This window comes from Rhododendron vialii, chromosome 7a (genome assembly GCF_030253575.1).
Source record: "Rhododendron vialii isolate Sample 1 chromosome 7a, ASM3025357v1".
Taxonomy (NCBI): Eukaryota; Viridiplantae; Streptophyta; class Magnoliopsida; order Ericales; family Ericaceae; genus Rhododendron; species Rhododendron vialii.
Window position 1 is genome coordinate 4,699,106 of NC_080563.1, and position 72,089 is coordinate 4,771,194.

Genomic DNA, 72,089 nt, shown 5'->3' on the forward strand with positions numbered 1-72,089 from the left:
GTTTGCTTCTTTTTTTTTGATAAGCAACAAATTTTTATTAGAACTTGACAAAGAGCACTTCGAGGTAACCAAACTCTAGATACAATAGAACCTTGAATCCTATAAAAGAAAAAGAAGAAGAAAAACGTTTTACAAGGGATTGAAATAAGCCAAATAGTATAAGCTCTGCCTCTGCCAAAATCATCTTACACTAGACTTCATCCAAATCAACTATCAAAATTATGACCCCTATTTTTTCCCCGGCCGAATCCCATGATTTATGAGGTCATTTACCTATTTTTTTAAGATTGTGATCGAGAAGCCTCGAAGCTCAAAAGAATCAATATGCTTGAAGATTTTTAGTTTTGAAATGTTTTATGTTCTCTTTTTAGATATCTCTTCGAGGCACGCATTTTCATTAATGTATATCATTTTTTATTTTCATCGGTGTTTTGGATGGTGTTTTTTGATTTGATCAAGATTTATGCGTTTGAATTTGTTCTATGCGTTTTAGTTGGTTAAATTTGTTGTTTAGTTTTAATTTGCGTGTGTTGAATGTTCAAGCCGTGCTTTCAGGCACGGACATTCGCTAGTACAACTATATTACTGCACTCAAGCACTTAATACATGTTCAAAATGATTCATTTTGACATAATCCCTAAATAGACTCTCTCAAATGATAAGTAAAATAAAATACAATTCAATAAACAGTATACAGGGAATGTATGTTTTGTCAATGAAATTGTCAGTACAAAGGAGCTCGACTTTTTTACCTTACAATCTCCTCCTTTGGTGAATTCATGACGAAACCCACTCAAACAAAAATCTATATCCCTAACAAGAGAGCTGTCTGCAGAAAGCTACATCAAAAGCTCAACATCCAAACGGGTTACAACCACAATAAACCTACTCTTCTTGTTGTCATGGAATAAAATAGATATAACCTCATCACTTGAGGGCTGAAACGAGAAAGACAATATACTCCAATTATGAAAAATTAATAAATTACTCCTGTGAACACACGCATAATGAGAAATACATTGACACATTGTACGAGATCCTATAGCAAGGATATATTGAGATAAAGACGTACCACGCATCAGGTTGAGTTCATGTCCAGTTTTATTATGGTCCAGTCCAGTCTAATTTTAGACTGTTGTGGGCCTCTCTCGGGCTCACAATAATGATCGAAATTGTTCATTTTGTAAAACTCGTCGAATATGTCATCCATGCCAAAAATTAGTTTTATCAAACATTAATAGGTACATGAATGAAAAGATTTGTATAGGAAAAAAATGGGCAATTATTAATTTTAACTTAATTTTTGTAATTGCTTTTTTCTTGTACAAATTTGTTTCGTTCATGTATCTATTGATGTTCGATCAAACTTTGGTGTGGATGACATATTAAACGAGTTCTACAAAATGAACGATTCCGATCATTGTTGTGAGTCTAGGAGGGGCCCACAACATCTCAAAACATGACCGGACTGAACCATAATAAAACTGGACATGAACTGAACTCCGGTCATGCCACAGATGATATATATGAGTGTGTGATTCACGTCAAATTCTACGAACAGGGCAAGATTTTCATTGCTACATGTGGGTCAAGAAAACCTGTAAATGAGAAGAAAAAGGAGGAGGGTGGGGAAATTCTGGAAAGTATCATAACTCAATCCATGTGATCAAAGGCCCTACTGGCATCATTTCTTTTTGTAAAGTAAGGTAGCCTTTTCCCTCATTCGAACTCCTCCTTGCCAATTATATGAAGTGTGGTGGAGTACTTGTTCTCTCTCTCTCTCTCTCTCTCTCTCTCTGTGTGGAAGTAAAGCGCATATCTGATTGAATGTGATTTGGAATGTCTAAATTTGATGGAATTATGAGATGGGATTTCGATATGATTAGAAATCAGGGCTGGCCCTTAGTTTTCTGGATGAACCTAAAGCGAACCCTAATATGGGGATCTATATTTTTCATGAACTAAAATTTCAACATAAAAGCTACCCTATTTCGAAATGATTGGAGTCCAAAAAGCACTCATCATCATCATCTATTCTAATATATAAACGGAAAGCACCCTTTGATGTCTCCTCCCTTTGTCATGTATTTTTCTTTCCTAAAATACCCTCTAAAGAGAAAAACCACACAAAACAAAATAGCTAGTTTTGGAGATATATTAGACATTTTAACCAAAAAAAAAACACCTGCCAGGCATGTCCAGATGTCCTCAATAGAGAGAGAGAGAGAGAATGGGGGAGGGAAAAAAAACCGGTCCATCTCCAACCCCACTACTACTTCAAAACCCCACTACTCTTGAAACACACCTGCTGGCATCCATCTCTCTCTCTCTCTCTCTCTCTCTCTCAACTCCTCAACCGCTCTCTCTCTCCCAACTCCTCAACCGCCCACGCCTCTCTCCCACAACCCCACCCCCTCTCTCTCTCTCTCTCTCTCTCTCTCTCTCTCTCTCTCTCACTCTCATGGGCTATGAATACCCCATTCTCTCTCATATGCGCCTTTCAGAGGCCAGGTTCAGAGACGAGGGCCATCTTCCAGAGACGAGGTTTAGAGACGGGAGTCAATTGTTGATCACAGGCCTTCAGGAATTTCAACCAAGTACGTTGATTCAATTTTTCCCTAAAATTGTAGGTACAATTGACTGCCAATCTCTCTTGGGTTTTTGATGGTTGTGTGAAAATTTGCTATTTTGTGAACTGGGTATGCACCAATGCTTCTGGGTTTTGTAATTTTTCTGAATTCTGGCTTTTGGGGTTTACGGTATGACCTTGGTTTTGATGTTGTTTAGAGGTTTTCGAAGTTTGATTAGGATGATTTTGGTGGCCTGGTGGGTATATCAAGTTGGCTTATGAATGTTATTGTGGAGGTTCATTTTAAAAAATCAGAAAAAAGATAAAGAAAAAGGGGGATCTTATGGTCTAGAAATTGAGCCTTCTCTTTAAACCAGCAATTTAGAAACTGAGTCTTAGTCAAACATGGAAGAAAAGAAAAAAACGAGAAACTGTTTCGTACCTTTTATCCATTTGGGTTCACTAAAATTTTAGTTGATGTCATAGGTGGTTGAATTCCTTTCATGGCACTATGCTCATTCTCAATTTCTTTTTCTTTGAACTGAACAATTATGATGTCATTTGTTACGAAATTTCTGGAATTCGGATGCATTTTTGTTCGTATTATGAGTTCATAACCCATGCTTCACTCATCCTTTATGTGCGAATTCATTTGGCAGGTTTAAGGTTTTAACAATTGAAAGTAATTCGGAACTCGCACCACTCAGTTCTGCTGACCACAAGGTATGATTTCCTCTCTGCTTCATCTATTGTAGTGCCTAAAGCTGTGTTTCGTTTTCCGTATATAGTAATTGGATTTTGGTTAGTTGGATTTGTTTCCTGTGCATAAAGAAATGCAATTGGATTCCAAAAAAAAGATTTGGTTAGTTGGATTTGTTTCTCGTACAAATATACATAATTCATATTTTTCTATTGTCAAATGTGAAGAACGGATAGTGACCAAAAAAATGACGTAGGACTGAATTCATTTACAGCCCTTCTTTCCCTATATTTCATTCCCTTTACTTGAGGGGGCTGCTCACAACATTATTTTTGTAACCAATATTTTCGTCTATTCAATTATTAATAGGAAAATCGAAGGTAAGGAGAAATGACACAACAAAGACAAATAGCAACCACAAAGGGCAAGAAAAATGAGCAGCCAAGTGGTGCCAATGGAAAAAAAAAAGTATGATGCTTATAACTTCTATTTTCTTTCCCTTCCACATTTTAAAGATAATTTGTTATATACGCATGCAAGTTGGTGTACTTTTTTTTAAAAAAAAAAATCTTCAAATGAAAGATGCGATTTATGGAGAGGCTAAACCGGTACATGATTATGAACACCTTTTTTTTTTTTACCCTGACAAAGATTCTAAATAAGTTTTTAAACTTACATGGGTCGTAAATTGTTTCGCTTGAGAACTTTTAGGTTCAAATAACTGTATATATAATATTTTATGCAGGTTTTCATGAGGCCTCCTCCATATTTGTGTCGTAATGATCACTTAGAAATGTTGAATGCAATATATGATTTTGAATCTAAACGTCAGAGGGAGGGCTTACCAGTTAAAAATTTTGTTCGACAAAAAATAGAGACATGTCGAGCCTTGCAAAATGTTGGAGAAAATATAAGTGAACAATACCTTATAGGAAAAATAGTAGACCTTCTATCACCAAGCTGGATGCATGTGAAGCGAACAATATTTCAAAGACATGTTATAGAAAATGCTACACATTTAATGAATGCTTTGATGGAAGACGAGCATAATGTCCACTATTTGTGGATGACGTTTGAGCAAGGGCCAATAATGCCAAATTCAACTGTGAGGGCGCACATTCAAAATAAAGAAAATCAATTTCATAGTCTAAGGAAAAAAGGCTGCAAGCCAAACATTGAGAATTTGGTTCAGGCTATAGTTAATAACCTTCCGCCCACATGGCCTAAAGCAACAATCTTCAAAAACTTGAAACTAAATTTCATGGATATGAGAGCATTGGGAGATATGCTTGAGGAGATTGAGACTGATATCATTTGTTCAGAAGCTTTGGACGCAGTAGAGCAACAATTTACAGAACAAGAGGAGAAGCAGGGAAAAAAACCTCGACAAAAGGTAATAATATATATTTTTTAAGAAAAAATTGTTTGTTACCCATTCAATAAATTTTTACTTCAATACAAATCATACACTAACAAACGATTAAATGTTCTTATGTGTTCCTTTTGCAGGTAGCGAAGCGAAGATTGGAATTTGATGAACTATAGCTCTACAATATTTGGAGTTGCATGCTATCCAATTATTTGAATTTGTCAATTTATTTTTGTTTTAGGAGTTCATTGTGCTTTAATAGTTTAGATATGAGTATGAGATTGTCATCATAACTCATTTTTAAAATTTAGCATTATTGTACCAAGAGTTGTTTCTTTTTTTTATTACTGTTCAGTTTGGATATTTTTTTCCATATTTATTGCTTCCACTATGGATGTTTTCTTTTAGTTATGTTGATAGATTATGTTAATTTCGCCTGTGCATAATAAGAAAAGCTAATTACAAGACATGATAATTAAGGCAAAACCGATGTTTAATGAAGGCAAAACATCAGTGTACAATCTTTAAATCGCTGAACCCGTTCTTACTTTGGAATGATGAATTCTAGCTAATGTGCGTATTTGCTAATAACAAATACTAGAGGCTTGGGCACACGCGATGCGTGTGCAAGTCGGATTTTCACAACGTTTTTGTAAAAATACTTCCCACTTATTATGTGATCAAATTTTCACAAATGTTATGAAAATTCGACTTGCACACGCATCGCGTGTGCCCAACCCTCTTGTTACAATAACCCCAGAACTAAAATTCAGTTTTTTTCTGCAAATCATTCGTGGGGGTCTCAAGATTCAAAGAAAGATATCCAATTCCTATATATAGATACATTAGCAACACGTGCAATCAAAAATTTTAAGAATGTATAGCCAGATGTTTAACTATCAAAAGAGATTCTTATTAGTTTGTTTACAACTACCAGTGGAAGAAATATTCTTAAATAATCTTATCCGTAGTACATTAGAATATGCAGAACTATTTGGTCATATCCAACATAATAAATATTTTTTTGATCATATATCCAACATGATTGGATCTTTATAGTATTACAGTACTTCAGTTTAGACAACTTTTGATAAGTGTTCAAAAAGTCAGCCGGCTGCCTAGGCCTTCCCCGCCTAGGCGCTAGGCGGTGGTCCAACATCTAGATTAGGCATTAGTTGGTGCATTATACTCACCTAGGCGCCAGACGCCCCTTTTTCGCTTGACTAGAGTATAGCGATTTTTAGAACATTGCTTTTTAATATTTGTGAATGCAAGGCAGCAAGTGGCATAAGCACAATAGTATAGCACTAACGGTTGAAGTATCAAAGCCTATTACACATAAATAAAACATGAGCCTGGGGCTGGGGATAAACCATGCCTTTGGAGCTTGAAAGGCACTCTTCCATTTCCCTGGAGTTATCTCCAATCCTCAGGGTTGAATTATGTTTTTGTTTTGTTGGTTTTCTGTGAGGCTTCAGGGAAAAGAAAGAAACCCGAGCCTCTAAGAGCAAGACATTAGCAACTGTTTTTTTCAACTCTGGAAAACCCGGATCAGAACATATAAAACTCAAGAAGGGATACTCATATTGTTCTTTCAAGAACTGAATACAAATCGAAAATGAGTGGAGAATAACCTTCACAGATGGGAGTTCCATGAAAACACCAAAGGGAAAACCTGAACGAAACACGAATTGATGAATAAGCTTACTATAATAGTCTTGTTGCCAACATTGACTGAGGATCATGATTTCTTAAAGAGTTTATATAGCAATCTTTGAAAGTATGTCCCAGCATAGGAATACTTTGGTTTTGTTACTTGTGCTAAACTAGAAGGGTATGAATGACTATCTATTAGTTCCATACAGTTAACCCCACAACAGTAATCTTTGAAAATCGCAGGCTCAAACTCCATTCCTGGCTGCTTAAGGGGTGTGCTGGTTGCTGGCTTTGCCAGCGGTTGCAATGTCGTCATTATGTTTTTCAAGATGAAACCATGTGCCAAACTAGAACAAGGGCATTTAACTTAAAAAGTTGGGCATGACATTGAGTATGGGACAGCCACTGTCAGCTCCTACATTTCTCCAAGTGTTCCGTAGGTTGTTCTGTACATGGAATCATTCACGGCATTGGTAATTAGCTAAACAAAAACAAGAGTTGAGCGAGAAACAAGTGGAAATATTTAAGTAAGACTAGATAAATAACTTCTACCTACACCGATTTTAAGGGTTATGACCTTTCTGAAGCGAGTTGTCTTTGAACAGTTTAAACTTGCCACCAGCCCTGAGTAGAATCTCCTGTATAAGCATTTTCATGTCATAGTTTTAGATTTTGTTTGAGATTTTATTTATTGTTATTCTTCAGTATTTTGGTTCATCACTTGTTTCCTGATATGTTATAAGGTTGCCCCTTGTGCTATCGCAGACCCCATATATTCCTCATTTATCCAATGGCTGCTGTGAGTGTGAGATTCCAAGAATCCCCGACACTGATGTCTCGGTGTTCTTATCACATGTTCTTGAGTTTCAGAGGCAAAGACACCCGGAAGACCTTCACTGATCACCTCCACACAGCTATGATGTATGCAGGATTTCGCACATTCAGGGATGATGACGAACTTGAGATCGGAGAAGATATTGAGTTAGGATTGGATAAGGCAATTCAAGAGTCAAAGGTTTCAGTTATCATCTTCTCAAAAGACTATGCATCTTCAAGATGGTGTCTGGATGAACTTTTGAAAATCCTTGAACGCAAGAAGACTGTTGGTCATATAATTCTCCCTATATTCTACCATGTGCATCCATCCGAAGTTAGAAACCAGACCGGAAGTTTTGCAACAGCATTCACGAGACATGAAGAGCACTTCAAGGCTGAAATAGGTGAAAGGAAGAAAGAGGGGATGGCCAAGATTGAGAGGTGGAAGGCTGCTCTCAGAGAAGTAGGCAATTTGGAAGGGGAGGTCTTGGAAGATCGGTAATTTTCTCAATTTCTTTCTTAGGCAAAAAGTGGTTTGCAGCTTCCCAGCATCAGATGCAATTTATTCCCCTTTCATGGACAAGTGCCTAGCTAGATGCCACATTCTTGCTCTATGTATTAAGATTTCTGGAATTCCATAAGGGGCACAAACTAAGGAAGTAAAAAATTGCCACAATAACATAAAAGCACTCTGAGTTCTCTACATGTGATCACAAAATGGCAAAACTAACGTTGCACCAAAGAATATGCTTAGAATTTGTAATTTGCGGCTTTTATCTTTAGAAGAGGCTAGTAGCATTAGCTTTTGTGCAGTTTTGACATGTATAATTTCATGGTTTCGTGCTACAGGATATTGTTCTTCATAGGAATCGATTTTGGAGGTAATAATAGTTTTCTGAAGTGAGTTCCCTATCAAAAGGTTTACCTCTGAATGAGATTGAATAGTACAACAAATTGTATGGGTGTAGTAGTCATAGCAGCAATTGTATTATGTTGACATTTGGAACTTGACATGTAAAATAGTTTATTGTACCGCAGGCGCTCCATCTTTTTGTAATCTTGGAGCGCGAAAATCAGTTCCCTTTTGAGATTGCAAATACTACATGGAATTACTAAAAACCTAGATGCAAACATGATCATTGGAGTAGGAGTTTAAAGGATTTCTACAATGTAGAACAAAAGGCGAATTTTTTTAGGAAGTATAGTTCATGAATGGTTTGAAAGAAAAGCCGCACTGTGACAGAATAGAATTGACACAAAAAAATAAAAATAAAATGTAGAACGTACAAATACATGAAGTTCAACTTTGAGTATGATTATGGTTGTGAGCCTAGGCAGATTCTTCGTTTCAGAGGTTGCAATTTATGTTCCTGCCATTCTCTCTCTCTCTCTCTCTCTCTTTCTCTGGGACAAGCTTCAACACTCCCCCGCACGTGGTGAGTTAAACAAACGATTCAACACAACAATCAACTATTAACAAAAAACAAAGGGAGAACCAACCATTAACGACATAGAGTCTTGTCCAAAAGTCTCCGAAAACCTAGCTCTGATACTATGCTAAAACATCAAACTCCAAACCAATTGGCAAAGAGTGGAGAGGCTTCCCAAGCTCATATACTAGTTTTGGAGGAGATAATTAACCGATGTGGGACAATTTCCAACATAATCAAGAAGAACTACCTGTCATGAACATGCTTGTTCAAGTTGCAGATGGAGCATCGCTCCATGTTCTTGCATCTTGAGATGATTCTTTTTCCTTTGCTATATATCAAGACATAGCAGTTTACTTTTGCAGGCACGAGTCAAAGTTTATTCAGCGCATTGTTAGAGTGATTGGGAGAAGTTGAATCGCATAGCACTAAATGTTCCCAGATACCAAATTGCATTGGAATCTCATGTGAAAGACATCAATTCATGGTTACAAGATGAGTCAAATGATGTTGGCACAATGATGATATGTGGGATGGCTGGAATAGGAAAGACTACTATAGCCAAGACTGTTTATAACCTAAACTTCGAAAGGTTTCATGGTAGCTGCAGCTTTCTTGCGGACGTTCGCGAAGCAGCAGGAAAACCCAATGGTTTAGTTTCGTTGCAAAAACAACTAATTTCCAACATTATCAAGGGAAGAAAGGCAAAAATTGGCTGTGTTGACGAAGGAATCACCAAGATTAGAGATCTCATTTGTCGTTAAAGAGTACTAGTTGTTCTTGATGATGTAGATGACGTGGACCAATTAAATGCTTTCAGCATAATGCGAGATTGGTTCCATCCAGGAAGCAAAATCATGATAACAACAAGGTGTGAGCAATTGCTTAAGACACATAAGTTATATAAGGCGCATAAGGTTAAGAAATTAAGCAAGTATGAATCACTAATTCTTTTCAGTTTGCATGCCTTTGAACAAAAATATCCCAAGGAAGGTGACTTGGAGCTCTCAGAAAGGGTTGTACACTATTGTGATGGGGTTCCTTTAGCTCTTGAAGTTTTGGACGGTTGTTTATTTGGCAGAAAAGTAGACGTGTGGGAAAGTACATTAAGGAAACTGGAAGCGATTCCCAATTCAGTGATCGCTAAAAAACTTAAAATTAGTTATGAAACCTTAGAGGATGACCATGATAAAGCTCTATTTCTTGATATTGCCTGTTTCTTTGTTGGAAAAAGTAAAACCTACGCTAGTACGATACTGGATGGTTGCGATTTCTATACAGAAGTTGGGATTCAAAATCTTGACTATTGATGAATCCAACAAGCTGATAATGCATCAGATACTTAAAGACATGGGAAGAGAAATTGTACGACAAGAATCACCAAGTGACCTTGGGAAACGCAGCAGATTGTGGTGGGCAAAGGATTCGATTGATGTATTAACTGAAAAAACAGTAAGGACTATGATCTCATACGTTTTTTTATTTTTCCTAGTTGTTCTTGTTATACAATGGTTTTTTTTTTTTTGGGTTTCCCCAAATAGGGTACGGAAACAATAGAAGGCCTCGCCCTCAATTGGACAGATGAAGATATACCAGTGGAGTCCTTTACTGTGAAAAAATCAAAGAGACGTAATTCTGGAGATGCTGCTGACAAATGGAGAGTGGTGGACGGGAACAATGCAGTGAAGAGACGTCGCCTCGGCCTCTTCTCTTGGCTCCCTTTGAATCATGCATTATCACAATCATCTTCCACACCATGTGATGTAGTCCTACGAACTGATATGTTCACCAGGATGCACAAGTTAAGGCTACTGCAGCTCAGTAATATAGAGCTAACAGGAGCTTTTGAAGAATTTCCCTAGAGGTTAAGATGGTTGTATTGGCGTGGATCCACTTTTAAATCCATACCCAGTGCGTTTCCTATGGAGAGCCTGATTGCTCTTGACATGCGCAATAGCAGCCTGCAACAATTTTGGAAGGGAACCAAGGTATGACATTTTTTAAAATATATGAATCCTTATCTGGGCTTGAGAAAAAAATTGGAACTGACTACTTTCTTTTGTATTTGTTTACAGTTACTGGAGTTATTGAAAATCCTCAATCTCAGTCATTCGCATAGGCTTATCGGTACGCCTAACTTCTCACAAATCCCTAATCTTGAGAGGTTGATTCTTAAATCCTGCATAAATTTAAGTGAGGTTCATGAATCCATCGGGGTATTGGGGAGACTTGTTTTGCTGAATTTAAGAGGCTGCAGAAATCTGAGGAAACTTCCAAGAAGAATCTGTCTTCTTAAACGTCTAGAAGAACTCATTGTCTCTGGTTGCTCAAGGCTCGATGAGCTGCCTACGGGCCTACGCACGATGAAATCTTTGAAGCTGCTTCATGCAGATGGAACTGCAATAGCTCGAGTGACTTCTACCCCAAGTGAGGTGAAACCATGGGGTTTTGTCTTTTGGTCTTCAATATCAAAACCAAGAAAATGTCCAAACCCCATAAACTTCTCATTGGCTTCTTTGTCACAATTGTCAACAAACTTAAGTCTCGCAAACTGCAATATGTCAGACTCTGCTATTCCTGAGGATTTCGGAAGCCTATCTATGTTTCAGAAACTGAATGTATCAACAAATCCATTTTGTAGCCTACCGGAAAGTATAAAAGGTCTTAGTAGGCTCCAGTCTCTTAGGCTAAATGATTGCACAAGGCTCCAATCACTTTCGGAGCTTCCAACAACCTTAACAGAGTTGATATTGGACAAATGTTGGTCACTGGAAAGGGTATCTGTCAAGGTCACTGGATCTGTGGAATTGTGAATGCTACAGACTAGTTGAAGTTCAGGGTTTGTTCAAATTAGAACCCTTGGGAAACACTGATGCTGAAATGATCAACCGTTTGAGGCTATTTAACTTGGAATCGCTCGGAGATGTTAAGGTGGATTTGTTCGATACATTCTCAACAACTTACAGAAAAGTTCTCCTCCAGGTGCTCTGTGTGTGTGTGTGTGGGCGCGTGCCCGCCCTTCTGTATTGTAACTAAAGAAAACTTGTGATTGCATGGTTCAGGGACTCTATGAATGCAGTATTTTCGGCACTTACATTCCAGGGAGTGAGGTTCCCGATTGGTTCAGCACTAAGAGCGTAGGACCCTTGATATCTATGCAGATGGCTCCACTTCCGCTTCCTAATCTAAGGATCCTAGGCTTTAATATCTGTATCTTGTATGCATACTACACAATTGATGGAAGTGCCCATGATGTCCGCACCACATGGTTGAATGAGTTACACATTAGAATCAGTAATAAAACCAAGAATCTGAGATGGTTCTACAGCCCAACGTTTATGGGCATGCCCGGAATTGATGATAGTATGTTGTGGTTAAGTCATTGGAAGATTGGGAATCAGTTGGAATTGGGCGATGAAGTGGATATTTTAGTGCTTGAGAAAGGATTTTTTCTGGTACAGGAGGTGGGGTTCGACCTTGTGTATGATGAAGAAAAGGCAGAGAGAACTTCATACAAGAACGTTGATCCTTGTTGTCAGAGTATTATAAGCGGCATTGATTTGTCAGAATATGAGGTGAAACGGGGTTCGTTTTTCCTCTGCAATCATAATCACAAGTTCCATAAATTGTGCTCTTCTGATGACAGCTGGACTTCATCGCGTTGGTACAAAAACTTTTTTGGAGACGAATAGGAATCGCCGAATCAGAGATCTTGTGTCTTTGCGGTCATACCTAAGTTCTAACAAGGGGAAAGGGTCCATTCCAGGTATGCAACTGTTGTATATTCAAATTACTATGCTTTGAATTCACATTACCCCTTATCTGTCAGTGTTATATCATTAACATCAATGTTGTGACCAAATTCGGTGTTGTGAATTTTTTAACGATAGCTGTCATAGCCCTAAACCTACCTTTGGATTGGGACTTGAAATCATAGTTAGTATGAGATATGCCAGGATACATTTTTTAAGCTCGTTAAATTTTCAAACAATGGTTGAATTCCATTCGTCTCTAAATGGCTTTTTCGCTGCTTCCCGTACAAACAATGAGCAGTTCATTTTGTTGGCCTGTCAAACAGACGGCCCGAAAAGAGTTCATCCGATGGGCCAGTTTATAAGACAGATTTCTAACTCAAATCGGATATTCAACATTGGTTTTATAGATAGTGATTGATACCAGAAGCTCCGTGTACAAACATATAGGCTAACATCACCCTTTCTTTAGTTTTGCAACAACTCCATGCTCAACGTAGAGGCATGAACACTGCATTTGCTAAGTACTCTCTCTCCCTTCCCCATTTATTTTTCCTCTCTCCTTCACAATCAAAAGAACATGTACGAGCCCCAATAGCTACACCCTAAATTCTCCATTGTTGTCTTCATTATTGATACCTTCAAACTTGATATACTTGTACCATTTTGCGCATATGATATAGACCACAAGATCAGCTGTTGTCAAGGCTTCCAAGAAGAAGTAGAAATTGACCAAATGGCTTCTGTTAAGGTTGCCCGGGATCCAACCAGGCATCTCATCCCCAGTAGAGATCTTCATCACTATACTCACCAGCAAACTACTCACGTAGTTCCCTAGTGAAATTGAAGTCATGCATAGTGCACTCCCAAAGCTCTTCAATCCGTCTGGCGCCTGCGAATTGAAGAACTCCAGCTGCCCGACGTACATGAAAACCTCGGATGCTTCAATGAGCATGTATTGTGGGACTTGCTAGAAAATGCTCAAGGAACTCGAACCGTCACAGTTGGTGCAAGTCTTTTGCGGATGTTTTAGCCTGAAATGCTCCGCTATCCCTGCTGCAACCATAGCCACTATCGCTATGATTAGACCGACCCCCATTCTTTGTAGCTCAGTGAGGCCTCTAGGGCTAGACTTTCGTAGCCTAGCAACCAGGGGATCGAGAACTCGCCTGTAACAAGGGTGGAGCCAAAACATCTATTTATTAGGAGCAAAACTTTACCACATCAATCTAACTTGATCAACAGCTTTAAACTAAATCAAATCCAATTGTGTTATCATTCTAAAACTAAATCTTAAGTGAATTTTTTCATTCCTCAAAGGAAGCAAGTTTAAAGTTCCACCCATTGTCCTTATTAACGTGATGTACACTTTCTTGTCTAGTCAATGAAATCCTCAAACTTGTCTGTAAACAAAGATGAAAGTCGCAACGCTGAGGATGTCAAAGCTGGACATGCTCACTGGAGGAATGTGGAAGCTCGAAATGGTAGTTTTCATTGCTGCGCCTTGCTCCACAAAGAGAGAGTCCATTTGGGTGAAGACTACTGAATACAGAACTGTGCAGAGCCAAATTGGTAGGAGTCTAAGTATGCATTTCACTTCTTCAACTTGCGTCACTGGGCAAATCCTCCAAGGATTGTGACATTCCTTGGCTTGCATAGTGTATTCCTTTGATGGGATAATTGTTGCTCTATCCAAGAATCTGTACATACAAAGTGAAGTTCAAGATTAGTATCTGTATTGTACGATTTGGGTCCTCCATGTCCCAATTGTTTGTATATGGTCCCCAAAATATGATGCATGTACTTAAAGTTTTCTTTTGAACAACATATATGTCGTGATACGATTGGAACACAGGGACCATTGCCAAAGTTAACACAGAGTATTTAGTTAATTTCCGTTTTCAAATTTCCAAGTGTAGATTACTTCCACAAGTCTTGGGATCACTATATAGAAATAAATAATCTTTGTTGATATATATAATGCTGAACTTACATGAATCCATGGGTTTGAACATTCCTTTCCACTCACTTCAAATAGATCCTCTCCACTTTTTGGCATCTCAACCTTCCATTTCCTTGCTGCAGCCACCACCACTTGACAGAATCTAGAGAGATGATTCCCTCTAGGAGTGAAATGCCTGTACCTAGGGGTCCCCACGAGAAACAATACCATAGCCAAAGTGGCAGACCCAGCAGAGGCCCAAAAGCCTTGGGTCCACATGCCTTTGTCCTCAAAATAGCCCAAAATGGTGTCTGAAAAGAGGGAGCCAAAGTTCAAGGCCAAGTAGAAGTAGCTTAAAAAGGCCACCTTGTAGTGCCCTTCCTTGGAGTCCTCTTCATCAAATTGATCTGCTCCAAATGTTGCAATGTTGGGTTGGTACCCTCCATTTCCAAGGGCAATTAGGTAAATTGACACGTAGCACAATTTGAGTTGGGTGCTCGAGTGGGACCCACATAGAGTTTTTTCATCCCCACAACCAGCAGGCTTGGCTAAGAAAATATAGGACGAAAGTGATAGTGATACCAAATCCTGTCATCAAACATGCCCACGTGAATACGAAATGACTCAAACATGTACTAATTCATTACAATACAAAGATAGAAGTAATGTGAAAATTCTCATGATCGAAGGACGGGAGAGGGCCTAGGATAAAATAATGGGAATCAGAGAAAATATCTGTCTAACGAAGAGAAGCTGAACTCGATGAAAAATAGTTGTTGCGATAACTTACAACGACAAAGATAGCTTGAAAAATGGCACAAGTCTTGTATCGTCCCCAATAAGAGTCACTAAGGAAAGCACCAAGGAGGGAGAAGATGTAGACAGTGCCGGTCCATTTGCTAACACTGTTTGCAGCCTCAGCATTGTCTTGGCCCATCACTCTTGTAAGAAAACAGCACCAAGTTGACCCCAACCCCAAAGAATGCCAGTGTAGCAAGCCCTTGGTTAACTATTTCATCATTCATTCAATCAAAGAAATAGAGTTGTTGTCCATGGACAGGGAGCGGAATCCAGAAAACCTCTAAATTATGTGAGATAGTGACCTTAATTACTTAGAACTGCTAATTCGGTAGTTAGACACGCTTAATAATTTACAGGGACTTACCTAGTATTAGAATTCCAGCAAACCATGCTCCAGTGCTATGTCGGATTGCAGGGCGACCTTGTTTTTTTTGAAAGGCAATTTTTTTTTTATAATTTTTGAAATTGTTACAAAGATTAAAGAAAAATGGATGATGGCATCATATCGCCAAATCTAAGAACCAAAAATTCCTAAATCTAGAGATGATCCTGTGCCCACCCGATACCCAAATCCGAGATTGATAAGAAACCAAACAAGAAAGCACATGTTGAGACAAGCCCACATCTATTGAGCCAAGCCCATAAAACACCCAAGGTCCTAACAGCTCAAATGTGACAATACAACTCAAAAGGGTCAGGCCCAGCCCAAACGTGCCAGAACCAGCCCACACCCCTAATCCCATTCCAAAACAGATTGCCACCGCTGCCGCATGCTTCAATGCCAACCACCTCCCCCACAGGCAACCGGACACCACCCTCAAGGCCAAGAACTGAAACCACCAGACATCTAGACGAACAGAGATCCACGCCGTCCAATCCCATCAAAATCGCGAACCCCAAGCCGCTGAGAAACCGTCGATTCGTTCCTCCTAAACGGCCAGAAAATCCGAAATCCAAGGATCCAAGAGCACCATAGATGCATATAGTTACTTCTTAAGATCTCAGATTCGAAACTTCCCAGCTCCCAGGTGGATTCAACTCTTAATGGTTAGGCCATACCGGCATTGCCCTAGCTTTAATTGGACTCCATGCTAGTGGATGGTGGAATTGAGTCTCTAGTCTGTCATTAGTCGAGGTGCGCTTAAGCTGGCACAAATATCAGGAATTAAAAATTGAAAAAAGAAGAAGAGAAGTTGTGTATTGTTTCAACGAAAAAAAATTACCTAATACTTTGCAATATGCACACTACGATGGGGTCATAAACAATTTCTAAGGGGTTCAAATATTACTCCAACTAATAGAAATGCATAACATAATGGTAGTAGCATTTTAATTTCTTTCCAGGAGTCAGCCGACCCCACTAGTTTCCTTATAGTGTCGCCATTGGGCGGAGCTACATGTAGTGAAGTGGGGTCACTTAACCCCACCGATTGGATTCTCATGTGAAAGACATCAATTTATGGTTACAAGATGAATCAAATGATGTTGGCACAATGACGATCTGTCACCTGTGGGATGGCTGGAATAGGAAAAACTACTATAGCCAAGACTGTTTATAACGTAAACTTCGGAAGCTTTCATGCATGGTAGCTCCAGCTTTCTTGCAGATGTTCACGAAGCAGCCGGAAAACCCAATGGTTTGGTTTCGTTGCAGAAACAACTAATTTCCAACATTTTCAAGGGAAGAAAGGCCAAAATTGGAGATCTCATTTGTCGTAAAAGAGTACTAGTTGTTCTTGATGATGTAGATGACATGGACCAATTAAATGCTTTCGGCATAATGCGAGATTGGTTCCATCCAGGAAGCAAAATCATGATAACAACAAGAAGGTGTGAGCAATTGCTTAAGACAAACAAGTTAATTATATAAGGCGCATAAGGTTAAGAAATTAAGCGAGTATGAATCACTAAATCCTTTTCAGTTTGCATGCCTTTGAAAAAAAATATCCCAAGGAAGGTTACTTTGGAGCTCTCAGAAAGGGTTGTACGTACACTATTGTGATGGGGGTCCTTTAGCTCTTGAAGTTTTGGGTGGTGGTTTATTTGGCACAAAAGAAGATGTGTGGGAAAGTACATTAAGGAAACTGGAAGCAAATCCCAATTCAATGACGGTTAGAAAACTTAAAATTAGTTATGATACCTTAGTGGATGACCATGAGAAAGCTCTGTTTCTTGATATTTCCTGTTTCTTTGTTGGAAAGAGTACACACTACGCTACTACGATACTGGATGGTCGTGATTTCTACATAGAAGTTGGGATTCGAAATCTTGTTGATAGATGTCTCTTGACTATTGATGAATCCAACAAGCTGATAATGCATCAAATGCTTAAAGACATGGGAAGAGAAATTGTATGACAAGAATCACCCAGTGACCTTGGGAAATGTAGCAGATTGTGGCAGGTGAAGGATTCGATTGATGGATTAACTGAAAAAACAGTAAGAACTATGATCTCGTACGTTTTTCATTGTTCCTAGTTGTTCTTGTTACACAATGTTTTATTTTATTTTTTTGGTTTCCACAAATAGGGTACGGAAACAATCGAAGGCCTCACCCTCAATTGGACAGATGAAGATGTACCAGTGGAGTCATTCTTTACTGTGAAAAAATCAAAGAGACATAATTCTGGAGATGCTGCGCGCCAACAAATGGATAGTAGTAGACGGGAACAATGCAGTGAAGAGATGTTGTCTCGGCCTCCTCTCTTGGCTCCCTATGCATCATGTATTATCAGAATCATCTTCCACATTGTGTGATGGAGTCCTACGAACTGATATGTTCACCAGGATGCACAAGTTAAGGCTACAGGCTACTGCTGCTCAGTAATATACAGCTAACAGGAGCTATTGAAGAATTTCCCTAGCGGATGCTTCATGCAGATGGAACTGCAATAGCTCAAGTGACTTCTGCCCCAAGTGAGGTGAAACCATGGGGTTTTGTCTTTTGGTCTTTAATATCGAAACCAAGAAAATGTCCAAACCCCATAAACATCTCATTGGCTTCTTTGTCACAATCATTAACAAACTTAAGTCTTGCAAACTGCAATCAGTCAGACTCTGCTATTCCTGAGGATTTCGGTAGCCTATCTATGTTGCGGAAATTGAATGTATCATCAAATCCATTTTGTAGCCTACCGGAAAGTATAAAAAGTCTTAGTAGGCTCCAGTCTCTTAAGCTAAATTTTGGAGCTGAAAATTGTATACTCCCTTTGTCCCAAAAAAGATTATCCTACAGAACATGGAACTTAAAAAGTAAATTTTTGTCAAGAAAAATTCCCAAATTTTTGATAATTTAGAACCCGTTGACATCTAGTATTAACTAGCGTCAAAAAGTTTGTTTTTTTTTTCCCTAACAAACATGCATTATTTTTAACTTTTCGTTTTGTGGATTGGATATTCTTGTTGGGATGGAGGTAGTATGATTTTTGTTTCTAATCAAATTGCCGTAGAACCATAGCTATAGGAGAATACTATGTGTCCATCAATGGGTTAGGGGGTGCCTCAACACCAACAGAAGTTGTAGTGACAGAGCTTCCTCATGAAGCCTGATTTCAAGCCCAGCGTTAGAGCCACAAGTGCAAACACGAAGTAGAAAAAGTATCTAAGAAGGAAGCACATAAGATTTTATTCTTTGAAAGTTGAAACAAGTCTAAATAGATACATTGGGGGCTTCTTCTTTTATAGGCATAAGGAGAAGCATCTAGCATGACTTACAACTTTAGACATGAATATCTTCCTACTTTAGACATAAACATATCTGTTAGGATCGACACACACACTCACACGATTTACGAGTATAAACAATAAAGAATCAACACAGAGATATACGTGATTCTCCAAAATCGGGTACGTCCACGGGAGCGAGAGCGGCTGCTGTTCTTTATTATCACAGTATGAATTAGGGTTTACAACATAGAATATTTATATTGACTCTATTCTAACCCTAATCTGGTATTTGGTCTGTATCCCAAAAATACCCCTGTACGAATCCTACCGTACAACGCCCTCCGCACCCCCCAATAACATATGAGCCATAGTTCTAACAATCTCCACCTTGGCGAATTCACTCTCGCTCCTTCAAAAGATAACCATCACTATCCAATAAGTTGGGGGGATGCCTCCATTTTCCTAGCACCGGGAGACATTAACCAAGTCCAAGCAATGCTTGAACTTGTCTGCAGTAACCGTCTTTGTCAACATATTAGCTGCATTCTCAGAAGTGTGCACCTTTTCCAGTATCAAATCTCCTGCATCAATCAACTCTCTCACCTTGTGAAACCTCACGTCAATATGCTTGGTTCGAGCATGATACACCTGATGCTTTGCCAAATAAATGGCACTCTGACTGTCACAATGCAACTGAACTCCACCTTGATCTATGCCAAGCTCCTTAACAAACCCTTTCAACCACAATGTTTCCTTAGCTGCCTCAGTCACCGCCATATACTCAGACTCAGTAGTGGATAAAGCCACCAGAGGTTGTATCATAGATCTCCAACAAATAGGCCCACCCACAAGTGTAAACACATAACCAGTTGTAGACCTTCTGTCATCCAAACCCCCAGCATAATCCGCATCCACATACCCAACAACTGAAATCTGACCCCGTTGCCTACCAAACATAATCCCGCGATCTGAAGTACCTTTCAAGTATCTGAACATCCACGTGACTACCTTCCAATGCTCTCTGCCTGGTTTGGCCATGTACTTACTGACTGTGCTAACTGCATGTGCCAAATCAGGCCTCGTACAAACCATTGCATACATTAAGCAACCCACTGCACTTGCATAAGCACCCTTGACATATCCTCAATTTCTTCATCTGACACCGGACACTGAGCTGAAGATAATCTGAAATGACTTGCCAATGGAGTGCTAACCGGTTTGGCATTATTCATACTAAACCTCTCCAACACTTTCACCACATAATTCTTTTGAGATAACCATAATTCTTTTGAGATAACCACAACTTACCAGCTAACCTATCTCTGCGAATCTCCATCCCAAGTATCTTCCTAGCTGCTCCTAAATCCTTCATGTCAAACTCTTTACCCAATAAAGACTTCAACCTGTTTACCTCAACCATACTCTTTGCAGCAATCAGCATATCATCCACATAAAGAAGCAAGAAAATATAGGAACCATCATCAAGACTCTTAACATAAACGCAACGATCATACTCACAGCGTGTGTACCCAATCCGTATTATGAAAGAGTCAAACTTCTTGTACCATTGTCTTGGAGACTGTTTTAGCCCATAAAGGGACTTCTTCAACTTACAAACAAGATGCTCAGTCTCTGGCTGCTTGAACCCCTCAGGTTGTTCCATGTATATGACTTCCTCCAAATTACCATGGAGGAATGCCGTTTTCACATCCATCTGCTCTAACTCCAGATCATAGCTAGCCACCAATGGCAAGATAATCCTGATTGACGTATGCCTCACCACTGGAAAAAAGACCTCATCAAAATCAATCTCCTTCCTCTGTGAATACCCCTTTGCCACTAACCGAGCCTTGAACTTTTCCCTCTCCTTTTCTGTTGCTGCCTCTTTTCGCTTGTATACCCACTTACAACCCACTGGCTTCTTTTCCTTGGGCAGTTCTTTCAACTCCCAAGTCTTATTCTTATGCAAAGATTCCATTTCCTCTACCATGGCTTCCATCCATTGGTCCCTTTCAGAACTTGTAATAGCATCCTGAAAAGTAGATGGATCCCCACTAGTAGTAGTCAATGCATAAGAAACCAAGTCATCAAACCCATACCTCACTGGTGGCTTGATAGTGCGCTTGGTTCTCCTAGCGGCCAAGCTTTGCTGCTGCTGTTGATCAAGCTATTCATTTGGCTGAGTATCACCTATATCAAAACTCTCTAGCTCAATCTGTACGCCCTGCTGTTTGCTGTTCACTTCCTCTGACTCAGAATTTTGAACCCTCTGATGTGCCTTGATCATGGAGTCCTCATCAAATATCAAATCCCTACTGATCACCACCTTCTTTGTCTCTGAATCCCAAAGCTTGTACCCTTTGACCCCTTTCTCATAAGCAAGAAAGATACACTATCTAGACTTCGCATCAAGCTTTGACCTCTCATCACTGGGAACATGAACATAGGCCGGACACCCAAAAACTCTCAACCCTGAGTGTCAACCTCTTTCTCTGTCCACATCTCCTCAGCTACCTTCCCATTCAAAACAGCACTCGGTGACCTGTTTATAACAAAGCATGCCATACTCACTGCTTCTGCCCAAAAAACCTTCGGAAGTCCCGCATTCAATCTCAAACACCATGCCCTTTCTGCAATGGTTCTGTTCATTCTTTCTGCCACCCCATTCTGCTGTGGTGTCTTCCGAACTGTAAAGTGTCGCTGAATCCCATGTTCCTCACAAAACTTCAGAAAAGGCCCATTCTTGAATTCTTTCCCATTATCTGTCCTGAGGCACTTAATCTTTTTCCCTATCTGGTTTTCCACTTCAGCTTTCCACACTCTGAACTTAGCAAAGACTTCAGACTTATGCTTCATGAAGTACACCCAAACTTTCCTTGAAAAATCATCAATAAAGGTCAAGAAATATAGAGATCCTCCTTTCGAAGCTACCCTTACTGGCCCCCAAACATCTGAATGAACGTAGTCAAGAATTCCCTTCGTTCTATGAGTTGCATTCCTAAACTGCACCTTACACTGTTTCCCCAAAACACAAAACTTGCAGAAATCCAATTTACACGATTTAACCCTTTTCAGCAGATTCTTTTTATGCAGCTCTAACATCCCACGCTCTTCCATATGTCCCAACCACATATGCCAAAGCATAGTATCATCAGTATTGTCTATTGTAGTGGCAGCAGCTCCACCTACAACTGTACTCCCTACCAACTTGTAAATATTACCAGGAACTTTACAAGCCTTCATCATCACCATAGCACCCTTCGTTACCTTCATGACTCCACTCTCTGTTTTATACCCACAGCCATTGAAGTCTAACGTTCCCAACGAAATTAAATTCTTTCTCAATTCTGGAACATGTCTAACATCCCCCAAAGTTCTCACAACACCATCATACATTCTGATTTTAATTGTGCCTATTCCTATGACTTTACACGATGCATCGTTACCCATAAGAATGTTACCACAATCCACTGACCTATATGTGTTGAACCATTTCTTGATAGGAGATATGTGAAAAGAACATGCTGAATCCATAATCCACGAATCTGCCATGTGATCTGAACTTGCTGAGACCGAAAGCATATCACCATCATCTGACTCTTGCTCCACAACGTTTGCAGAAGTTGATCCATCTTTCCTCTCCCCTGCCTTTCCCTTCTTTTTCCAATCAGTTCCCTTACTCTTCTGCGGACAATCTTTCTTCATGTGCCCGGGTTCATGACACCTATAACACTTGAACTCAAACGTGGTCTCAGACCTGTTCTTTGACTGAGACCTCCCACGCCCCGAAACTGATTTACCCCTCTCATTCTTCCTGCCACAATCCCCGTACCCCTTAACCACCAGACCTTCACCCTGCAGCGATTCTGTTTGTTGCTTGCGTTGATTATACGCCAGAAGGGCTGCAGTGACTTCCTCCAGTTCTAGGGTTTCTTTCCCTCAAAGTAAGGTTGTAACTAGGGTTTCAAGAGAAATCGGTAGTGAACACAGTAACATCAGCGCTTGGTCTTCCTCCTCAAACTTTACGTCAATCCGTTGCAGGTCGCTCAGAACCTGATTGAACGTGTTGATATGCTGAATCAGATCAGCACCCTCGGCCATCTTCAACCCAAACAGTTTCTGCTTTAGAAACAGTTTGTTCGTCAACGATTTTAACATATTCCTGCTCTCCAGTTTAGTCCAGACCCCAGCTGGCGATTCATCACCCAACACGTGATACATAACTTCGTCTGCAAGACACAGACGAATCGTACTCACCGCCTTCATCTGGAGTTCTTCCCAGTCGTCGTTAGACATGGCTTCTGGCTTCGCCTTCAATCCCTTGTACAAGCCCTGCTGCACCAACAGATCCTTTACTCGCTGTTGCCACAATCCAAAATTCGAAGTTCCATCGAACTTCATCACATCGAACTTCGAAACAGACGAACTCGATGACATCGTTCTTCTGTGTGATCTAAAACAGCCTATAGCTCTGATACCACTTGTTAGGATTGACACACACACTCACACGATTTACGAGTATAAACAATAAAGAATCAACACAGAGATATACGTGGTTCCCCAAAATCGGGTACGTCCACGGGAGCGAGAGCGGCTGCTGTTCTTTATTATCACAGTATGAATTAAGGTTTACAACATAGAGTATTTATATTGACTCTATTCCAACTCTAATCTGGTATTTGGTCTGTATCCCAAAAATACCCCTGTACGAACCCTACCGTACAACATCCCCCGCACCCTCCAATAACATATGAGCCATAGTTCTAACAATATCTTACAACATTAGTCCAGCATAAATTCCTTTATATTACAGACACACAAATACACAAACAACTTTCGAGCAATTTTAGTCTGAGATAAACTTGAGTTTGATTAGTTGAACTCAGGTTAGGCTGAGTTGTCCCAACCAGCAATGATGATTCCTTCTGAAAATTCATTTTGAATATGATTCCTCAAAAATGTTAATGTTAATGTGTCATGTGGTCAATAGACACATGACAAGTGGGGTCACTTGACCTCTTTTTTATTAGTTTTTTTCTAAGTAAAATGGTGGAGGAGGGAGCGAACGGGCATAACAATCCTTTTCTGGACGTGATCATAGGAACTACTGACGTGTGGCAGGCCCTGAAAGGAACCAAAGAATCATAGCAATTACTGCCCCACCAGGGCTAGTGGACCAAAACCGAGCTTCGTTAGCTCTACTCAAACTCGTGACCTCCTTGGCCGCCCAAATCCTATGAGAGTAAGCCATGAGCCACTAAGCTACCAGAAGTCATTGACCTCATTCTAGAATCACCGGAATCGTGAATTGCATGCACCCATGCTCCATGGGCTTCTTCTGTCGTATTGGGTCATTCAACATGTAATGGACTAAATTACAGGTCAGTGGAATTGAGCTTGGTTTTCTTTTCGCCGCAACCTCGAAAAGCCCAATATATACAGCCCCAGGCCCAAGTCCACAGATGACTCTCATATTCCCACCCTTCTCACCCCACTTTTCTCGCCTCCTCTCTTATATAACTGCCTTAGCTTGAAATTCTCTCTCTCTCTCTCTCTACAACCAAGAAAGATTATTCCTGGTTGTAATGGTACGGCATTTTTAGATTTTCCTTTTCTCTATATATATATCTGCGTTGTTCCTCAGTCTATTCTCTTCATTTGTGATTGACCTTATTGTATCTGCCGACCGTGAAAATCGAAACAACAAGGAGAATGAAATGTGGTTTCTTTTCTTAGGCGTCTTTTTCCCCCCACTCCATTTTATCAGCAATTAGATGGAGGGTATTAATCAACTTGATATGTGTGTGTGTGTGTGTGTCAGATTTTGCGATATTGAGCACAATTTTGTACAGAAGTAGCACTTCTTTATTACTCTAGCTGTACTAGAAAGTGGATTTATTCTGATCATAGCATAGAGACTTCAAAATAGCAGCAACCTTATGAGTACAGTTTTTGAGTACGGTAGAACAAGGTTTTGGAACCGACGTTTTATCTGTTAGGCCTTCTTAGACCCCTTGCTGTCATTTTTTCCTTATATTAAAGCCAAAAGATTTGGTTGACAGCTTTATCATATCATTTTACAGTTTTTTATGAAAGAATTGAATGCTCCAATTCTTACTCTTGCAAACACTTCATGAATGCTTTTCAAAACGAACGTCTTTTGCTTTGCTACCAAGTTGCCAAGTTGGCCAGTTTGATGAAATCGTTAGAGCCCGGGTTTTTTTTTTTTTTTTTGATCCACTTAGAGCCTAGTTTAATACGCTTAGTTTGATGAAAGAATTAGTAATTTTTTGGAATTTAGTATTTTCAGTGATGAGAAGCTAATATCTTGTCTTTTTTTCCGTGATTCAAATTCTACTGCAATGGAGACAAAGTTCTTAGGCTCCGTTCTGGAACCGAAAATAAGTTCTTATTTTTTAAGAAGGCAATTTCAAGCTCAAAAATTATGAATTTATTGAAATATAAAAATATGCAATATGGATCTTGTTTGGAAGATCTCGATGAGATCTTTTATACGATGCAAAAAAAATTAAAAAATTATTTTTCATTTACTTTATTTTTGAGTTTGAAAATGTGAAATAAGCTGCTTATTTTTTAAAAAAATTTCTGGAACGGAGCCTTATACTAACGCTGTTGCTTTGGAAAGAATTTTCTGCACTATGAAGTCAGTCCTGGTGCGTAGTTGCTGAGAAATGCCTTTGTTGGCTTCTATTCGTGATTGAATCCCTGACTCCCTGCCTTATGATTTGTTGCCAGAAGTGAAGCACAAAGATGAGAGGTTTCCTGTTGTTAATAGAGTGAGAGAGCCTGATGATCAAAATGATGATGCTGGTAAAAGTGAAGGTCATGATGTTCATGATTAATGTGATTCTGACGACCATAATGTGGACTACATGTCCATAGGTGGCGGAAGCGATTATGGTGACGGGGATCCCGATGATGATAATGTTGACGATGACGATGATGGGACAAATGATGAAAGGGGAAGCAGCGATGGAGATGAGGAAATCTGGGAAAAAGGAGTTAGCAGGTGAAGGTAATGTTGACTTCTAAAAACTGGATTTACGGAGTTAGCAGATGCTACAACCATAATAGTACCAACCCAGAACATAACCAGTCCTAGAAGTAGCAAAAACTAGAATGATGAGGAAATCGGGGAAAAAGGACAATGGAGATATCACACACATCCAGCACCGCGAAGTCTAAACCGAAATACTCACAATTCTTCACCACTTTAAGGGTGCGTTTTCACTAAATTTTTCTATCTTCAGACTAATGACAATAGTCAAGTTGTTTTGGCTAAGAGGGTAGATACAGTACATGAAAGATATAGATGAAAATGTTCATGTGAGACACATGAACACTTTCATGTATCCTAACACTTTTGTTCAACTAAATGGTACTTTAGTTCATGTATATGAGAAGAGTGAAATAACTAGAATTCTGTAAAAACGTGAGCTTTTAGTCCATTTAGTATACTGTAAACAGCCCCTAAGCGTACCCAAAGTGAATGAGCCGGTACCTCCTCACAGCTCAAACCAAATTCTTCACCCTTGAGCAAAACATGACATCATCCACTTACTTCACATCTGTGATATCACAACAGTTCATTATTGTTAGCCTTTATTTACTCTGTAATGTGAACGTATGCAAAAAGTACTAGTATGTATATGCTTAGCAATAGATACGAAGAGATATACTCAATCATTAGTCTTTGGTATTCCTCATTTAATAATTGTCCTTTATTGTCTAAAATGTGGATGGTCTTTATGGCTGTAATGCTGTATCCCCTGGCTGTATACTCCTTTTTCTGTTTTTGATTCCTTCTTGTCTGGGCCGGAGACTTTGACTCTAACCAGAGTGCAGCGAGTTGCTGTAGTAAAATGAATCCACTATAGATAGACTTGTGCATTTCTCCTTTTGTAGTAAAATGAATCCACTCCACCATAGGTAGACTTCTGCATTTCTCCTTTTGCAGTAGTAGTAAAAATGAATCCCCTCCACTATTGATAGACTTCTTCGTTTCTCCTTTCTACTACACCTCTGTTCTTGAACTCAATGGCATCCTCTTCATCTCTTTCCACCGAACAAGTTAAACCACCACAACAGCCAGGGCTTCCTTTCCGTCCCAAACCCAGTTCCTCATCTTGTTTCACACCACCTCTTACATGTCTTGAATTCCTTTCTTGCCTGCAGACAGACCAGATCATGCCAATCCACAAGATCAACGACGTGGTAATCCCAACTCTGATTCATTACCTGTCCCAATGCAATCCCCGTCTTTGTTCGTCCGAGAGTGGTGATAGCTCTCCACTCCAGGAGACGTATGATATAATTGACGGAGATCTTTCCAACATCAAGAAAACCCTTGAAAGACTCAAAGAATGGGAAGACAGCCTCAACACTCTTACCAAAACTTTGATGCTCTACGATTGGGAAGCTCTCTGCAGTGAAGAAACAAACTCTGTTGAGGTTTTACAAACTGCAATTCCTAAAGTCCATGAGATGGTATCGGGATTAAAATCCCACATTTCTCTACCTCTTGAAACCTCTTTAGCTCCTAAATCTTCAGACATTTCTCACCTCCCAATACCCAAAAATGCAGCCTCGATTCTAAAATGCAGTGAAAATTTCCCAGAGACTGACACCTCTGTCAATTTTAAAAAACGTTATGATACCCTCAATTCCCAACAGCAACAGAGCTTGTTGTATTTCTCATTTTTCCCGGAAAATTCTCTGATCAGGAAAAAGGTCCCCACTTACTTGTGGATGGGAGAGGAATTCCTCCAATCCACCGCTCATGAGATTGGGAGGAGATTGCCGATTCGTTGTTTGAAGAGCTAATTGCCATGGGATTCGTTGAGCCCGTCGAAGAAAACGTCAAAGGAGACTTCAATGTATGCTCGGTAAAGCCAGATATTCGATCAGCTTTGCTCGAAATAGCCCATACTAAGGGCTTCTTTGATTTCGATTCAGACGACAACCCCACTGCCAATTCTCGCAGAGCATGGTTGGAGAAAACTAAAGAAGGGTCATTACAACATCTATCCAAGTTCTCGAATCACAACAAGCTCCTAACTTTATTCAATATCAACAACTTTATTCAATATCAACGAGAATTGCCTCGAATTCCCAAGCCGCTGGTTATCAAAGAAGGAGGACATCGCAGTGATTCATCTGGGAAATTGGAGCAGTAGTTCCACAGACAACTACATTGAAGCAGAGTACCCAGATTTCTTAAAATATTTGCACGATGCGAAACTCCTGAGGTGTTTGAGCCTCAATGGGATCTGTGGAATCACACAGCTTCCAGATTCCATTTCCAAATTAGCCCTTCTCAACATATTGGACCTGAAATATTGCCGGGATTTGGAGAAGTTGCCCAAGGAGATAGGTATGCTCAGAAAGCTAACGCACTTGGACATATCCGGCTGTTACCTACTGGACGAAATGCCTAAGGAACTTGCTTCGCTTTCAGAGCTCCGAGTTCTCAAGGGATTCATTATTTTTAGCTCAAGGAAAGGAACTAAGCAGTGCACTCTTGGTGATTTGGTGAAATTGGGGAAGTTGAGGAAACTCAGCCTCTATGCCGACAAAGAGACCACTGGAGAAAATGGAGAGCTGAACTACTTATCAGAGTTTCGATACTTGCGAATATTAGCAATATCGTGGATTGCACCATGTCCTGATCCCCAATCAGAGCCAATCAAGAAGCTCATCGACACAAGTGTGGTGTCCCCATCGCTTCCTTCTGGCTTAGAGAAATTAGACTTGAGGTGTTGGCCTTTGTCGACGATGCCCAGTTGGATAAAGCCAAGTGAACTCAACAGCTTGAAGAAACTCTACATCAGGGGAGGAAAGCTTTCGCGTATGCAAATTATACAAGTAGAGGGGTCTAAGTCACAATGGATGGTTAAGATCTTACGTCTCAAGTTCTTGAGAGAACTGAGCATGGATTGGGAAGAAGTAGGTACATTGTTTCCAAACTTGGTGTACTTCGAGAAAGTGGATTGCCCTCAGCTATCGTCCTTTCCATTCCAGGTTGTGTGGAGAGTCTAAAATGGAAGCACCAGTAGATAAACATGAGGAGAATAAGGAATCATGTTGTTGCAGCTTTGTTCATATCAATCCTGTAAAGCATATTTAGTTATAATCAGTTTGCTATGTAAGTAATGACGATTATCAACTTGTTAGAACCATGGTTAGGAGTTAAGTTGGTTGTCACTCTGCAATACTCTGTCTCTGTTGGAATTAATGAAGAATCACTTCTGTATTTTGTATATGGTACTCAGAGCAACTGACGAGAGTACCTCGATCCTGAGCTTCAAATCTCTGAATTTAGCCTTTTTAAACTATACTTATTTTTCAAACGAATTTTGTTGAAGTTGGGTTTTGGTAAGCTTTAATTCGCGCCATGGTAACGCAGCTTATGTTTTACTTGTATAGCTGAAGTTGTGGGTACAAACATGTAAGGCCACACAAAGCCATGTTTCAATTCCGTAACGTAAATAAAAAGAACGACAAGGTTTCCTTGTTCCCGAAACATATATTTCCTTGTTCCCGAAACATATGTTTCCTTGGTACGACTGCTCTTATCCGCATCAATTTTGTACTTTAAATTGATTTTCTCAAACATGGATTTTAATGAAGAGCACCACTCGGCTTTACCAACAAAACATTGTAGTACCATCTTCCAGTATTTAGAAAGTCGAGAGTACGACAAGGTACATGGAGTGCTTCAAATTTCTTGCTCCTCTCCCAATTTTTTTTTTTTTCAGCGAAAATAAAAATTCATTAATTTATTACACGAAGTTACAAGAAAATACGATCAAGAATACACCAGCTTGACAATCTAAGACCCTCATCTCCAAACACACAGAGGAACTGATTTAGACCCAACAGGCTGGGTCAAAATCAGGAAAAAAAACCCCAACAGAGTACGACAAGATACGTGGAGTGCTTCAAATTTATTTGTTTTGTTGAAGAAATTTGGAGACTTAGTTATCTATTGAGGATTTAGTAGTCTCACTTTTTTTATAAAATAAAATAAAATCTAATTGTGCTGTTTTAAATTTTAATGCTTTATGAGAATTTGAGATGTCATGCGTGTAAAATGTACTTCGTATTTTGTTGCTATTTTAATGTCTTTTGTTAAAAGGATGATTAAGTTATGCAGAAATCGTTTGTTCGCATGATACTAGTAGGGGGTAGGGACCGAATGGCCTACCATGCAATATGGGCTCATTCCGAGTTTAAAATAGGTGATCATCATTTCGGTGCTCATGACAATTAAGCTTGATGAGCCCGACAAAATGAATAGTTTGAATCGCTTTTTGGGATCCAAAATGGACCCTATATTAGGGTTTCCGTAAGGAAAATGCTAAGTGCAAAGAAAACGTACCCAGAAATTATCCCAAAAGGACAAATCAATTGTACAGATTCTCTTTGCAGTGCATCTGTACCGTTGATTTGCCTTTTCGGGGTAATTTCCGGGTACATTTTCTTTGTACCTAGCATTCCCCTTTCCGTAAAGACAACATTTCTACTGAACAATACCCTGAAATAAATACTAGGACGGGAGTAGAGCCCTCATGATCAGTACATCCTGAAAAGAATTGGTTCTCGTGCTAATGCATGGTTGATTGAAAATTCACTAGCTTGATACCCAAGGCTGGACAAAATCAACGTTGGATTTGCCAAAGCTCGATGAACGAACGGAACAGTTATGGTTGGTTTGTTCCCATGAAAGAAAAGATAAAACAATTTTTTTTTTGAGAATTCACAAATCAAACAACAAAAGTGAATGTTATTTTTAATCGGCAAAGAGAATTTCAATGGATGAGGACGTTGGAAATTTGAGAATTGATGGTGAATGAATTAGGCATTCATAGGGTCTCTTCAGACAGCCTGAAGGTCTTCCGTTCATTCATCAAATTTCGACATGATATCATATACATCGAATGTGGTTCGCGCAAGACATGGGAGAAGCCTTTGGTTTTCCCTGAAGCTTTTGGTTTTCCCATGCATATTCATGGAAAGCCATTCGGTTTCCCCGAATTTGTGGATCATTTTCTTTGTATGTGTAGTTACATGTATAGTCTAATAGGAGAGAAGAAGCAGTAGCTCAGTTAACCAAGACTTTTGTATCTCAGCAGGAGGTCAGAAGTTCGAATCTCATAACATGCGTGTCGATGTGTTTCTTCCCTTAGATGAGCACTTCCTTTCTTTTTCTTTTCTACGATGTCCTTATTTCTTATATTGGTTGAATTGTTGGACTTGATTATATCTTAGGCTCTAACAATTGATGTAGTGTCATGTGATTTGTATTTTGTAATTCATTCATAATATAAAAATAAAAAATTAATCTTAGGTCCATTATATAAACTTCATAAATCCACAAGTTTACCTATTAATTTTGTAAAATCTCAAGTCCATTTTAGGGTACCAAAGAGTAAGGTAGGGTACCCTAGGGTTTAGGCACTTTCATAGATCTTAGGGTTCACTTTTCTATAATAGGGTAGGATAGACTATGGTAGGATAGATTACCCTAGCGTAGGGAACCCCAGGGTTTAGACAGTTTTATATAGTTTTAGGGTGCACTTTCCTATTATAGGATTTTAGTGATTTAGGCATTTTCATAGGGTTTAGGGTCTTAGACACTTTCATAGGTTATCCTAGGGTTTGGATTGTATGAACTTGTGGCTTTATGAAACTATTAGGTGGACTTGTTAGCTTATGAAATATCTATAGTGGATTGATCACTAAATCTCCCTAGTTTAAACTAGGCCGGACTTGTAAGTTCGAAACAACCAATAAATTTGAAGGTAATATTATGGAATTTTACAGAAAAGAATGAAATTACGAGAGAATTATGAACATCTCAAGAACCCTAGAAAAGCTGTGCTACAAAAGAATTCCTTTCTCATTTCTTTCTCAATGCCCATTACAGAGTAAATCAGAGGATTATATACCTCACTTTACAACTGACGTCACAAATGAGTCATGTCCCACTCAAGGACTCAAGCCCACTACTAACTAACTCTCTAGTAACAGAAGCCAGCTCAGCTAACCCTAATTAACAAACTAACATTGTTAACAACACTTGTTACATCAACTGAACAACAGAATTAATGTGTTTTGCTAACAGCCCCCCGCAAACTCATGGGAGTGACAACTACCATGAGTTTGTTCTTCAAAGCTTGAAAACGATCAACAGAAAGAGCTTTAGTAAAAATATCAGCTTTCTGAGCTTGAGTGCCAATATGCTGGACAGAAATTTGTTTGCTAAGAACCTTTTCTCTGATGAAATGATAATCGACTTCGACATGTTTTGTGCGTGCATGAAATATAGGATTAGAAGCCAAGGCAATTGCAGACTGATTGTCACACCAAACAACATGAGGTAAAACTGAAGTAACACCTAAATCAATCAGAAGCTGATGAATCCAAGTCACATCTGCTGCTGTTTGAGCAAGAGCTCTGTACTCTGCTTCTGTAGAGGAACGAGCCATAGTTGGCTGCTTCTTGGCACACCATGATATCAGATTAGGTCCTAAATAAACACAGAATCCTATAGTAGACCTCCTATCTGTGGAGTCCCCAGCCCAATCAGCATCTGTGTATGCTATTAAATTTAAAGGACCAGGAACAAAATATAAACCTTGATGAAGACTCCCTTTAAGATACCTGAGAATCCTCTTGACAGCAATAAAATGACTATTCCTGGGATCATGCATGTGTTGACAGGCCACATTTACAGCAAAAGCTATCTCAGGTCTGGTTAGAGTTAGATATTGTAAAGATCCCACAATTTTTCTGTACCAATGAGGATCAGGTATAGGTAAGTCAGGTTCAACCATAGCTGGTTTGACAGAAGAAGGAGATAAGCTTGGTTTGCAGTCTTGCATGCTAGCTTTCATCAATAAATCTTGAGCATACTTGGTTTGAGATAATAGTAAATTCTGACCATGGGAAAGATCCTCAATACCAAGAAAGTAACTAAGATTGCCCAAGTCTTTCATCACAAATCTTCTACTAAGAACACTGATGAGATCCTGAATATATTCTTGATTACTTCCAGTGATGACAGACCAGCAAAAAGGCTGCACGATGATAGGACCCAAAAGTGGCCACACGTGACAGACCTCAAACGCGGCTGCACGTGAGAGGGGATGTTGAGGAAATAAATCCCATATTGCTTGGGAGTGGAATGGGTGATCACTTAATAACATATGGAACCTCTTCACTCATTGCCAATTGGCTTTGAGATGGATATAAAGTTTCCACAAATATTAACTCTCCTTTAGGGAGGCCGGGTGAACAAAATCGAAGTCAACGATATAAGCCTGATCTGGGCTTTACAAAACGATGAGTTGGTTTATTGGCTATAGCTAGATGAATTACAGAAGGCTAGAAAAGCATTATAGTTGCATTTCATAAATCAAACTTACACTTTATTGACCGCGTACGTTTGTCTCTAGACTAAACGGATGGACTTTTTTTTTTTTTTTGAACAAAGCCCATATCATAACAGCCATAAAAGGCTAAAAGCAGCGAATCCATCCTAGAACAGAGATAGGGAATCTACAACAGACCATCACCGAAAGAAAAAACTAAGCGCAGGTGACCCAGGGGCAGCGATAAAAACCGCGAAAAACTAGTGTCTAGACCTGTGCACGACTCACCGCCACAAAGGGTCGGGACACGAGGGGCCAGCCATCTAAACACTAGCCGCCCCGGCCTGAAAAAAACCCTATCGGAGATAAACTATACAATCTGATGGAAACAAGAGTAATAAACAAACAAGAAAGACAAAACGACCACCATGGATGGAATCCACAAGCACGCCGGCCTCCTCCTGCCGAGAGGAACCAGCTGGATCCGACAGGAGCTCGAACAGAAGGGGTGGAGAGACATCTCCGGCAAGCCTACGCTGGCACGACAGGCTCCGAACACGGAGATCGAAGTACGAATCCCGGGCAAGATCTCCGATCACCGGCCACACGGCGCCGATGGCCGAGAAAACCTCCCTTGCTGATTACACCCTCTGCTGACAACGAATCATGGCCCAGGGCCATGCCCCAAAGCCTTATTGAGTCACCACCAACTTCCGCTTCAACTGCCGCAGTACCACCAAGCAACCGGAACGAGCACCGAACCTCGATTCCGTCCAGCCACCACACAGCACCACACCAGCAACAAGAAACAGCAGCAAACAACACGAAAACCTTATTAACCCACCAACACCACCCACCGGATCAGGGAGAACCCGACCGGTACCAATCCAGACTGGGGAAACCAGCCGGAGAAAACCAGAAAAATCTGGCAGAAAAAAACGGAAAAGAAAAGAAAAAAGAAAAAAGAAAAAAGAAAAACCCCCCAAACCACCACGCCAACCACCCACCACCGCCGCCCCACCACCGCCTCCCGCCAGCCACTACAACCAGATCAAGGGGCCGAGGCTTGAAAATCTGTGTCTTTTAACAATCATCGCACTCGTGAATAATCCAAGTAGTTGGTCGGGTAGTTAAGGCCTAGAGCATCCGCAATGGAAATAATCAAAATCGATAACCAAAATGTGGCACGTCAGCATTTAATTATCCATTTAGTTCATAATCAAACCTAACAAACTTGATCTCCACATTGGTTATTTTTGTATCCCTATAAAAAATCCCCCCACAATACGCAATGCATCTATGTCTAATTGCAAACAAATTCCAATCACGCACCCGACCATACCAAATTATTCGTCTAATGTGAGGTGTTTTTTAATTTTTTAGTTTTGAATTTGGTTATTGAGTTTTGGTTATTGGTAAAAGTTGTTAAGTTTGGTTATTCAAAGGTCAAAATTTGATGAGTTGCTAAGAGGTTGCTAAGTTTGGTTATTACAATGTGAGCACTTTTTTGAGCAAATATTGCTAACTTTAGCAACCTTTTAATTTTGATTATTACATTGTGGATGCTCTTAGAACTTATGGTTCTATCCCCTTTTAGATCTCCAATTCAAAACATCTTTTAAGTGTTATCAAAGGTCAGTCTCCAAGTGCGTGTTTGATAACCCTCTTGGAAGGGGGATTTGGATTGTGAAAGTGGGGATTCCTAATACCTTGTTTGGTTCGGCATTTGTGGAGGGGATTAGTTGTCCCATGAGATTCTTAATCCCCCAAAATGATTGGGATTGTGAAAGTGGGACTAGTTGTCCCACTTAAAATACTAAGACCCCATTTGATAACAGTGATAGATGAATAAGATTCGCAAGGAGATGAGATTAGGATTATGATTGGTAATTAAAATGGATTGATAATGAGTATGCTTGTTTGAGATGTGATTAGATGATAAGATTATTAATATCATGTTCGTTTGAGTTGGGATTAGATGATGAGATTGGATTGATAGAAAAAATTGGTAACGAGAATGGGTTGGAATTGGACTACAAATGCCAATTAAGTCTCAATGGGGCATTGCTAATACCCCCAATTTGGGGTCTTGCTAATCCCATTTTTTTTGAAATTAATCAAAGTGTGCCCAACTAGTCCAGACATTCAGTTATGGGTCTTGTTAATCCCATGAGATTCATAGTCCGGAGTAGTTTTGAATTACCAAACAAGAGATTAGGAAGTCATTGGAATTGTTAGTACAATCCCAAGGCTGGAGGGGGTTAACAAATAAATGAAATCTTACATGAAACTAGTACTATATATAACAGGTGAAGTCTAAACTACGTAAAACGAGCCGAATGACTTGGAGAACCGAGGTCAGCAAACAAACAAAACAAAGTCTCTAACACGAGAAATTTTTGGTTGCAAATCGGGTACCACGTGGTATTCGTGCAACGCATCCGAACCTGTGCAACCGAAGGTCCATATCGAAACAGCCTTTTCATTTTCTTTTTCCTTTTCTTAAAATCCGTTCGGTACGTTTGCGTCTGGACCGCCGGATGCATTTCCAGATGGCCAGAATGTGCTGCACGGGTGTTTACACCATAATTTAGTATTTAGTATATTATAATCGATTGGGTCAGAATGTTACACGTGTCAACGCATTTTAGACCGATTGATATAATGCAAATGCAATATGAAGCCTGTTAAGGAAAATGGACTGATCAAACGGTTGATATTCGACTGGACACGTGTCAGAATTTTGTATCACATGCGGATCGTGAAGTCAGACGGTTAATGCAAGCAGGCAGTTGAAATAATTACAACGTTGGAAACATGTGAGATCATGGAGAAGTAACCGCCTCATGCAGATAGTGGAGCAAGAATAGGGAGCATGGAGCCAACTAATTCAAATCGAAGGAGGGAAGTCCGTATGATTTGAATTTCAAGTCGACAACAGCCTATAAATACAAGAAAGGAAGATATTTAGAGCCCCCAATCAATCGCCCAAAGGCTTCTACTTTTATCTGTACTTTACATTTCTTGCTCTAGGAGTAGCTTGTAATTTAACCGTCTGTTCGATTGTGTTCTCATAGTCGATTTGACTTCTACACCGAGGGATAATAAAGTCCATTTTGTTGTTCTTCTTCCATTTCCATTCACTTCATTAAGTTTGCTTCCAGAGAAGTCCTGAAATACGGCAAGGAACCAAACTCCACCACCACAAACACCCACATTTCCAGCACACTTAGCAATCTCTAGTCGATTAGTCGACTATCAGTAAAATAGACAAACAATTTTGGCGCTAGAAGGAGGGCATCATTACTAATTTGGAAGTAATGGCACCAGCGACAAGGAAACAAGGCGACCGACCTGCAGAGCCTCAGAATGAAGGCCTAGAAAGCCAAACTGACGTGGCGCATCCTGAACAAAGGGTGCCAGAAAATAGCCAAGGAAATGGCTTGAGCGCACCAACAAATATACAGGGCCTTTCCAGGCAGTTGGCACAAGTTTTGTCTAATCCAGAAGACGAAGCGGCACAGGAATTGATTACCCTATTGAGAAGGGTAGTTACGCCCCCATCTGTCATAGATGTGGATGCACATGGTGTAGTACATGAGCAACTGCAAACTGGAGATCTGCCTAGACAGTCACCTCAACAGGTATATACAAATCCAGCATTCGATTCAAATATGAATGTGCACAGTCGACCGTTTGTTGAAGCAACTGCTCTACGGTCCACAATCAAGCCAACTAGTTTTTACCAGAGTGTCCCATCTATATATGAAGTTGGTAACAGTAGTGGAAATGGTCAGAATCATGGTTTAAATTCTAGTCAAAGTCCTCAGGCTGGTTTCACAGGAGTCCGTGTCATGAATAATGGTCAACACATATACAATGCCGCACAAACTCTGCCAAATCATGGCAGTTATACTTATCATACTATGCCAGTAGGACCGAATAATGGAAATAGTGGTCAGTACGTTCACAATGTGCCAAACATTGGCAATGGGAACGGTCAGAATGGCCCTCTTGCACAACCTTATGTACCAAATGTCCTTAGAGCCCCAGATCCCATGAATATTAATAGGGCACAAATATTAGAAGTCATCCAAGATGTGTACGGACCAGGGCTACGCAGAGTGGAAAAACCCATGTTTAGAAAGCCTTACCCACATTGGGTTGACAATGTTCCTTTGCCAAGAGGGTATAAATTGCCTGAGCTTTCACTTTTTAGTGGTACAGAAAATCAGTCGACAATTGAACATGTAGGACGGTTTTGTCTACAGTTAGGAGAACTTGGCTCTGATGATGTTTTTAAGTTAAAATTATTCCCACATTCATTAACTAAAACAGCATTCACATGGTTCATAAGCCTGCCTGCAAATTCTATCCATACGTGGCAAGATATGGAAGAACAATTTCATGCTCAATATTTTAGACATGAACCAGAGGTCTCAATTGCCGACTTGGCTAAGTTAAAGCAGAAGCCAAATGAAACGGCAGAACAGTTTTTAACTAGATTTAAGAGATTAAGAAATCAATGTCATTGTAATGTGCCAGAGACCGAGATAGTTCGAATAGCTCAAGATGGTCTCGAGTTTAATTTTAAAAAGCAGTTTAATGGATCTAATTTCAAAGATCTGTTTGAGCTCTCCATGAGGGCATCTCAGTTTGAAGCTATTTTACAAGAAGAAGAGCTTTTGAGGAACACGTCTCTAGGAACATATTACCAAGATGTGGAAGGTGATATTGAGATTGATGTAGCGCAAGTCATTGGAAAGACCCCTATAATTTGTGACACTTTGGTTAAAACAGAAAAACCAATGAATATGCCTTCATCTCAACCCAATAGGCGTGGGGGGCAAGCAAATTATAGACAATATTCGTTTGATTTGGCACAAGCTGACCAAATATTTGATGAATTGTTGAAACAAAAATTTGTTACTTTGAGTCCTGGGCATATTATTCCTTCTGATAAGGATAGAAAAGGAAAAGAATATTGTAAATGGCACAATTCATTTAGGCATAATACTAACAACTGTGTTACATTCCGAAATTGTGTGCAGGACTTGATCCAGAAGGGACTGTTGCAGTATGCTAAAGGCGACAAGGATCCCATGGGAATTGAATCCAATCCTTTTCCCAAGATTGAAGTGAACATGGTGACGGCCGGCCTAGCCAAAAGGCTAGGTTCCAATGTGACGAAACAAACGCAGGGGGAGGAGGATCACATGCAGACTGAAGAAGAGTCAGCAAAGTCTCATACCTCTAGATTCCCAAACGACTACCTCTGCATTAGGTGTGGGCATGAAGTCCAGTATGGGGAAGCAATTATAGCAGAAAAAGATCAGAGAAGTGCATTCTCCAAGTCCGGACTGAGGTTCAACACAATGGGAGGAAATGACCTTCAAATTTATGTGGGAGCCAAACTGATTTATGAAGGTATAGATCCGGGGCTCTTTAACAGAATAGAGTCAGAGCATTGCTATGGGCCAGATGATGGACCATTTTTATTCAGGGGACATCCAGTCGTGCCTGCAAGGCCTGGGGTGCCTTCTTGCCAAGATCTTGAGGCGGCGGGGTACCAATTTCCTAATCAGAGGAGATACCCTAGTCAAAGGGGTGTTGGTTTCAGAAGAGATACTGGACCACGAGGTAGAGGACCTTATGGACGTGGATGGCACCAACCTAGGATGGTAATGCCACCCAATAATGATCACGAGGAATGGAGCACGCTTAGCCATCCAAAGTTCCCAGCAGAGGGTTGGTACACTAAGGTATCCAGTTCACAGAAAAGAAGGCTTCAAAGGAAGTTTGCAGCCAGGGCTTATGGTGACCCATGGGACCATGTGTTCGAACCAAGAGAGAAAGTGGAACCATCAAAGGTTCCAAACATGGTATGGACCCGGGATCAAGGAGAAACTAGTGGCCCAAAGCAGATAATTCAAAAGCATGGGGGGCAAGAGAGTAGTGCTACAGATCCTCCCCAGTCGACTGCCCAACTGAAGGGTAAAAAAGAATTGAAGCAGAGCTTAAAGAAGAAAATGGAGGAATTCCAGAAGCTCATGGAGGCAGATGATGATGATGATCTCTTTGACGAAGGGTCAGAACAGGAAGACCTGATCAAAGATGCGTCACCGTCTCCACAGAGATCTGCAACATTTGGAGAAAGCCTGGCCGCAATCCAATTCGGGTCAGTACCTATAAACTACCAGTGTAATATGATTTTAGTTCTGCCTAAGCAGTTTAAGGCAAAACCAAATCAGCCAATGAATTTGGCAGGCGATGTTGAGGATAATACCCAATCGATTGTAAAAATAATGGACAAAGAGAAGCATCCTCAGTCACAGCCCATTAATGTTGGGACGGATAAACATGGAAACAGTGTTGTAGTTCTTAGAACACCTGATGATGCCTCAATAAGGCATTTAAGACCACTGTATATTAAACTGCATATGAATGGCCAACCTATCTCGAAAGTGTTGGTCGACAATGGGGCAGTAGTTAATATTTTACCTGCTCGAATGCTCAAAGTTTTGAACAAAACCAATGATGACCTGATCCCAACAGAGGTTACAGTTGGCAATTTCGCTGGAGGGTGTTCTCCTGCTAAGGGGGTCATATCCTTACAACTACAGATTGGAAATAGGAAGATGAATGCAACGTTTTTCGTAATCGATTCTTCATCTAATTACAATGCCTTACTGGGCAGAGATTGGATCCATATAAATAGTTGTGTGCCGTCTTCTTTGCATCAGGCCTTGATCTTTCTAAAGCAAGAAGAAGCAGCGGGAATGGAGGTCTTTTGGGCAGACCGACATCCATTCAAAGCAGAGACTAACAACGTAGAAGCAGATCTCTACAACGAACATTTGTGGCCAACAAGAATAGAAGACTCAGAAGTCAGATCTAATCAAGTTGGGGTAACTGAGAGCCAATTCCTCAAATACATCAAGGAAGGGTTCCAGGAGCTGAGCAAAGATTTTATCAGGCCTAACATTATTTCAAGGCCTGCCAAGATTGATCAACAAGTTTTTAATGTTTAGAAACCTATTGAATACAGGGTGTGAAGATTTGGCTACTGTGAAAGCCACTTTTAAAAGGTTGTTTTCTTTTCTTGTTGACAGAAAATTGCAGGCAGATGAGCCTATTTCTTGTAATTGGGCTGAGTGTGTTTTTGATGATAGCCCTCTAAGCATGAAAGAGTTAGGATTAGCAGACCTGAAACCAGCACCAGCTAAGCTAGATGATGACGGGGCCCAAGTAAAGGATCCCACAGAAGAAGTCAACTTGGGAACTCCAGAAGATCCTAAGATCACATATGTAAATGCTGCTTTGCCTATTGAAATAAAGGAAAAGTTTAAGTACTTGTTGCGTAAATTTAAAGATTGTTTTGCTTGGAGTTATGATGAAATGCCAGGTTTAGATAGGTCTTTAGTTGAACACAAAATACCTATAAAGGAGAACTACGTACCTTTTAAACAGGCACCAAGGAGAATGAAGGATGATGTCTTACCTCAAGTCAAAAAAGAAATGGAACGTTTATTTGACGCAAAGTTTATTCGACCGGTCAAGTATGTTGAATGGGTCTCAAATGTTGTCCCAGTATTAAAGAAAAATGGGAAAGTTAGAGTATGCGTTGATTTTAGAGATCTTAATACCGCATCACCAAAGGATCAATATCCAATGCCTGTTGCTGATTTGCTAGTCGATGCAACAGTAGGGTACCAAATGCTGTCCTTCATGGATGGTAATGCTGGTTATAATCAAATATATATAACTGAAGAAGATACGCATAAAACAGCGTTTAGATGTCCTGGATACATAGGGACGTTTGAATGGGTGGTCATGGCTTTCGGATTGAAAAATGCAGGTGCAACTTATCAAAGAGTTATGAATTTAATTTTCCATGATTTTTTGCATAAATTCTTGGAAGTTTATATAGACGATGTAGTTGTAAAATCAAATTCAGTTGACGAGCACCTACATCATCTTGAACAGACTCTGGAAAGGATGAGGCGTTACAATCTGAAAATGAATCCTTTGAAATGTGCATTTGGTGTCACCGCAGGAAACTTTTTAGGATTCTTGGTGCATCAAAAAGGGATTGAGATTGATAAAACTAAAGCTGATGCTATTTTGAAAGCACAGGCACCAACCAATAAAGAAGAACTTCAGCAGTTCTTGGGAAAGATTAATTTCCTTCGAAGATTTATTGCCAATCTATCTGGAAAGACAATGGCATTCTCCCCATTATTAAAATTGAAGTCAGAAAAAGATTTCAGATGGGAACAAGAGCATCAGAAAGCTTTTGATACTTTAAAGCAATCTTTGGTGACACCTCCTGTTCTGATGCCTCCAATAAATGGAAAACCATTGAAGTTGTACATATCAGCAACGCACCATTCGATTGCAAGTCTGTTAGCTCAGGATAATGAACAAGGCCGAGAGCAATCAATTTACTACCTAAGTAGAAGGTTAAATGATTGTGAAAGTAGGTATTCATGTGTGGAAAAGATTTGTTTGGCATTATATTTTTCAGCAATTAAATTAAGGCATTACCTTTTGCCAGCTAGAGTAATGATCATTTCCCAAACAGATATAATAAAATATATCCTGTCTAGACCCATTTTGAGAGGGAGACAGGGGAAATGGATTTTAGCGCTAGTAGAGTATGACTTTGAATATGTGCCTCAAAAGGCAGTAAAAGGACAAGCTTTGGCAGATTTCTTAGCTGAGCATCCAAATCTACCTTTGGAAGAGGATACTTTTGAGGTACATCTTTTGGAGCTTAAACCTTGGCAACTGTCTTTTGATGGTTCAAAAACAGATAATGGAGTTGGGGCAGGTGTTGTTCTGACATCTCCAAAAGGAGAAATGTTTCAATTTTCTTTTCAACTCGATGAAAGTAGAATACTAACAAATAATCAAGCAGAGTATGAGGCCTTGATCATAGGCTTGGAAATAGCAAAAGATTTGAATATACGATATTTGAAAGTTTCTGGGGACTCACAATTGGTCATCCGACAAATTACAGGACATTATAAGTGCAATCACCCCTTATTGAGCCTGCAACTAGAAAAGGTTCAGTGTCTTGTCCAAAACTTTGATGAAATATGCTTTCAGCACATCTTGAGACTTCAAATAGCGAGGCCAATCAAATGGCTCAGACAGCTTCAGGAGTTAAGATTCCTGAAGGAGACACGGAGAAAATAATTAGAATCCAAAAACGATATCTACCTTTTTCATTGGAAAGGGAAAAAGATCGATTGGATGTGTTTGTAATCGATATTTCAGACGGTTGGATGATTCCAATAAAGAATTACCTTCTAAATCCTAATGAAAAGGTGGAAAGGACTGTCAAGTGCAGGTCCATCAATTATGTTTTATTAGAGCAGGATTTGTATAGAAAAACGTCTGATGGTCTATTATTGTTGTGCGTTGACAAGGACCAATCAATGAGAATTATGGGAGAAGTCCATGAAGGGACTTGTGGTGCTCATCAAGCTGGTGATAAAATGAGGTGGTTAATTAAAAGACACGGATATTATTGGCCAAATATTCGAGCTGACTGTATTCAGTATGCTAAAGGTTGCCAGCAATGCCAAAAGCATGGACCAATCCAAAGGATACCAGCTCATCAGTTGCAGTCGATTGTTAAACCTTGGCCGTTCAGAGGTTGGGCAATCGATATGATAGGGGAAATTCACCCAGCATCTTCGTTACAGCACCAATTTGTTATAGTGGCGACTGATTATTTTACAAAATGGACGGAGGCAATACCTTTGAAAGGTGTTTCACAGAAACAAGTGATTGATTTTATTGAGGAATATCTTTTATGTAGATTTGGAATTCCTGAAACCATCACTGTTGATCAGGCGTCTATATTCAATGGTAGAGAAGTTGTCCAGTACGCACAAAAATATGGAATACAGATTTTGAATTCAACTCCATATTATGCCCAAGCAAACGGGCAAGTCGAATCGACTAACAAAATTATAAAGAATACCTTGGCAAAGGTAATCAATGATAACCCAAGAGAGTGGCATGATCTGTTGCCCAGAGTTTTATGGGCATATAGAACATCACAAAGGGAGAGTACTAAGGTAACACCATTCGAGTTAGTTTACGGGCACGCAGCGGTATTGCCAGTCGAAATTAACGTTCAATCTTTAAGGGTGACACGTCATTACGACCCAGATTTACAGTACGAAGAAGCAATGTTTTTGGATATCGATGGGCTAGAAGGGAAAAGATTACACGCCCTGAATCAGATTCAAGCCCAAAAGAAAAGAGTTGAAAGGGCTTATAACAAAAGAGTAAAACAAAAGTCTTTTGCAGTTGGAGACTTAGTGTGGAAAACAATCCTCCCAATCGATTCAAGAAAGAAGAAAGGGAAATTTGGAAAATGGTCTCCAAACTGGGAAGGTCCTTTCCGTATTGCCCAGATTTTACGAGGGGGTGCATATCATTTGACATCAATCGAAGGGGTTCTACACGAAAGAACCATTAATGGTAAATATTTGAAACATTATTTTCCGTCTATGTGGGAGAGCATTAGTTAAGACTAACTTTCTTTTCATTTCATAGTCAAGGGCTGCCCATGGGTAGGACAGCATTACAAAAGGCCAGTCAGACAAAAACAAAAGATCCCAAGAAGGATCTGACAAAAAGAAAACAAAAGGGAACTCAAAGCGGGAACCCAAAAGAAAAAACCCTACAAAGAAAAAGATCCCAAGTGAGATCTAAAAAGAAAAAAAACACACATCAGGACCCCCACAAAGAGAAGGCTATTTCTTAGGCCATTCTCTCCACTGGCCAGATGTGCCAGCCATGGAGGACCTGATGTCAGCAGGGTCGACCGGAGAAGACTTGTAGTCGATGGTGTCCCAGTTGGCCACCACAAGTTTGAGAGCGGACTCCATCTTCTCCAGCCGAAGCGCCATGCCCTCCACTCGATCGTGGATGGCCTGGATCCTCCGCTTACACTCATTTTGATCCTCCATGAGGGCCCAGGAAAGCTCAGTGGCCAGTTGTTTTATGTGAGCAGGAGTGATTTGTGTGGAGAGGGGAGTAGAAGAAATATTGGAAGCCATAATGTAGAAACACAGGTGTTTGAACTTCTACTCAGTGGTGATATTTATAGACCCAGGAAAATCTAAAGACGTGGGTCGTGGACAGTTATCCCGAGGTGAATTAAGAGACGTGACAGCTAATGGGGTTAGTGGGCTCTCAATGGCCGTTTCCCAAGTAAGGCGGCTGAATTTCTGCAGAACGGCATCATGTGTTGTACCTAAACCGTCAGTAATTACTGTGCGGATTCCCAAAAAGTGGAAGGGAAGCGTCATCATGATTATGACGTAGTTCTGCCATAATTATAGGCGCCCACAGTCCGGATAAATAGGGATCAAGGGTTTTGATCCTGTGGCATCACGTGGTTAAAGTAAGGTGTTAGCCAATTATGTGAAGTTTTTACTCAGCTTGGGCATGTATGTGAATCTGGTATATGTGAGTAAAATTTGCATAAAGGTTAAAGAAATGGTTCCAAACAAAGAATTTGGAGTTTTCTAACAGGGAATGTGAGAAAGGCCATGGAAGGTCTAATTTTCATTCTAATTGCCATTCTCATTTCTGGCATACCACCTGTTGATAAAAACAATCAACAAACAAAAATACTTATAGTTTGTACTAACAGGATTAGTCAATTGGCTATAAAACTGAAGTCAACCAAAATCATTCATGAAAGAAGGCAGACTTAAAAGCCTCCCACTTAACGACAAGTTCATCACATTTAATTCTGTTTCTCTGCAAATCTTCACGAGCAGCAGAGACATGAACTGAGACTCCTTTGCCTTCCTCTGCTAGGTGTTTGAAATCTTTATCGAGTTGGTTCGCTGTTACCAGAAGGTTTTTCTTTTCAGCCTGCAGTTGACCCAATCGATATACCAACTCCTTCTCTTCTTGATCAATTGCCAAAAGCCTCGACTTCAAAGTCGAAGCGTCAGCATGCATAGTCGATAACTTCACTGTTAAGTTGGAAAGGTTACCGATTAAATCCTGCTTCTGACTTATTTCTTGTTGGTAATATCGGAAGAGACTAATGTTGTCATTCAGAGATGATGCGTAGTTTTCCAAGATAATTTGCTCTCTAAGGGGGAAAACATGCTTTTGAGATAAGGATTCAACGCAAGCACTGAACTCCGTAGACTTCACTGTCATCAATTCCTCAAAAGGAAGCTTTAGGAAGTCAAAGAAGACTTGAATTTCTTTCTGAGTCTCCGCACTGAGTTGAAGAAAGAAGAAAGAACTGTTGGATTCTGAAATCTCAGTAAGGGAACGAAAGATTTGGGAAGTCGATTTTATCTCTTCCATTAATTGGTCTAAAGAATCACTTGAGGACTTGACATGAGCAGAATCCTCAACACCCACAGGATTTGTTGCAGTCTTGTTCACTGAACGAGGAGATGTAGTTAAGGCAAGAGCCCTCGAAATGTTTGCGGGGGTCACACTTGTTGGAAATAAGACTTGGTTCCCAGAGGGATTACCAGAAGGGCTAGAGGCAACATCCTCTGCGCCTTGCCCACCTTCTTGAGTAGGACCAATTTGGACAACAGGTTGGACAACAGGGGCAATCTGAGCTGGATCCTCTGCTGGTCCCTTCTTTTCCATTGTCTTTTCATTCATTGATGGGGAAACTTCTAGAGAAGGCACGTCCGCCATCTGAGGGGAAGCTGTTTCTTCCCTACCATCACTTTGTTGATTCAGATCGATCTTCTGAATTATTGGAGCAACAGTGACGTCCTTCATTGGCACAGCTTTGACTGAGTCTGATGCAATTTGATTTGTTGTAGTATCAAGTTGTCGAATGGCTGGTACACCAAGTTCAACACCATCTGGCCTCAGAGCTGAACCCTCACCAACCTGCACAAGAGGACTGTCATCCTGCAGTAAAGGGTTTTCTTGATACAGCAATTGTTCCTGAAATCCTGGCAACCAATCAGCTTGATCCAAAGGATCTGATACTGCTGTGGACTCGTATTGATCGATTGCCAATTCAGTATCGACTGTCTCTCCTACTGAGAAAGAGGATTTTTGAATTTGTGAAGATTGTGAGGAATTTTCTTCTTCCTCTTCAAAAGCATCTACAATTCTGGTCTCTTTACCCTTCTGTAAAAGACAGCAGATGGGAAAATGAGAATAGAAAGACTCGTGAAAAGTACGAACGAAATCAATAAGGGTAACAAAGATAAGAGTGTACCTTCAAAGCCAACCCTTTGTCACTAGAACTTTGCTTTTTGGTGAGCTTCCTTGTTGGTTGCTTTGTGGGAGTAGATGTTTCACTGACCTGTTTCTTAGGTCTACCAGTGGAAGGACTTCTGGAAACCTTTTGACTCACACCTGATGTGATCTTGAGAGTTCGTGTCCGTGGCCTGGTTTCAGAGTCCTTAATCGATTCAGCTTTCCTTTTCCTGGTATTCCTACTGGGCACAGAGGATATGGGAACTGCTCCTGCATGAGGCACAATGGCCTTGGAGGGTTCATCAGGCAATCGAGCTGTTATCTCTGCTAAAGAAACAATATGATAAAGATTAGTAAAGTATGACTAATTGAACTAAAAACCAATGAATAAGCTGTGCTTACCAGCCTTATCTTGAAGGAATTTGTATTCAGGATCAAGCCTGTATAGGCAGTCTGAAAGTGAAGCACTGAAATAGAGGGCCCTCATAGTCGACCACCATTCATCAAAAGCAGGCAGGGTCGCTTTATTGATCTTGAAGTCAATAAACTGAAAGGCTTTGACACGTTGTTGAAAGTTGCTAACCATCAGAGATATCATCTGTGAGTCTTTGGCCTTAATGGTTGGCCTACTGTAGGCCATCTCAATGATGTTTGGGTGAACAAAAGGCATTGGAATGCCTTGTGCGAGGCCAAACTGCCTAGCATATTGACAAGGAGAGTAATTCTCGAAACCACAATTCCCAAAAGGAGTGTTATTCAGGGCAAAGCCCACTGGGATAAGTCTTGGAAGAAGAATGCTGGCCCAAAATAACCGTTTGGACTGAGTCATTTTCTCTACAAGTTGGGGAGAAGCTGGTGGAATGTCCTCAAAGCATGGCTTCAGTCTTTCTGATGCAAATTCGAATTTATCGAATGGACAGAACATAGGCCAATTCTTTTGGTTATTTTCATAAAAAAAGGTGAAATACCTTTGAAAGGAGGATTCCTCTGTTTGAGTGTGGAAGCCTAACAAATATTCAGCATAACTACGGCATGTTTGCAATGCCTCATCTGACCGAAGGGGGTTCTCCAGTTTAGGTTTTATTTGAGGGAAGTATGCATATAACCAAGCTTGAAAGATCCAGAAAGGACCACCACAAGAGTCCGCTATCTTTTTATCAACAAAGGTAAAAAGGCCTTTATACAGAGATCCTAAAACAAAAGGGGCAAGGGCCAACCTCTTTACTTGGGCCATACAAACGGCTAGGTTAAGGTATTCTTTGGTAACCCTAAGCCCAGGGACTGCCATAAGAAATCGACAAATCCAGAAAAGGTAAAATGCAACCTTCTCATGAAAGCAAGGCGCTGAGGCTTTGGCTTTAAAGTGAGTCTTAAGCCATTTCGAATAGCTAACCCCAGACGATGGAACAACAAATGGGGGATCATATGGATCAGGAGAAAGCAGAGCATTTACCTCACGGCCTAACGAAGGAAGGCCAGTTAAATGAGAGATATCCAGGACTGTCGGAGATAGCAAGCCACAATGAAGAATTAGGGTATTGGATGATTTGGACCAAAAACACGCTGCAGCAGCCAAGAGTTCAGAATTCATGTCCAAGGGATATTGTGAGAGCTCAATTGTCTCACGGATTCCCATTGTTTTCCAATCCTCGAAAAGGAACTTCATCATGCGCCTTACCCAATCTACCCATCCCATTTCAACGGTGTAAGGCCAAGAACGAAGGCAGGTGTTCTTACCCCAGCCTAACCATTCCAGCGACGGAAGCTGAAGGAGAAGTGGATCACGTTCCCCCACTGGGTAGACTTCTGGAAAGCCATCCGGGAGAACTGATGAAAAAATTGGACCCAATATGCAATGAGAACTGACATTATCGTCAGGAATCAGAACTTGAGTCTTCTGGTTTTGGCCAATCCCGTTTCGGTACGATTCAGGGAATCGGAAGGAATCCTCCGTCATTGACTCGGTGGCCGGATCTTCAACTGGGTCGCTGACGATCTGTAGTTTGGATTTCGGTGCCATTTGGGTTCGGAAGCTGTTCTAGGGTTCGAGAGCTGTTTCAACGTTCTGCGAGAAAAAGCACGATTCGTGCCCTAAATTTGAAGTACTCTGCCTTATATAGGTGGTGATTTGCTAAGCGAAATATTTACCAAAGTTAATATTTAACTCAGGTAAATAGGGGGGCATTGTTTACACCATAATTTAGTATTTAGTATATTATAATCGATTGGGTCAGAATGTTACACGTGTCAACGCATTTTAGACCGATTGATATAATGCAAATGCAATATGAAGCCTGTTAAGGAAAATGGACTGATCAAACGGTTGATATTCGACTGGACACGTGTCAGAATTTTGTATCACATGCGGATCGTGAAGTCAGACGGTTAATGCAAGCAGGCAGTTGAAATAATTACAACGTTGGAAACATGTGAGATCATGGAGAAGTAACCGCCTCATACAGATAGTGGAGCAAGAATAGGGAGCATGGAGCCAACTAATTCAAATCGAAGGAGGGAAGTCCGTATGATTTGAATTTCAAGTCGACAACAGCCTATAAATACAAGAAAGGAAGATATTTAGAGCCCCCAATCAATCGCCCAAAGGCTTCTACTTTTATCTGTACTTTACATTTCTTGCTCTAGGAGTAGCTTGTAATTTAACCGTCTGTTCGATTGTGTTCTCATAGTCGATTTGACTTCTACACCGAGGGATAATAAAGTCCATTTTGTTGTTCTTCTTCCATTTCCATTCACTTCATTAAGTTTGCTTCCAGAGAAGTCCTGAAATACGGCAAGGAACCAAACTCCACCACCACAAACACCCACATTTCCAGCACACTTAGCAATCTCTAGTCGATTAGTCGACTATCAGTAAAATAGACAAACAACGGGTACCACGTCAGCAATGCCCACTCAAAAATTTCTCCTCCAACACGGCTCCTGAAATTTTTAGTGGAGTGAACTTTAAGACCACCCAATGAAGAATAAGAATAGTGAGAACAACAGTTCTCTATCATTATTTGAAATGACACAGTGAAAGATGAATACGACAAAAAGCAGAGGAAATGATGTTGTTTTGAAGGGAAAAGAAGACATAAAGTTGGATATCTAATCTCTTTTTGATAAAGACAATATAAAACATCCATTATCGCAAACCACTCATCCTTCCAAGATTTGCAGTTTTATATGGAAAGGGTGAGTGGACGACTCCTCGTCTTTCATAATTTCTACATTGTTTTATTTTTAATCATTTCAGATTATTTTTCAATAATTAATTGTTTTTTAATTCAAAAATGCTCTGATAACAAAATCTAATAATCATATATGATTATCATCTAATGTGACAGTGTTTATATCAATTAATGGGCCCAATCTTCATTCCTCTCCTCTTGCGTATCACTTGGGATTTACATTCCAGAGTCGCAAGAAGGTTGTAGTGTCCCACCTAGAAGAGGGACATGGCTTCTCGGCAGTTTGCCAAGAAACTGCACGGGATACAATTTTATTGTTTTCCAGCCACTGTCGCCACTGTCGGACTTATTTCAATAATCGATTTTGTCCATAACTTAAATCTCGTCGAAATGCATTAGACTGATTCAAAATCTTGTTTAACTGGAGACTGATTAGTACGTGAACAGAATAGACAAAGCAAATCCAAAATGAAGTTTGGTGGTTCTGATCCAACATGTGGAATCATTTTTTCATACTTAATATCTTAGGATTTTTATTTTATGTTACATTTTGACTTTTAGGAGATATAAGATTGGAGAGAAAAGATTAGGAGAGAGATGGTGATAAATTAGGAACTGCAGAAAGAGTGGGTTGTGCAACTGTTGCAACTAAAAATGTAATGTGCCCTGGCGACAGGGAACGCTGAGTATGCGGGTGAAGCGGTGACCATGTCGTGGTCTAAACGAACAGGGGATCGCGTAATGCCCTGTTTCTGACTTCTTTGATACGACGAATGCGTTACAACCCTTTGAGAAGGGCCGTTGTTTATCAATTTTTCCCTCGATCGAAATCGACAGAGATTCCGGAAAACAATGCCAACAACAAAAATAAGGGCGAATGTGGCTATGTCTCCACAAGACGGATCCGTGGTTCCATGCCGTATTTCAAAACTTCACCGAAAGAGAAATGGCAGTCGAGTCAAATGTGAGATTAAGAACGAAATTGAAGACAAATGGAAGAGACTTCCATTAATCTTCAACGATTGATCCATCACCGTGAGTGACACATCGAAGATCCTAAGTTAAGCTTAGAATATGAAATTCTACTCCTATTCCTACTTATAACCCGAATGGGTTAGTAGTGCCAAAAATTAAGACAAATAAAGATAGACTTTGATTTGTTGGAGAGAGATTACAATGAAGTCTTAAAAGACTATTTATAGAAAATAACAAACGTAAGAAATAACTTCCTAACTTCTCCACTAGTCTTCATTCAATCTTTTGCTTCCTCTTGTCAAAATAACTTCTCACTTCCCTTCAAATGTGTAGGAGCATGACAAATGTCCTTTTAACTTCCACATGTGTAGGAGCAAGCTAAGTGTCCTGCATGCAAATAACAATAATAAAAGAAATACTAATACTAGTTCTAATATTAATACGAATACTTAATAATAATAAAATAGAAAGCATTGTTATAATTGCCACCTTTCGGTCGATCATTGACAGGCGGTGAAATATGGTGTAAACAATGTCCCCCTATTTACCTGAGTTAAGGATTAACTTTGGTAAATATTTCTCTTAGTTTTTAATCACCCCTCTGTTGATATCGACGAGTGATAACCTTTTACGGTGTAAACATTTTATGCCTCCCAACTCTCGAAGAGTTTTAGATAGATTTTACACAACCTTTTCACTTTTCGACTGGTACAATAAAACCTTCAAGGCTTAATAACCACCGTCGAGAATAACATGGCTCTGTCGATTAGTTTCCTTGACAGAAACTTTGGTCAAATCGTCAGCCCTCGACTGTACAAAAGCATGGAGCAGTGTCTAGACATTTTTTATCTATCAAGGGATTACACACTGTTTTTGGGAGCCAAAAATAGTTTACCCATAAACTCCACTGCGTTCTCGTAAATCATCGTATAATGAGGCCATTCTGACAGTCGATTTGGCCACATTAATTTCCTTCTAGAAACTGCAAGCAGTTACCTCACTTCTTGGGTCATTTGGACATACGTGGCCACAATTGATGGGAAATATAAATTGAGCCAGATCAATTGTAACTCAACCTTCTTATCGATTGAAGCAGATCGATTGTAACTCAATCTTCTCTTCTGTGATCATTTTGAACATACGTGGCCTTACCAATAAGCCATTCCTAAAGAAACAATTTCTTTCCCAACTCTGAATTAGGCACTCATGGATTTCCAATCGATGGTCCAAAACACATTTGATTCCTTCATAAAGGAAACAAAACATGGCCTATCGAATAAAGGCCTATCAATCAAAACTCTAAGAATGGCCTATCGATAAAAGGATTTATGCCATGAGCCTTAATCAAGCACAAGCATTTGTTTACTTAATTTCTCCCTCTACATTTGATAAAGAAATGGCCAAACCCATTAGCGCAGCAATACGACAAACATTCCCTTGATCAAATTATGGGAGTTGAGAATCTTTCGATAAAGAAAAGGCCAAAACACGCACGTAGCGAACGACAAACATTCCCTCTATCGAATTCATCCGAGATTTCGGAAAACAAAGTCGAAACAAGAATAAGGGCCAAAAGCAATGATTTCTTTTGGATTTGGAGGCCAATGGAGCTTAACCTCCAATAGTAATGGCATGAACATCCTTTACGTCGAAGATCGACAGGTTGCATCCAAAATGATAGAATGGGAACAAATTTGTTCCCTGTTTGATACCAAGAACAAGCCAACAAATGGCTGTCTTTAAATGAATACAATATCAGGCCTTAAAAGGCTTTCATTTGAATCCTTTCACTGGGTAAAGTACAAACAATCCCAGAAACTGATTGTTTCCATTGCTAAAGAAGGACTTTTATTGGGCAAACGAAATGTGGAAGCCTTGCAATTAAGGCCTTTTAACCCCAAAATCCTCCAATAGTTGTCCATCAAAGGGCTGGCCTTCCGTAAGCAAATAAATTGTTTAGGCCTTTCATGCCATGCTTTTATATTTACTTAATTTGGCTTAACATAGATGAGTTTTGCCCCCCAAGAGTACTCATCGTCGAGAAGAGGGTTTCTCATTGTACAATTCAGCCACAACGTAATTTTCTTTTTAAGGCCATCGAAACTTAGCCTCCAACAAATGGGGTCAATTGACAGTGAAAATTGTTTTTGTAAAATGAAGTTTGTAGGCAAGTTATAACTCGACTCTTCCAAACTAATCGATCAACATCCCAAACTATTTTAAATCATCAATATGGCTTTATAGAGATGATTTACCCCCCAAGACTCATGGGCATAGCCTTTCAATGATTCCAAGAATTCACGATTGTCCTACTTTACAAAGGTCAATCATACTATCAAATGGCATTTTTTGAACACGTAAATTGACCAAGTCTTCATATTAGACTAGAATTTTTCATCTCTTACATTTGTTTATAATGAACCCTCTAATTTGGGTTCATATTCGAAACAAACCAAGCCATGTAGCCTGTTGAGGAGCAATTGCAACCCAGCCATCACAGTGGCTTTATATATGCATACCTGAATGAGGTCTTCACTCCATTTAATGTTTGAATCAAAAAGGCTAACACTAATCCAAAACTGGATTAACGTATTAAGCCATATGATAGTCTCCTGCACTATTTCTTACCAACGAGACTTTCCGTGCACATCAATGGCCAAATTAACAGTTACATTTGTTCCAAATTACAAGGCAAATCAATGCCTCTGTTGAACCTTTTTTGTCAAAAGCAGAGACATGGTTCAAATCTCTCAAAACAGTTGGCCAACAATTGGCCGGCTTCTTTTGAACAATAATTTGCTTTCAAGCCCATCATGCAAAGCTTGAAAATTATTATTTTTTACATTTGATCCGGAACCTGACTGTTCCAATTGGCCAACAAATGGCCGTTTATCTATTACGTAAAATGTCAAAAACCTAGTAAGGTTTTCTCTTCACATATGATTTCACCATTACTTCCAATGTAGTAATGTTGCCCTCCTTCTAGTGTCAAAATTGTTTATCAATTTTTCCTTCGATCGAAATCGACAGAGATTTCAGGAAACAATGCCAACAACAAAAATAAAGGCGAATGCGGCTATGTCTCCACAAGACGGATCCGTGGTTCCATGCCGTATTTCAGGACTTCACCGGAAGAGAAATGGCAGTCGAGTCAAATGTGAGATTAAGAACGAAATTAAAGACAAATGGAAGAGATTTCCATTAATATTCAACGATTGATCCATCGCTATGAGCGACACATCGAAGATCCTAAGTTAAGCTTAGAATATGAAATTCTACTCCTACTCCTGATTATAACCCGAATGGGTTAGTAGTGCCAAAAATTAAGACAAATAAAGATAGACTTTGATTTATTGGAGAGAGATTACAATGAAGTCTTAAAAGACTATTTATAGAAAACAATAAACGTAGGAAATAACTTCCTAACTTCTCCACTAGTCTTCATTCAATCTTTTGCTTCCACTTGTCAAAATAACTTCCCACTTCCCTTCAAATGTGTAGGAGCATGACAAATGTCCTTTTAACTTCCACATGTGTAGGAGCAAGCTAAGTGTCCTGCATGCAAATACGGAGTAACAATAATAAAAGAAATACTAATACTAGTTCTAATATTAATACGAATACTTAATAATAATAAAATAAAAAGCATTCTCATAATTGCCACCTTTCGGTCGATCATTGACAGGCGGTGAAATATGGTATAAACAGCCGTAAAAGTTGGTTCAATGATGCCTTACTTGTGAAGAACTTAACAATTTAGTGAATAATAATAATGAAACAATAAACGAAACAAGTTAACATTCACATAAGCTAGCCCAGACACTATGAATACTAAACAAATTAACGAGGTGAAATTTATCTAAAACACTCTCTGAATGTGGAGATGGCCAATGATAGACATGAATCGATTGAGAAATATACTTGAGCTTGACAGGGATTTGGCTCGGAAGACCGCTTAATTGAAAACCTGATCTGTACAGCAATAAAAGAATCTAATATGAAACTAATAATAGGTTAAATAACTTCTAATGTACATAGGGCAAGTTGATTAAATTAGAGAAATAATATCTTAACAGAGCAACAAAACAAGTCTCTAACACAATGATGACTCCATGACTTTATATTAGACTGAACTTTAAGACCACCCAATGAAGAATAAGAATACTAAAAATGGAAAACATGAGTTAAAATGAGAGTTCTCTATTATTGTTGGAAATGATAGAGCCAGGTGAATACAACTATAAAAGCAGAGGGACAAGACATAGTGGGTTTTTTTTTTTTAATTTGTAATTTTTTTAATTCGTTAAAATGACAGTTCTCAATTATTGTTAGAAATAATAGAGCAAGATGAATACAATTATAAAGGCAGAGGGACAAGACATAGTGGTTTTCTTTGAAGGGAAAGTTCTCCTAATCTCCTTTTGATAAAGACAATCTATCTAATAAAACACGTTTAGGAATATTTTTTTCTCAGCGGTTCAAATTTCTTCCTGACACAAATTTTATCTACCCATATCAAATTTCTTCCTGACCCTTTGGGATAAAATAATCAGTTAATTAAGATCTTCGCACTAGTTCAAACGGATTGAAAATTGGAACACTTAATCTTTTAACTATTTTTTTAATATTTTTATATATTAAAATAATAGTTAAAAGATTAAGTGTTTCAATTTTCAATCCGTTTGAACCGGTGAAAAAATCTTATTTTTCTGATTATTTTATCCGAAAGGGTCGCAATTAATTTTTGATAATAAGGCTTTCATTTTAGTATCTAAATTTTTTAACTTTGTTTGGTTCTACAGTTATCATAGGGTTTTAACAGGAAAGCTTTAGAGTCAAAAAATAATTACGACTCTTTAGGATAATAAAATGATGAGGAAAATAAGATCTTCGCATCGGTTCAAACGGATTGTAAATTGAAACACTTAATCTTTTAACTATATTTTTAATATATATAACTCTCCTTAGAATGTTACGGTGCCAATTCGATACAAAATTGACGAGATTATAGTATTAAAAAATAGTTAAAAGATTAAGTGTTCCAATTCTCAATCCGTTTGAACAGGTGCGAAAATCTTATTTTTTTGATCATTTTATCCTAAAGGTCATTATTAATTTTTTATTATAAGGCCATCCACAGTAGTATAATCAAAAATGGATAGTCAAAAGTTTACATATCAGCTTTTGATTATTTATTTAAGATGTTGCTAAGCTCAACAATGTTGAGGTCCATAATGGTCACTTCTAGTCTATAACCAAAATAAGGGATCTACTACAATTTCACTCTCTCCCCCTCTGTTTCAAACATATTGTGTTCTTCCTAGTGTTATCTATCAAAACAATACCAAAACTTTTTTTTTCCTATTCTTGTAACCTATCTAACCAAACTAATATCACAAATTAATCCACCACTCCCTTAAATCTTCCAAAAAAATTTAGTATGTATTCTTGAATTTGAAAAAAAATGTAAGGTTCTTCATATACTCAACCACAGGGGAGAAATGTGGATCAAAAAAAAAAACCACAAGGGAGGAACGAAAAAGAAATAAAATATAGACGGAGAAGAAGAGTGAAATACCTTAATCTGACAACAATGGGTTGAATTGTAGATGAATGAAAGATATGAGCTTCACTTTTGGTGAGAAAGAAAGAGAAACAATACTTCGCGGGTGAAGTGAAAAAAATATAGAGCAGGCAAAGAAGAGAAGAAGAAAATACCAATTGAAACACGCACATATACAAATTTTGGAATCAATTAACTTATGTGGTGTGGGGTTCACAAATTTTGATTATTGAAAAAGGTTATTAGTTTTAGTTATCCAAAACCCAAAATTTAATTATTTCTAAGGATGTTGCTAAGTTTGATTATACTATTGTGAGCCATTTTTTGCACCAACATTGTTTAACTTTAAAAACAATTAGCTTTTGATTATATCACTGTGGATGGCCTAAGGTTTTCATTTTAGTATCTAAATCTTTTAACTTTGTTTGGTTCTACAATTATTTTAGGGTTCTAAGAGGAAAGATTTAGAGTCAAAAAATAATTATGACTCTTTAGGAAAAAATGATGAGGAAAATAAGATTTTCACACCAGTTCAAACGAATTGAAAATTGGAACACTTAATCTTTTAACTATATTTTTAATATATATAACTCTCCTAAGAATGTTACGGCGCCGTTTCGATACAAAACTGACGAGATTATAGTATTAAAAAAATAGTTACAAGATTAAATGTTTCAATTTTCAATCCGTTTGAACCAGTGCGAATATATCTTTTTTTCTGATTATTTTATCCTAAAGATTAATTGTTCCAATTTTCAATCCGTTTGAACCGGTGCGAAAATCTTATTTTCGTGATCATTTTATCCTAAAGAGTCATTATTACTAATGAATTGATTTTGTGTTTGAACCACTAGCTAACAAGTGCCATAGGCAGAGGCAATTCCAACCGGAGTACGTAGTACCGTAGGCACAGACAAACCATAGTATGAAAGATTTTTGCAGAACTTTCATCCATCCAAGATTCCATGTGTTTGTATGGAAAAAGTGAGTGGACGACTCTTGTTTGGTCTTTGCCTTTCATAACTTGTATTTCTTTTTATTATTTTGCATAAACTTATTAATACTTATTTTCAATCCAATAATGTCAATTTTTTTATTTTTGGTAAACAATCCAATAATGTTATGGTGACCATGTATGATGACCATATTTGAATACCGCCACAACTGATGGGCTCAGTCTTCATTTCCCTCCCCTTGCATTTCATTTTACATTTCATTTAAAGTCTCAATATGACTGTTGTGTCTCGCTCATTAGAGAGGCCCCTTATTCCATAAAGCAGCGGATGCACTGTCAAACCAAAAAGAAAAGGTAATCCGTCTCTAAATAAGTGTTCAGTTGCACTTTTTCATAATATTTTTAAATTAATTACATCTTTCAATTTATACCTTTTTTATAATTTTCAAAACTTTGTCTAATAGAACCAATTGAGATCTATTAAACAAGATCTATATTACATATAAAATATAAATAATTTCTTAAAATGTCCGGAAGAGTAAAATTGACATTTATTAAGGGACAGAGGGAGTAATTGATCGAGTTACACACTTTTCTTTTTTATAAACACACTTCCGTTTTTATCCTCTTTTGATGTAAATTTACAAAATTAACCTTTCATTTATATACTTTTTCACACTAGAAATGACAACATTTTAATAAATATCACAAAAAGCCAAAAAAAAAATTTTGATTCTGAAGAAAAGAACGTAAAAATAATTACCAAAAGAAAGAAAAAGGAAAAAAAGGAAAATCCTAGTTAGTGGGAGCATGAGTCAAAAGAAAAAAAGAAAAGAAAGCCCTGGCTCCAAGGGAGTGCTATAGTGCACCCCGTGTAGTGCACGTGTAGAGCAGTACATAGCTGTCGATGTCATCAAAGATCCGGGGGCACAGCAGTAGACTGCTATGTCATTCAACAACCACGTTTTGGGGGAAAATTGTGCTTTTCAATTTTGCTGCTAAGGCAGTGTTTGGGGAGGCAATGAGTTGACATAGAACACTTGTTATTTATTGTTGATTTTATGGGGTCCATTGCGAGTCCTATAAAAATGATTCAAATCGCAAGTTATTCTTAAAATATTTTCTTATGGGTTCTTGAAAAAAATTAACAAAATCTGATATCGATAAGGCTGTTTCAAAGTTCGTAGAGTGTTTCAGAATTCTTGGGCGTCCTACGAATTCTAAAACAGCCTAACGCTATTGGATTAAGCTAATTTTTTTCAAGAACCCATAAAAAAATATTTTAAGAATAACTTACGATTTGAATCATTTTAAAAGACCAGTAATGAGCCCCACAAAATCAACAATAAATAACAAGTGTTCTATTGTTGACTCATTGCCTCCCTAAACACTGCCTTAGCAGCAAAATTGAAAAGCACCATTTTTCTCCAAAACGTGGTCATTGAATGGCGTAGCAGTCCGCTACTGTGCTTAGAGCATTTCCAATGGGAGATGTCAATTCTTACGTGGACATCTTAACGGTAAAAATTGACACCAAAATTCAATCCGACCTAACAGTCTTATTTGATGCCAAATACACGTGGATTTGAAGCTAAGTCTTCTCATGCCAACTTTGACACCCACCCTCCTCCATGCCAAATTTAAAAAAATGACCATTTGTATTTTGACATAAGGATTGAAGAGAGATAATTTGATGTCAAATAGATAGAATTTGACATAAGGGTTGGAGAGGAGATTTTGATGTCAAATTGAAGATGTCGAAATGCCACATCAACCTTCAAACAAAAATTGACATCCTCAATTTGATTTCAAGGGTTGGAGATGCTCTTACACAACAACACACCCACCCCCCCCCCCCCAATCAACGGTTCAGATTTAAAAAAAAATCATTTACCGGTAAAAGATATTCATTATTGGTCAAAGATCAAAAACACATCGCAACCGTTAATTGACAAAATCAACGGTCCGTGTTCCAATATTAGGTGCATCTGCAAGTTTATTAAAAATAATATTTTATACCATTTGTGGTTTGGGTCATGCGCGGATACACCTCTTCAAGTTTAATTTTGTGCATTTGCATCCTCTGTGGTTTGTGGAAACGGAGCAGATGAACCCAATTAACGGAAAAAAAATGCTAAATCTCCTAACGGAAAAGATGAAAAAGCTCAATATACCCTCATCTTCTTCATTGATCTTTTTCCTTTAATCTAACCAATTCATCCCATGTACCAAAAATCGGATCCGAACAGTTGATATTCTAGAATTTGACAGTACTACACCCATAACAAAATTCAAGTAGATCGAAAAAGTGAAACCTTATTGTATTGTCCCACATCGGGAACTTAGAGGAAAGTTATGTGGTATATAAGGAAATGGTTACTAGACAGTGGATTTGGTTCTCTAGAGAAAAGTTAATATGCATATAAGCTAGTCTAGACACTCTTAGTAATCAACAAATTAATAACGTGAAATATATCTAAAACACTATCTGAATGTGGAGTTGGCCAATATTGATAGACATGAATCGATTGAGAAACAGATCTGAGCTTGACAGGGATTTGGCTCGCAAGACCGCTTGAAACATGACCTGTGCAGTAATAAAAGAATCTAATATGAAACTAATAATCGGTGAAATAACGTCTAATTTTCTACATAGAGGAAGTTGAATAAATTGTAGAAACAATATGTTAATAGAGCGACAAAAACACAAGGACGACTCCATTACTTCATATTAGAGTGACTTTTAAGACTACCTAATGAAGAATGAGAATAGTAATAAGAGTGGAAAACATGAGTTAAAATGACAGTTCCCAATTATTATTAGAAATGATAGAGCAAGATGAATAAAGTTATAAAAGCAAAGGAACAAGAAAGATTTTCTGGAAAAGACATAAAGTTGATCTACTAATCTCCTTTTTGGCAAAGGTGATATGACAGACATTTTCGCAGGCCTTTCATCCGTCCAAGATTTCAGGTGTTTGTATGGAAAGGTTGAGTGGACGACTCCCATTTGGTCTTTGTCTTTCATAATTAATATTTTTTTACTAAATCATTTCGCATAACTTATTTGGTATTTATTTTCAATCCAGTAATATTATGGCGACCATGTCGAAGGACCATATTTGAATCCCTCCACAAGTAATGGGCTCAGTCTTCATTTTCCTCCTCTTGCATTTCGTTTTACATTTCATTTAAAGTCACAACACTGCAGTTGTGTCCCACTCATTAGAGGCCCCTTAATCCATAAAGCAGTTGATGCATTGTCAAAAGAAAAATAAAAGGTAATTGATTTTCACATTTTTTTTTTTATAATTATACTTCTTTTTTATCTTATTTTGATGTAAATTTAAGTAATTAATCTTTCATTTGTATACTCTTTTATACTTGAAAGGCCAACGTTTTAGTAATAAAAAACATCACAAGAAGACCCAAAAAAGTAAAAACGGTTTTGAAAAGGGGATGGTAAAGAACATTACGAAAAGAAAAAGGAAAATCCTAATTAGTGGGAGCATGAATAAAAAAAAAAGAAAAAAAAGAAAGCCCTGGCTACCCAACTACCGACAAAAAGGACGAAGTGAGACCAGGTCAGTGAATCTGGACTGTCCGGATTATTACATGGACAGTGCTATGGATCCTATTATTTTTGTTCCGTCAATTTACATTGGGCACTAAATAATGTTATATACATAATAATTCAAATACAATACCATTCATAACCCATCACATATATGTGAGGCTCACATGCTACCCTCACATATATGTGGAGCCTACACGTATGTGAGGGGTTGCATTTGAATTATTGTGTACCTAAAGACTTTTTTGATGCACTAATTGAACAATGGTTACTAGACTACTCTACAGAAAAATCTTCAATACACACCCTTTTAAACTTATAATTATAATCAATTAAACATCATAATCGAATATACGGTACTCAGAGCAACTGACGAAAGTACCTTGATCCTGAGCTTCAAATCTCCGAATTGAGTCTTTTTAAACTTAATAATTTTCAAACGAATGCTGTTGAAGTTGGGTTCTGGTCCGGAGATACACCTTTAAGCTTTAAGTTTGAGCCATGGTAATGCAACTTATGTTTACCTCCTTCTCAAAACTTCTGTGTTTACTTTAATAGCTGAAGTCGTGGTGTTTACACCCATTTTTGGCCAAAAATCAGGAAATGGATTTACGGGTTAAAAGGTAGCCTCGAGGGTCGAGGCCCTACCCTTGAAAGACCTTACGACCAGTTGCCCACGAATTAGGGCATGTTCTTAAGAAATGATGGGCCTTCCATATAGGCCTAAATCAGTCAAAGGCCTAAGGCTTGAATCAGTCACCAGGCCTGAGTATTTCATCCAGGCTTAACCCAAATTCCTAGAAGTAACAAAGGCCTAAGAAATAGGCCCAAATTGGTAGAAGCCTTGGTTTTCTCACGAGGCTTGGGCTCAGAAGGCTTACATTGGGCAAAGGCCCATGATTTACCAACAAGTTTAGGCCCAATTGATGAAAGACCCACTGCTTTAAGAGCATCGTTAAAGCCTTTAAGGAGCAATTAGGGGGCCTTAAGCTGCTCGCAAGTAGCTCAAAGGCCTTAAGCTGCTCACAAGCAGCTCAAAGGCCTAGAATGTTCTTGTTTGGCAGATCTAGGTAAGCTGCTTACAAGCAGCTCAAGATCTGAGTCTTTACTATCCTTTAGCATGAAGCAAGGCTTGGGACACGTGGCAACCATGCATGGAGACATCCCAAGCAGCTCACAAGCAGCTTAGGCCTGGACAAGCAGCTCAAAGGCCTATATATAACATCATATAAGCTGCTCACAAGCAGCTCAACCAAGCTTGCGTTTTTGGCCTTGGTGGGCCCAAATATCCCTTTTTTATAAACATCCATGCTCATAAGCAGCTTAAAGGTCTCAAGCTGCTCACAAGCAGCTCAAAGGCCTATAATATTCTTGCTAGACAGATCTGGGTAAGCTGCTCACAAGCAGCTCAAGGTCTGAACTGGTGGGACCCCATTCTTCAGCATGAAGCAAGGCTAGAGACAGGTGGCGCACATGCAGCCCTTGGAGCTGTTGGTGAATGATTCATGCAGACCTAAGCAAGCTGCTCACAAGCAGCTCATCCAGGTCTGGTTAATCCTTTGTTTCTGGATCCTTCTTCCGTGAAAGATGAACCTCAGAGGATTTAAGGGCCCACAAGGGATGCAAGGACCAATAAAATGGTGGGAAGGCCTGAAGAAGCCTTGGTCTTCAGCATTGGTGGGCCCAAAAGACGTCCAGTCAAGCAGTAGTTGCTCACAAGCAGCTCAAAGGCCTGGATGCTAAAGTTCCTTTTACTCTTTTACAAAGTTTTATGTAGAAAAGAAGGGCTTTTCAGGCCTTTACCATTTCCTTGGAGTAAAGGACACGTTTTTATCAAAGAATAGCCTCTCATTGGAGCATTTTGAAGCAGCTCAAAAGGGACACTTGGCAGCCATGCATGAAGGCCTGTGGAAGCAGCTTGAACAGCTCAAGACCTGGAACATCTGCCTATAAATACCAGAGTTGAAGGCCTTGGCAAAGGTCCCCGACCATCAAGCCCCCGGCTTATGCAAATTTATGTTTTAATTATCTTTTATCTTTCGGTCCACGACCATCAAAGCCCATGGCTTATCCAAATTCCATTTCAATTATCTTTTAACTATTTTTATCTTTCGGTCCCCGACCAAACAAGCCCACGACTTATCGTTCAATTACCTTTACTTTCTAGAATAGTTTGTACTCAATCTAGCCAAGCATAGATTTTATTTCATTTCTTTGTAATCAGACTTTGTTAAACCGTTAATAAAGTCCATTTATTTCTGTTTTAGGCCTTGCTCTACCTTTCTTTCCATTTTTCACACGATTAGAAAATTTTAAGTCCTTAGCCCGCAAAGGCAAACCACGAACCTCCTCACGGTCTCCACCCTTAGGCCGTGCACTTTCGTCCAGTTAGAAGTCAGATTAAGGCTTCCAGGCCTTGATACGAATTTGGGCAGCAATCCTGCCCTGGCACGCCCGCATCAGGCCTAGAACTGCACTACTCGCTGTTCCTAGGCCAATTGTTAATTTTTGGGAAACAAACACGTGGTTACTGTGGAAACTTTATATCCATTTCAAAGTCAATTGGCAATGAGTGGAGAGGTCTCAGATGTTATTAAGTGATCACTCATTCCACTCCCAAGCAATGTGGGATTCTATTTCCTTAACATCCCCCCTCACGTGCAGCCGCATTTGAGGTTTGTCACGTGTGGCCACTTTTGGGTCCTATCATCGTGCAGCCTTTTTTGCTGGTCTGTCATCATGAGGTGTGGATTGTTAATTTTTAAAATGTGAGGTGGAACGGGCCCCGCTTTGATACCATGTAGAAACTTTATGTCCATCTCAAAACCAATTGGCAAAAGATGGAGTAGCCTCTAAATTTTATTAACCAAGCTTGGGTGGCTTAATTGAGTAATATGAGACAAGTTTTAACAGTTACAAACATACAAGTTCAGATGAAGCCATGTTTCCGCATGCAAATAAAAAGAATGACTAGCTTTCCTAGCTTGTTCCCAAAACATATTTTCCCTTGATGTCGATCGGGGTTCTGAAATATGATTTCACATGTTGGATGAAGGTGTGTGACATCAATGGTATTGCTGGGGGGACAATGCTCAAAGCCCACACTTGATGCTTAATTTTTTTTAAAAGTTCATCAACCAGTACAATACTACCTGTGTTACAAGAACAAGATGTGTCTTTTTAACACTTAATCTCTTCCTGTTGTTATTAATGAATTTCTTACTCTTCCAAAAATAAAGTGCACATCTAATAAGCTTCACAAATAAGGCAAGAAGAGAGAGTATTATAATAACCATACCTTGAGCAAGGCATCGATTTTGCAACAGTTCTACTCCTAATACTTTAGCGGATGGAAATTAAAGAGGTGGGTGATCAAAAGAAGATTTTAGGCCAACTGAAGTGGACCTAGAAGAAAAGCGCATTCGTGTGTGTTTTACCACGACTTCACATTGAAGTCGTGTCACCATGACACGAATTTAAGCTTAAAGGCGTGTCCCGAAAGCACAACTGCAATTATTATACTTGTTTGAGAAATAATTTGTTTTTATTGCCTTGACATTATCTCATATTGCTGACTTAAGCTACCCATATATATTTCTTTAATATAATCTAGAACCTACTTTACTTCAGCCGAACAAGCATGATATCATGATATCAGACCTAGATTTTGAGTGGCCTTACTTCAGTCATTTAATTTCAGGTTAGAACCTTTCAACAAAACTAAAATGGTATCAGAGCTAGATGATGAGTGATCTCACCACATGTAGTCGAGTCTTCCCCTGAGTGAATTACCTCAGCTCCTCAATCCATACCTCAACTCACCACCAAGTTGTGGATGAGAGAGAGCATTAAACTTTATCCTTGCATCGCTCATGTAAGTCACTCAAACTTGTTTAAGGTAATCCAGCTAAAAGATACTTCACCTATCTATAGATAGCTAAAAGATACTCCTTGGAACAAAAAACTTCTCACAGGGAGATGGGTGAAGTTGTTCAAACAGCGATGCTTGGTGAGCTGAAAACCAAACAAGGCTTGCTGGTGAGTGGTAACCAGGTTGCACCCTCGATCCCCCGTTAGTTACTCATATACTAGATGAGATTGACTTATTTACGGAGGCTCTGTGATTTCCTTAATCACGGAGTCGCGCGATCTCGGTAACTCTTCTCCAGAAAAATTTTATTTAAATCTGAACCATCCAAAGCCAAAACGGATACGCACGATTCACCTCCGTAAAAAACTATTCACGGAAACAGCCGTAATAAAGTTTTCCTAGATATGCAAATGTGATCCTTCTTGTAAGTTGTAATTAAGGTCCCGTATGAATGATCTAGCATGTTGACTACGTTAAATTTAATTTAATTTGTTATTTTGCCGGACTGCATACTTGTAGCTTAACTAATTTTTCAGGTGCGAAAAAGATTTAAAAGTAGAAATAGTACAGCATTATACTCCTGTATCTGTTCCAACTTGCGTTCTACTCCTAATATCTTTTTCCAGATATAACTCCGAAGGGATTAAGCCGCATTCTGCTATTAGTTTCTTATTTTTTAAGTAGTTATTAATTTATTTTATGTTTTACGAAAAAGTCATTCTCTCACGATATATCACATTTAATTTGAAAACATAAGTATCTATTTTAGTTACCGGAACGGGGCCTACCCAATAAATGTGAACTCTTAATTTTCTTTATTAATGCGCTTGTTCTTTTACCAAAAATAAAAAATCCACATCATAAGTTTATTAGGGCATCTCTAGTGCTAAGGGTTAAGGAGTTCATTTGCTCAGAAATTAACTGACTTAACAAACAAAGTGAAAATTTTGCATCTAGTGCAAGAGTTGGTACATTGCTAACTGAGCAAGTCAGGCCCTCCTCCGCTTGCAGGGTTGTTAACTCATGTTGCCAAGCCCTTAGCACACAAGGAGAAATTTTTCAGTGTCGGGTGGGCATGGACACGGGGTGCCCGTGTGCGCATCTCGACCATCCAAAATACGTTATGTCTAAAATCACATCGAATATATGTTATGTCTAAAATCACATTTGCCTCAAAACAAAATGAGAAGTTTTGTTTCCTATCCATATACGTACTACAAAGCTACTTTTTATTGAGATTCTTTTTTTTGCTGTGTCATAAAATAAACAGTTCAAATCTATATTTTGTAACTCCTGTCAGACCCACGAAACTGAGCTTTGAAAGGGCGGGCGAGATGGAGGTGATCTTGTAATTTCCAGAATTGTGCCATAGAGGCTGCAGGTGTTACGCCCTACCTTTTCTTTTACTAATATTTATATTTTCCGTGGTGAGAATTGGGTATTATGGCGTGGGCCCTAGTAATTATTTTTTTAAAAAGATGTTTGATATAATTTTTATCGGCGCTATTGTGGTTACGAGGGCACAAGTCTAATTATTAAATTATGTGGTTAGCCAATCTTATTTAGAATACGTTAGTTGGCTATATAGCTATAGTATAGGGAGTAGTGGGTAGTTTTACAAAGTTAGGAGTTATTTTTACCGTGTAGGGTTTTTATTTGGAGAGAACGTTTGAGATAAGAGATTGAGAGAACTTTTGAGAGAGAGAGCTGCTGCAACCGGAGGAGATTTCCGCTGGGTTCACTTGAGGTAATTATGTTCTTCGTCTCTCTTTGTCTCCTCTTTTAAGAAAACATTGGGTTTATGAATTGAGCATTGGTATGGAATTTATATATTGGATTTTATTAGTGGTTGTGAGTGTATTGGGAGAGAGAGTGTGCTCGTGGCTCCGTAATCGTACGTTGTGAGTTGGGTGGAGGCGTGCATGTGCTGTCATGGTCTGTGTAAAATGGGTGAGATCGTGGTCGATCGAGTGTTGTGTGGCGTGGGAAATAATGGCCAAGTGTGGGGCTATGAATTTGGTTATTCACAGTGGGGAAGGGAACCAAATGGCCTTGGGCCATGATTGTGTGTTATACGTACATGTGGTGTGTAGACAAATTGATTTTTGGAAGAGAAATAGGTGGCTGCATGGGAGGCATATTGTTGGAATTGAAAATTAAAGTTTGGGTTTTATAGTTTCGGTTTGGTACTGAATTAGTTAGCTAGATTGGGGGTTGGGTAATTCATTGATAGATTATTTCCTAGTTAGTACTTGGCCAACGTAGTATTCATATTGGTTAATTATTTCGTAATATTTTCTTTTGTTCAGGTTAACTTCATTTCGTGTTGTTAAGTTAGATTACCTTTGGCCTCAGGTGAATAGTTAAGTATGTTATGCATGTATTTTTGAAAGATCCTTGTGTCCCTTAAAAGCATTTTCTTCAGAAATTTATATGAATGTTATTCGGAGACTCAAAACTATTTATAAGTTGTTCTATAAATTGGCATGCGATGATTTTTCTGAGATCAATTGATAATATTTTTTTTGGTGAGATCTTGGTGGATATTAATGGGAACATTTAATTCGGAAGTCCAGGGAACTTATTCCTTCTCGTGTTGGTGACCCTGGCCATTGGGAAAAAGACCGTTTTAGGCCGGTGACCCTAATACTCAACGGCTTTCTTTCGCCGGATCGTCTTAGGGAAAAGTACCACGGGCTGCCAACCCTGGTGACTCTAAGTTTGATATTGGATCCAATTTTGTTGAGATTTATTTTGGCCATAGTACTATTTGATTGTGGTTCCTCATTATTGATGGAGTTATTGTTGTAATCACGACTAAGAATGTTCATTGATTAAATCCTTTATTGATTAATTTATTATTCTGTTGGATACCTCGTATGCCAAATTATGATTTAATGGTAAATTATTTTTATCCCCACTTTCAACTTTATTTATTATACATACTTGTTATTCATTGAGCTCGTCAGCTGACGGATTTATTCCAACTTCTCTTTCAGGCAAGTTGGGGATTTAGACAATGACTCTGGCGGCATCTCGGGGATTTCTTTTGTTCTACCTCCTTAGGGTGTCTCATCTTAGTTTTATTTTAATAAATCACTTCTGCATTCGAAACAATTGTCAGATAACGACTCCTCTTTATTATTGTTGGATCTCTGGATATTGATTGGTTCATGGAATGGTTGTGCCCCATACTGTTTGTTGAACTTAATTGGTTGGAGTTGTTCTTAATAAAAAAAATGTTGACCGTTTATTAGTTCATTGCCTTGGTTTTTAATCAAATTTCTTTTTAAGCTGCATATTCTATGTGTTTCAGTCTTGCGGTTCATGGCCGGTCATTTCCAATTTTGGGGTGTGACAGCCGGCTTTGTTAGGTTGTAGATCTAATAATTTCCACAAGTCCGTCAAAAACGCTATGGAGTTTTCCAAATGCAATAATTTCCACAAGTCCGTAATTTCCAGAATTGTGCCATAGTGGTATCCCTCATTTCTTTTTCAACAAAAATTAATAGGAGTATATATAGATCAGCGTGCATGGTCAATAGTCTTTCTATGTCATTGTCAGTCATTGGATAAGCAAAGATGATCAACCTCAAATTAAGTCTAATTATAAATAAAAAAATTACTGTATTTTGAGGGATGATACCATGCAGAGAATAACTTATTTCAGGTTGTGCTGCAAACACAATATTTACAGCTAACGAATGAGAGCTTGCCACATTGTCAAGCGGAAATAAGTTAGCGGAAATAACTTATTTCCGGTTGTGCTGCAAAAATTTGGTGTGCTCACATTTTGACAACGTGGCAAGCTCTCATTCGTTGGCTGTAAACATTGTGTTTGTAGCACAATGGGAAATAAGTTATTCTCATAGGGGGTGATCAACCAACCACTTTAAGTCTAATTTAATTAATATGATGGTAGCTAGTGAGAAGAAGCTTTCTAATTCACGTGCAAGTTTTCATTCTAAATTAGTACAGTTTAAGGAGTTTAATTAAAAAACTTACTAAGACAAAAAGAATGTGGGGAGCGCTACTTTTATGCTACTTCTTCTTCATCATGTTTTTAAATTAGTATTAATGTTTTAATAACTAACACATGTGCTTCGGTCTTTGTCTGTTCACATTCACAATCATATAGATTAGTTTGCCGGTAATTAATTAATAGTATTATATATGATGGTAGTGTGTGAGTGTCGGCCCATACTCTGTACTGTAGTTACACAATTACATAAGTATTCACATACAAAATTTGAAAAGGCACATCACAGTAGATCGATCTCAAAAGGCACGTACGATACGAATATTTTGCGGGATGATATATATATCATGTTTTTCTAATTGCAAGATCGTTTTGCTATATATGTCAAATTAAGTTCGAAGTTACACCAATCAAATTGGCATAGCTGGAACCAAGGCGTTAGGCCAATGGCCTAATATTCTTTTGGACTTCATTGACATTGATAAGGGTGCGCGCATGTGTTCATGAGTTCGAGATGATAGAGCAGTAATCAATTTTTATTTTTCAGTAGTAAGCTAACTTACTACTCCATAATTCTACTCCAACAACTTAGCATTAGGGGAAAAAAAAAGTTTAGTATAGCTCTTGAAGTGAAAAGACTCCGTTCCAGAAACTTTCTTAAAAAATAAGCAGCTTATTTCACATTTTCAAACTCAAAAATAAAATAAATGAAAAATAATTTTTCAATTTTTTTTGCATCGTATAAAAAATCTCATCGAGATCTTCCAAACAAGATCCATATTGCATATTTTTAGATTTTAATAAACTCATAATTTTTGAGCTTGAAATTGCCTTCTTAAAAAATAAGGACTTATTTTTGGTTCTGGAACAGAGTTGTGACACTGATCGCAAAAAAAAAAAAAAAGAGGAATTACGACCACGCTTTTGGTCTTTGGTCGTCTTCTTTTTTTTTTTTTTTTTGTCTTTGATGAAACAGAAATGCTATGTGCAAAGAAATTTTATCCAGAAATGACCCCTAATACACCATTTATGGTCATAAATAGTATATCATAAATAGTATATTCTGGATCATTTTCGGGTAAAATTTCTTTGTACCGAGTATCCCCATTGATGAAAGGGCTGGAGGTCGATTTTCCGCTTGACCCAAAAAAAAAGAAGAAAGGGCCGGGGGTCTGCCGTATTCTTTTGCTACTAGTACTACGTACTTTATGTATGGGGAAAGTACTCCTTTCTTTTTCAATAAAACGCAGTATTTGGAACTTGGGAAGTCCTATCGTACACATTTCTTATTAAGTAGTGTACCATATATACCATGATTTTAAATTCTCGGATTTAAAAGTAAATGATCCGAACCATCAATTTATTAAATCAATTAATAAAATAAAAAAAGGGTTGAACATGTAATCGGTTGTTCTCTTCTCCCACACTCTCTCTCCCTCTCCCTCTCAAAAAAAATGACCACAAATTATATAACCATAACTTTTATAACGACACCATAAATTGGCATTTGCTTACCACAATGTGTCGTACCAAAATAAATTAATCCATACATTTTGTAGCAAGACTAAAATATGTCGTACCACAATTAACGATAGACTTTAATGCATTCGGACACGTTAATTGTCGTTTGGTTACATATTTGTCGATATCTCATGATTTCTAATTTTGGTGACAATGTTGAATATTATAGGACTTCACATTCTAACGGTTTTGATCGTTCATTTTATAAATATACTCGGTAACAATATTTAAAATTTTTCCTTAAAAAAAACAACATTTAGAAACTTGTTCATTCAATCTACTTTATATGAAACTAATTATAACACTTGTTTGAGAAATATTTTTGTTTAATTATCGCATAGACATTATCTCATATTGCTGATCATTCAAGCCGCCCAAATTTTGCTAGTATAATCTAGAACCTACTTTACACATGGCCCATTAGATTTAGGCTGGACCCCTCCAAACTAATTAACATGATATCAAATTTAGGTCTTGAGTGGTCTTACTTCAGCCAATTGATTTTAAGTTGTAACCCTCCAGACAAAACTAAAATGGTATAAGAGCTAGACTTTGAGTGGTCTTATCACATGTAGTACTTGATCGAGTCTTCGCCTGAGTCAATTCCCTCACGTCCTCAATCCATACCTCAACGTACCACCAGGTTGTACATGTGTGTGTGAGAGAGAGAATTAAACTTTATCATTGAATCCCTTACGTAAGCCACCCAAACATGATTAATATAATTTGTACTTCACCTACGGATCTATAGATAATTAATTTTATGTTCTCCGCGAGAGGCTCCGTTGGAACAAATTAAAAACTTGTCAAAGGGCATGCAGATGGCTGAAATTGTTCAAGGGATTGAAGTACCCAATAAATGTGAACTACTCTTTAATGCCCACTCGATCGTAGTTTACCCAAAAAAAAAATCCACCTCATAAGTTTACTTCTTTTCCACTCTCAATTATTTACTCGATCGGAAGTGTACGTTACTAGTGCATGACACTTTTGGTGATGACCACACACACTTTTGATCTTTTATATGGAAATTAAGCACTCCTCTCTTTTTCAGTGTTCATGGTCAGTAGTCTTTCTATGTGTCGACATTGGATAATCAAAGATGATGATCAACCTCTTTTAAAGTCTAATTATAAAATATTCTTTTAAAAAAATTAACACTTCCGGCAGTGAAAAGAAGTTTTCTAATTCACGTGTTTTCATTCGAAATTATAGTACTTTTTTAAAAGGAGTTTAGTTTAAAAAAAAAAACTTACTCAGACTAAAACAATGCGGGGAGCGCTACTTTTATGCTGCTTCTTCTTCTTCCGTATATTTGTTTTAAGAACAATTCTAAAATTAGTCCAATAAGCTGACAATAACAAGTGTGTGAATGTGTGTTAAAAAATGGGTAAAAAGCACATAGGCATATGTGTTTCCCTAGTCTTCTCATGTGTGCTTAAATAGAAAGAAAGACGGTTGTTTCCCTAGTTTCCCTAGAGTTGAGATGTGGATAAAGGTGAAGTTCGACATCAAGGTCTACTCTATTGAGGAGTTCAAGATCTTCTTAGACAGTGTCCGAAAATTGAGAGTGTAATCTAGTTTTTAGGAGAGCATCCAACTGTCGGTTGGATGTGGTCAATCTCTTTCTTTGGCTGTCTCTTTCTTCTCGATGTATCCCTTTCGAGTTTTTATAAATGTTTCTTTCGCTGAGAAAAAAAAAAAACCGACACGTGCTTCGGCCTTTGTCTGTTCACATTCACAATCATACAGAAGTTTATTAGCTAGTGATTAATAGTATGATGGGTAGGGTGTGAGTCTCCATACTTTTTAGTATGTAGTTACCCAATTACTCCATATAACCATTCACATACAAAATTCGAAAAGGAACATCATAGTAGATCGATCTCAAAAGGCACGATACAAATATTTTGCGGGATGGTATCATATTTTTCTAATTGCCAAATTGTTTTGCTATATGAGTCAAAGTTTGAAGTTACTCCAATCCTGTGAAAAAAAAGAAAAGAAAAGAAAGTTACACCAATCAAATTGGCATAGCTGGAACTAGGGGTGGCAAATTGAACCCAGACCCATTAACAAACCCAAACCCATCAACTAGAAAATAGACCCAACCCAACCCATTTATTAGTTGGGTAAGAAT

General features: G+C 38.8%; 5 protein-coding genes and 2 pseudogenes across 8 annotated transcripts; 6 read left to right on the plus strand and 1 right to left on the minus strand.

The window, feature by feature from the left end:
- The first annotated feature begins 1,565 nt into the window (after positions 1-1,565).
- On the plus strand, positions 1,566-11,354 carry LOC131332549 (disease resistance protein RPV1-like; annotated as a pseudogene).
- LOC131334164 (uncharacterized) lies at positions 2,265-5,043 on the plus strand. Of its 3 annotated transcripts, none has more exons than XM_058369058.1 (4): positions 2,265-2,597; positions 2,631-3,292; positions 3,639-4,662; positions 4,779-5,043. In XM_058369058.1, exons 3-4 carry the CDS (start codon positions 4,009-4,011, stop codon positions 4,812-4,814), a joined length of 690 nt encoding a protein of 229 aa, XP_058225041.1. In that variant the 5' UTR covers positions 2,265-2,597; positions 2,631-3,292; positions 3,639-4,008; the 3' UTR covers positions 4,815-5,043. The 3 variants fall into 3 exon arrangements, with proteins under 3 accessions (XP_058225041.1, XP_058225042.1, XP_058225040.1); XM_058369059.1 differs by having other exon boundaries at positions 3,229-3,292; XM_058369057.1 differs by having other exon boundaries at positions 2,631-4,662.
- LOC131334163 (uncharacterized) lies at positions 11,354-12,232 on the plus strand. The gene is made up of 2 exons (XM_058369056.1): positions 11,354-11,522; positions 11,603-12,232. Exons 1-2 carry the CDS (start codon positions 11,421-11,423, stop codon positions 12,230-12,232), a joined length of 732 nt encoding a protein of 243 aa, XP_058225039.1. The 5' UTR covers positions 11,354-11,420.
- Positions 12,233-12,829: 597 nt separating this feature from the next.
- LOC131332550 (protein NRT1/ PTR FAMILY 7.3-like) lies at positions 12,830-15,171 on the minus strand (annotated as a pseudogene).
- Positions 15,172-16,614: 1,443 nt separating this feature from the next.
- LOC131332551 (disease resistance protein RPV1-like) lies at positions 16,615-17,051 on the plus strand. Its single transcript, XM_058366855.1, has 2 exons — positions 16,615-16,865; positions 16,958-17,051. Exons 1-2 carry the CDS (start codon positions 16,615-16,617, stop codon positions 17,049-17,051), a joined length of 345 nt encoding a protein of 114 aa, XP_058222838.1.
- Positions 17,052-24,202: 7,151 nt separating this feature from the next.
- On the plus strand, positions 24,203-28,977 carry LOC131334162 (uncharacterized). Of its 2 annotated transcripts, none has more exons than XM_058369053.1 (2): positions 24,203-24,288; positions 25,457-28,977. In XM_058369053.1, the coding sequence occupies exon 2, from the start codon at positions 26,759-26,761 to the stop codon at positions 27,542-27,544; it is 786 nt and encodes a 261-aa protein (XP_058225036.1). In that variant the 5' UTR covers positions 24,203-24,288; positions 25,457-26,758; the 3' UTR covers positions 27,545-28,977. The 2 variants fall into 2 exon arrangements, with proteins under 2 accessions (XP_058225036.1, XP_058225038.1); XM_058369055.1 differs by lacking the exon at positions 24,203-24,288 and having other exon boundaries at positions 26,501-26,671; positions 26,730-28,977.
- LOC131332552 (disease resistance RPP13-like protein 4) lies at positions 27,550-28,759 on the plus strand. Its single transcript, XM_058366856.1, has 2 exons — positions 27,550-27,752; positions 27,838-28,759. Exons 1-2 carry the CDS (start codon positions 27,550-27,552, stop codon positions 28,757-28,759), a joined length of 1,125 nt encoding a protein of 374 aa, XP_058222839.1.
- Positions 28,978-72,089: the final 43,112 nt, after the last annotated feature.

What these genes read in the sequence shown, in the direction of transcription:
- LOC131334164 (XM_058369057.1), top strand. Translation starts at nt 4,009, where the DNA reads ATGCAGGTTTTCATGAGGCCTCCTCCATATTTGTGTCGTAATGATCAC. An exon ending in GAAAAAAACCTCGACAAAAG is followed by an intron (nt 4,663 to 4,778) that starts GTAATAATATAT and finishes TTCCTTTTGCAG; the next exon opens with GTAGCGAAGCGAAGATTGGA.
- LOC131332551 (XM_058366855.1), top strand. Translation starts at nt 16,615, where the DNA reads ATGCATGGTAGCTCCAGCTTTCTTGCAGATGTTCACGAAGCAGCCGGA. An exon ending in ATCATGATAACAACAAGAAG is followed by an intron (nt 16,866 to 16,957) that starts GTGTGAGCAATT and finishes AATCCTTTTCAG; the next exon opens with TTTGCATGCCTTTGAAAAAA.
- LOC131334162 (XM_058369053.1), top strand. Translation starts at nt 26,759, where the DNA reads ATGGCATCCTCTTCATCTCTTTCCACCGAACAAGTTAAACCACCACAA.
- LOC131334163 (XM_058369056.1), top strand. Translation starts at nt 11,421, where the DNA reads ATGATCAACCGTTTGAGGCTATTTAACTTGGAATCGCTCGGAGATGTT. An exon ending in ACAGAAAAGTTCTCCTCCAG is followed by an intron (nt 11,523 to 11,602) that starts GTGCTCTGTGTG and finishes TGCATGGTTCAG; the next exon opens with GGACTCTATGAATGCAGTAT.
- LOC131332552 (XM_058366856.1), top strand. Translation starts at nt 27,550, where the DNA reads ATGGGATTCGTTGAGCCCGTCGAAGAAAACGTCAAAGGAGACTTCAAT. An exon ending in TCATTACAACATCTATCCAA is followed by an intron (nt 27,753 to 27,837) that starts GTTCTCGAATCA and finishes CGAATTCCCAAG; the next exon opens with CCGCTGGTTATCAAAGAAGG.